The sequence below is a fragment of the Simochromis diagramma genome, unplaced genomic scaffold (assembly GCF_900408965.1).
Source record: "Simochromis diagramma unplaced genomic scaffold, fSimDia1.1 OVJJ01000618.1, whole genome shotgun sequence".
NCBI lineage: Eukaryota > Metazoa > Chordata > Actinopteri > Cichliformes > Cichlidae > Simochromis > Simochromis diagramma.
The window spans coordinates 616,671-669,129 of record NW_024387423.1 but is presented as its reverse complement, the minus strand read 5'-3'; the positions used below and the strand labels follow the sequence as shown (position 1 = coordinate 669,129).

General features: G+C 39.7%; 1 protein-coding gene across 2 annotated transcripts; it reads right to left on the bottom strand.

The window, feature by feature from the left end:
• Positions 1-3,826: 3,826 nt before the first annotated feature.
• On the bottom strand, positions 3,827-45,868 carry tgfbr2b (transforming growth factor beta receptor 2b). Of its 2 annotated transcripts, XM_040012783.1 has the most exons (11): positions 45,602-45,868; positions 35,046-35,184; positions 34,735-34,925; positions 34,073-34,099; positions 15,936-16,252; positions 15,611-15,859; positions 15,404-15,517; positions 14,593-14,730; positions 12,560-12,701; positions 6,451-6,578; positions 3,827-4,983 (listed from the first exon to the last, which is right to left on the bottom strand). In XM_040012783.1, the coding sequence occupies exons 1-11, from the start codon at positions 45,684-45,686 to the stop codon at positions 4,723-4,725; spliced, it is 1,791 nt and encodes a 596-aa protein (XP_039868717.1). In that variant the 5' UTR covers positions 45,687-45,868; the 3' UTR covers positions 3,827-4,722. The 2 variants fall into 2 exon arrangements, with proteins under 2 accessions (XP_039868717.1, XP_039868718.1); XM_040012784.1 differs by lacking the exon at positions 34,073-34,099 and having other exon boundaries at positions 45,602-45,867.
• Between the last annotated feature and the right edge of the window lie 6,591 nt (positions 45,869-52,459).

Here is a 52,459-nt window from a genome sequence, read left to right as displayed (position 1 = left end):
AGCAACATTTGGATGACTCAGATTGCTTTAAAATAAGCCATAATCAATAAAGGTATGTTGGGTTTAAAATGGGGGTAAAAAAAAAACAAAAAACAATTAATAACACCTCACCAGCTGTTAAACATGGAAGTTGACCTATTGTCTTCTCAGGTTTCTCAGGTTGTGTATCAATGAGTAGCTTGGAAGCTGTCCAGATAGATATTATATAGTGAGGCAAAAATACACTAAAGCTTCTCGGCTGAGCCACTGGAACGTGAATGAAAATCCAAACTCTTTCCTTCATAAAGGTGACATTTGACGATCTCCCCTGTATCCTTAATGATGAGATCTGACACCTCAGTATATATCAGTAGAGATCACCTCCACTAATGTCTGATGCAAATACATGCTTCAAGAGGCAAAGAGTTAAAGATATAGGAACCTGTAAGACAGATTAATGCCATTATTTTATGCAAGTTATAATTTTAAAATATTTAATAACCCCAGGTTACCCGAATTTTTGTAGGCATGTACATGTGTTTCTTTGTACACTTGTCACCTCAACATGAATCTGTTTACATAGCATTATATTGAGGGCAAAAAGAAAATCGTAAATGACGTAATCTTTGGGGGCTTAGAAGATTTATGTTTAGGTTGGGGTGACGTTTTGGTTAGGTCCTTTGGAGGGACAGAAACATGTAAGCACGTGTGTTTATATGACTACTTGTGATGTGGTACCCTCTGTTCTCTGGTTCATGGGAATCGCAAGCCCGTCATTACTTTTTTTCCTGATATAAAATCACCAGAGGAATGTCTGCACCACACTCACACACTTTGTGTCTGACATCCCACTAAAACCATTTCCACACTGCCCCCAAAAGCCTCTTGCACTAAAAACAGCTTGTCTGCTCAACTGACCCTCAACCCTCGGCTGCTTGGAAGCTGCTGACTGCTCTCAGTCACTGTAACTGTGTATTTAAAGGTAAAGCAGGGCTTGCACTACAAAAAACAAAGTTCCAGTAACAGCAACAGCAGCTGTGCTCCAAATCAGAGTGTGCTATTTAAAATAATCACAAAATAGATCTTAAGCTACAGCTCTGGGGCCTGAATTCAAGTCAAACGTAAAAAAACAGAACCTGAACCACTACTTATTCTAATTTTATAATAAAAATGGATCAAATGAGTAGTTTAAATGTAAATAGGAAAAGGAAATGATCACACAGCTCTTTAGTTTGAATTAAGTTTGCAGAACTTGATAGCATCTTTCAGTTCATTCATTTTGTGTTCTGGGAAGTATATTTTGCTGTTTTTCCATCCAAAATTCTTTGATTCTTTCACCTGTTTTCAGTGAAAGCCTCTAATAAGCAAACATACAGACATAGTTAGATTCTACTAGATGGATCTAGTGGAGCATTTAGAAGTTAAAGAGTCAAATAAGACGGGGTGAAGATCAAAACTACAGCTAAAAGTGGATTAACACTGGACCTACTCTGCATTTGCATGTGAAAACTGCTTTTTTCTCAGCTCCTGACACCTTGTCAGGAGCAGTAACCACAGCAGCATTACAGCACAAAAAAATGAAATGTAGTACAGCTACGAATAGTCTGGAAAGGGACAATATAAAGTCTTATGAAGTGAATGGAAAAGAATTCTTAGCGTGCAATTTTAAATTATGCTTGATTTCTTTTCACACAAATTTCTCTCAAGAATAGAAAACAGAGTGACACAAAAACAAGATGTGACTAAGTGACAAAGACAGATTAGGTGATGAAAACTTCTATACAAGTCACAATAATTTCTACTGTGAGCTCCAGGATGTTTTCTTTGTATACAAGGCTGACCAGTGTGCTGCTGCTCTTTGTGGATTTAGCAAACCAAATTCAATCGATGTTACAAGAGCTATCGTGGCGATTCTCCAAGCCCTACAGATGACAAAGTGTATATAAAGGTGGAATTTAATGACTCTGTGACACTGACATGAACACTGCTGCTGCTCAGCACTAGTCCAATATATTACATCACTGTTAACGTTACCACAGTAATACAAACTAAACACTTTAGCGGTACACTTCCTGGTAATTTGATGTAACCTTTGAATAACACAAAATTGTAAGACATCCGTTTGTTCTGCAGGTTGTTTCACTAAATTAAAAAACACAACTTCAGAACAATATCATATGTAGGCCCATTGTGTGATTAAAAATCCTGAAATAAATGAGGAAATTTAATATAGCCTGTTAAATTCCTATGGAATTTTTCCCAACAGTGTTTCTATCCTATTCAATTCAATTCAATGTTATTTTTACAGTGCCACATCACAACAACAGTCGCCTCAAAGTGCTTTATATCAGCTAGACCCTACAACAATACAGTACATACAGAGAAAAACCCAACAATCATATGACCCCCTACGAGCAAACACTTTGGCGACAGTGGGAAGGAAAAACTCCCTTTTAACAGGATGAAACCTCTGGCAGAACCAGGCTCAGGGAGGGGCGGGGCCATCTGCCAGGACCAGCTGGGGAGAGAGAAGGAAGACTGGATAAAATACTCATGCATCATGGGAATCTGTTGCTCCAACGGAACTTATTGTTTCGGACGAAAACACGAACACAGCGTACAGTCGAGTCTTAATAGCTTACTTACAACTGGACTCGTCAGGCACTCTTTTTGGCTGCAGTGGTTATTATTTATATGCTTCCAGCTCCCACTTCTGCTTGATGACAGCTCGTACTTTTCCTTTTTCTCCCTCCCTCGCTCACAGACACATAACGGGTACGGCAGTCCATTCTCCCTGCAGCACAGACTACACTGCCCATCAGGCTACATTCTTTAGCACTATGGCTGTAGCATTCTGCCTATTAGCTTAGCACAACAACAACAACAACAACAAAAAGGCGCTCTCTCACCCAGGAAACACACAGTAGCGCGCGTCATCCTGTAATCATGGTAACCGTAACGCTGCCGCCTGGAACAACAGAACGTAGCTGTCAAACAAAACCCAAACAGTCCTGACCTGCGACAATGTGAAACAGGAAAATACTGCCGTGTAATCCATTTATTTCAACAAAGTAACTGTATTCTAAATACCACCTTTTTAAATGGTAACTGTAACGGAATACAGTTACTCATATTTTGTATTTTAAATACGTAACGGCGGTACATGTATTCCGTTACTCCCCAACACTGACCACTGTTAATCCATTTGTTTATACTGATGCATGTGCAGTGGATTAGATTTCTTTATAGTATATGAAAGGGAATCCTTGTATTGTCAATTGCAGAAAACCTCAGCATCTCGGCATTGCATGCATATATAAATGGAATGATTGATAAAGCTTTGCAGCCTTTGCAGTTAGCAACTAAAGAGCAGATATTTCCTCAGTTGTGGAGGACAAAGTCAAGCTAAAAGTGAAACAAACAGATAAGTAGCTCTGTATCTAAATAGGTCAGCTGATAACTAATGTAGTTACCATAACTTTGTGAGGTGGGGATTGCTCTGCTGCCTCTAACTGGTCAAACATGAATAAATGCAGCTTTCACTTTTAAATCATTTTAGTTTCACATACCTGATCCAAATACATTAAAGCCTAAACCACTAAAATTACATTTATTGTACTTCTGACCCCAAAAAATGTAACATAAATTTACATATTTGATTTATAGTTTTTTGCTACATCTGGCATGTTTTGTGTAGTTTATTGCTTACAGCTTTTGATCTTAAGCAAACAAAAACATATAAGTGTGTTATGGCTAGAGAAATGACACTGATGATGTAGAAGTCTCATAAACTAATGATACAGTTGGAGTTAGAAGTGATGTTAGATGTGAACAAAACAGTCATAAAAAGGAAACATGACACAGTTTTAATTAACTGCTTTGGGAAAAAAAATCAGTGTCAACAGAATCGGCATACAGATATATTTAATTCTTAAAAGATTTACAATATCTTACATATGGTACATATTCTATTGAAAAGCGGGATAAACGATCTTTGGCACACTCAGTTTCCTGGTGATACAGACAGAAAACATACACAGTTGTAAAAAATACATCTTTATATAGTCTTTTGATCTCTGGATAAGCGCTGTAGAAGGAAGACTTTCCCTTTTAGCTTTGATTTGTCATCTGTATTACAGTTTATGTCTCTGTGTACAACGTGCTTGCTTATCTGGAAAACAAAGTTAAGGCATAGCTTGGTAGAAAGAAAAAGAGAACACACACATACATTCACACACCCGCAGACACGTATTCCTTTAATTTCCTGCTGGTGAGGATGGAATCTGTAGCATCATTAGTGTTAAGGCGCTGCTGACAGTTTGGCTCAAAGTTGAACACACAAAGGCACTTTCAGGCAAAAGGCACGTTAGAGTACATAAAAACATCTGTAATAAGTAGTAGGTGGTAAAGTGCACACTGAATATCTTTGGTATAGGATGTATTGCCCAGTTTGTTTCTTGTGGAGAGACCTTGAAGAGAAGCCCGTCAGACTCGCCACGCTCAGCGTATCTCGAGAAGCTTCCAGTTATCTTTTTTGGTTCTGTAGCTATCAGCTGATTATGTCGAGCCACATCTTAAATGTGGCGAAGACCAAAAGCATCCAAAAGTTGATCTTTGCTGGGCTACAATGGCAGATGACGCTGCAACTCACACTCGGCTTGGCTTAAAGTCCTACAAGAGCTGAGCTCCAGGACACTATTCAGAGTTTAGTCCTCAGTCCCATCCCAGGAAGTGGCATTTTTCTCACTTCTTGTCGCTAATGGAGCAGTCCACAGCTATGATGTTTTGTATTTCTGTAATTTTCACTTCCTCCTCTGGGATCTCCACCTCTACTGGGATCTTTAGCTCCTCTACAATCTTCTCCGCCGAGGAGCTCCGGCTGGACAGCTTGCCCATCTCGTCTTCCAGCTCAGAGATGCGTTCGGCAATGCAGTGTGCAGTGAGGCGGGCCTCGGGATCGTGGTCCCAGCATTCCTTAATGGTGGCGCACATCACTGCCATGCCCTGTAGAGGGAGGCAGAGAGCATGTGTTATCAGATAGAAACCTTTTAAAAGAGAGAGAGTGCTAGGAGAATTCTACAAAAGCAAAGATGAGTGCAGAAATAAAACTATTCTATATATGTAGTTTTTATATCCCAGTGACCACTGAAATAAAAGTCAGATAATTCCAAGATAGTCACAGAATGCTGAGACTTGGTTAGTTTAGTTAAAACTTCTTACACATGAAATCAAACCAGTTATAGTGGTTCTAAGAGAAGTTATAAATGTACAAGCACTGAAGTTAAAAAGCAAATTAAAAGCAACACTTTCATTATTTAGAAGCAGTGAACTCAGTCGGTTTTAGATGTTACAAATGCATAAGGCAGCTTTCACCTCATTAAACCAAAGTTTAGCTAATTGCCATTTTACAGTGAGCAGAGTAAAGTTGGAGGCACCTCTACTGGGACTAAACTGTTATTAAAACCAAACCTGTCTCCGTATTTAGAAGGTGGCTGACTGTAGCACAGTCAGCAAAGAGGCTGCCTGGAACCGCCGTGACTAAAAAGGTTGTAGTATTTATTGTACTTCAACTTTAATGCATCACATTTGTTAGAGAGCAATGCTCTTTTTTTCCTGCCTTCCTTCTCTCACCCCAACCGGTCACAGCAGATGGCCCCGCCCCTCCCTGAGCCTGATTCTGCCGGAGGTTTCTTCCTGTTAAAAGGGAGTTTTTCCTTCCAACTGTCGCCAAAGTGTTTGCTCACAGGGGTCATATGATTGTTGGATTTTTCCCTGTATGTATTATTGTAGGGTCTACCTTACAATATAAAGATCCTTGTGGCAACTGTTATTGTGATTTGGCGCTGAATTGAATCTTCCACTTATGTGACTGGCATTTATGTCAGCATTAACATGTCTCTCTGTCTCTGCTCTCTTCACACAAACAAGCAAAGCAATTTATGATTAGGATTTATCAAAAAGATTGATTGAATATGGGGAAAGTGTTAAATGCAAAACTGTTTAAAGAGCAAAGAGACGAGCCACAGCCTATGCTGAAAAATGTTTTCAAGTGTCAAAGGCTGGCTTTTACTCTTTTACTGCAAAAATTAGTTTTTTAAACTTGTTCTCACTCCATTGTGCTTATTAGCTATGAGTCCATCACACAGGTAAACTAAACCAAAGAAAAATAATAATAAGCATGAAAAAATAAATAAACTACAACAAGTACAATGTACAAAAGGGGATACATTATCGTATAAATTAGTTAAACATACTATTACATTCAAAATGTACACTTGTGTTATATAAAATTATGTGTGCAAAAAATCGTGACAATAGATACATATTTACTAATGTAAAATATGAAACTTATTTGAGTGTTCACACTCAATTGATTGATTGTGTTATTTTAATTTTCATCCTAACTTTTGTTCTACATTGTAGAAAGCTGCATCTACAATTTTGATTAGTACTGCAGTCTAACGCACTCACCTGGTGCCTGAGCCAGCTGTCGGGGATCTCAGGCCTCCCTCTGTCTCTCAGCACATTATCCTTCATGCTCTCCACACAGGGGTGCTCTCGCACTTTAGAGCCGTACGCCGGCTCGTAATCCTTTACTTCTGCAAAACACAAGCACAACTCACAGATCAGACATGGACTGCAGACCCTAAACTGAGCTGCAAGTAAACCACATCCTTCTTTACAGCCACTTGTATGTACCAGTATTTGTCATTTTCAAAATCTTGAAATGATATGTCATATGATGATATGTGAAAATTTTAAGATAAAGAAAAAAAGGAAAGAGAGGGAGAGGGAGACTGAGTGTGACAGGTGGCTGAGTTAACCTTACTAGAAAGTGCAAAAGCATCCTGGTATGAGGTCATTACACCCCAAAACCACTGAGCTTGAATTTCCACCGGAGCTTTGAGCCTTGTACGCTGGCACCAATAATGCTGACAGTGGGAAAGAATTGCTTTTATGAAGCCTTGGCGGGAGGAAAAATGCCCACTTTGGCACTCAAATGACGATCGTGTCTAAAAACAAACAAATCAGCTTCCGCTAACAAGCCATTATTTGCAACCTCAGAGCAAAGAACACCAAAATAACAATCGGTTATTTTTTTACTCTTTTATGCTCAAAAAATAGCTGGGGTGCAGGGGGTGGGAGGGCATCATGTTGAAACCATGAAAAATGAAAAACAAGGCTCTGGGATTGGGTCCAGACCTCATGAAACCGAACTCACAACAGCTGCAGTCTGCCTCCAACCCCGGAAAGGAAGGCTCCCAGGATCTCACAGTTGCTGTGTAATGAGATACTAATCACTGCAAACTCATTTCTGTTTGCCCATCTGACACCGGAAATGATGCACAAATAATTAGCAAATAATCTATCCCTGGACGTCAGTGTTCTTATGCTTAATAACAAAGTGTTCTTCCCAACCTGTCAAACACTGGGTATTATTCTCTAATAAACTGTCATTTGTGCTACATTTTGCTGCAGTTTGCTTTTCTCTGTTCTGCTGCCTCCAAACCAATGGTCTTTGGAAGTCCATTTGATTCTAAAGGGAACTAAATCCTGACCTGGTGAGTCACACAGGTCACACACAGTCCGGTGTCTGGGTGGATCTCTGGGTGTTTTAGTCAGTTGAGGCTGACCACATTTTAGACCAGGTCTAAATATCCTTGACTCTATTTGGGCTAAGTACTCGGTTTCCCTTTACATTCGGTCTCTCGTTTTCCAAAATATTAGTCATGTTTGGTTAAGTTTCACTAGTTTGGTTTGCAATTCTTAAAGGCCTGCTGCTCAATGTTCGTTCGTGAACTTTCAACAGCCTCACAACCATTTAACTGGCACCTCTGAACCTTCAAATCATCTCACATTGTCTGCAACAGCACTTTAAGAACTTGGAAATTTTTCTAAACTTAAAGTGTATTTACCACCTTTGACCAAAGATGCAGTCATTGGTATGTCACTACCTATAGTAAAATCCTAAATTTCCAAACTCAATATCCTTTATGAGATACAGAAGTCATTTCTCAATATTTACCATCTACATGCATTTTTCTATATTTTCACTACCTAAACATTTTTGGTACAGTATAAATTATGCTATACTATAATTTGCTATTACCGTTAAAACTACAGCTACAAATGTTACTCCCTTGTTTGTTTAAAATGACACTAGAAATGATGGGAGATTACATTGGAAGTCAAGGGCTGCATTATGAAGCACTACCAGAGCAGCTAGGCTAACACACAGCTGTCACTTAAGCTAACCAGTGTTTTTTTTCTGCATGTATCTTTAATAAAGGACTTATTATCTGAATAAGCTTTAAGTGATGAGTGTCAATTCCCCATTTTAAATTTATTTATGTACAGTGAGAGAGTGGAAACACGAATTCAGAAAGACCAGAGTTGAAGAAAGCGGCACTTGTAGCTGTTCAAATTCCCATTTAATCTCAAAGCACTTAGTAAATGTCTACATAGCTATGTATATTTCCATATCAACTAGATGCTTTGATGTAGTGGTTAGCAGAATGATGCGGTGAAATATATGATAAGTGATGCAGTTTCATATAACCACGTGCAGCCCTGCTGCTTATCCTCAAATACAGGAAGTTAGGAGGTTGGAGTAAAATTCCGCAGACAGGAAACTGGAGGGCTAGGATTGGGACTATGTGCAGAAACGCTGACTCTACAGACCCACACTTCCTGTTTTGACATGTGGAAGTTCCCTCAGTTTTAGTATTTTAAAACAGGACCCAGCCGGGCATGGCCCATTCCCTGCAGGGCTATTTATGCCAGGCCTGGTATTGTCCTCTGCTTTCTGCTGTTTAGATCTCCTGCTGTGGAGCTGGTATAAATACCACACATTTTCCTGGACTGCATACAGCTGAAGCACAGAGTTGAAAACAGAAATAAAAAGAGGTGGAGTACCTTCTAAACATCAAGACATCACAGAGTGGAAAAGGTCCTATTTCATGCTCCATTACTGATTTGGCTCTTGTACACTTGTCCTTTTTCTGTGAATGATACATGGGGACTACACGTGCGGTCTACATGAGGCGGGGCCTGTTTTCCTTCTCTGGACCTTTGAAAAGCTATGAGAAGAATTTCATCTGAGAGGAGATTTCAAAAGAGACTGCAACCAGAGCTTCAGTCTCACTTTCCTCTTGCTGTCTGGGGCCCGCAGTTAAAATCCCGGTATATTCAATCTAAGTGCTGGAAAGTGGTTTACGACAGTTTCCTTTTCAGATTATCTGTCTGAAACCTTTGTGGCCTGAAGGTTAGCAGAAACCCCGTGGCTGGCTACGCTGTCTGGGATCTGCTATCTCCAGACAAACATCTCCATGTTTGGCGTTTGAGAGATTTCAGACTCTCGAGAGAAGTATAACATGAAACTGATCCCACACTGATGCAAAACAAACTACATTGCAAGAAATGAACCTGCGTAAACTCTAATGAACCACACTGTCATCGAAACAAAATCTCCTCTCCACAGAAACAAAGAATCCGCCCATCTCTAGAGAAAGTTGTGGGCTGAATTCCTGTGGCAGGTTTGTGGCTAGCACTTGGGGTGCTGTGAAGTTTAAAGTCAGTGCTGTTAGTAGTACTTTGATTGGGGGGGGGTTACAAGTTGAAATAGCAGATTCCCTCCAAATGAATACCTGAAACTTAAAAGAAAGAAGCAGTCAGTCCTATCTTCATGTCTGTTCTCATTTGATTGGTTTGTTTGGAATTACTGTATTCTTCAGCTCTTTGTCTGTTTAGTCTTATTTGACTTGTCTTTTACTGTTATTGCTCTTTATCTGCGTTATTTTTATTTTAATGGGTAATTTAGTATCTGACCGGAGATGACACACTTAGTTATCTTGAAATGTTTACACTCAGCTGCCAGTTTATGTAAGATACACTTAGCTAAAAATAACTAAAAGCTATTTAGAGAATTTAGAGAAAAACAAAAGAAAAAAAGCCACCAACAGAGATGTTATAGTAATATAAAATAGTATATTGGATGAGAGGAAAGGGAGGATGTGCAAACTAAGAAATGAGAAAAGGGGTATATCTTAAGAGTTCCACTTCCTGTGGAAATGTTGAAGAAAATATCCTGCTAGGGAACATGGCGTACCCCTGTTGTTGCCAGAGGTACAGCAACAGTTAGAGGGGTGTTAACTGTTAAAGTAAGCAGCACACATGTATCCAAGATTTCCCAGTAGAAAATTGCATTGTATTAAAATTGTAAATATTCTTCACCGTGTGTGTAATAATTTTAAAATTAGTCACAAACTAAGTCCTACACACTCAGTGTCGAGAAATTCTTCAATCTAAACATCATCAGGGCAGGATTGTTCTTAAGGGCTAACCACGTTATTTTTAGCTAAACGGGTCAAATGAACTGGCAACTGAGATTACAGTAACCCTACAGTAATTACAGAGAGTGGTATCAGTCTTGTCTAAGGTAAAAAGTGAGCGTATTTCCAAAATGTTGATCATTAACTTCTGTGTTCTTTTAGCTTTTCATCAACCCCTCACCAGCTGCTGCTAATGGCAGTGTCCCTACATGGCCCACAAGGCTTTTGCTTGGCATGGTGCAAACCTTTCTCCCTGCTCCATTTACTCTGCATAACCCTCAGCTCAGACTGAACATGCGGGCCCTGCTGCGCCCTGCAGGCTAATTCAGGATAAGTAAATAAAATGCTCAGAGACCCATGGAGAATGTACTATAAGTGACCACAACAACAATGCCAGAGCAGGGTAGTATTTCGATCCACCATTCTGACCCCTGTTGTTGCGGTGGAGACAGAGGAAATACACACACACACACACGCTCACACACACACTCCCAGATTGAGACATGGAAACAGGATGAGATGAGGGCATCTGTCTAAGACCTCCATTTCTGTTACACTGTCTCCAGGTGACTCTCTTTACTCTGAAGAAACACACACACTCTGTGTAGACAGAGGAAATAAACACACACACACACACACACACACACACACACTGTGTAGACAGAGGAAATAAACACACACACACACACACTGGAATGTGACTGTCTCATTCTAAATATCTCAGACTGTCTAGAAAAGCCCAAGAGAGGGAACAACATAAACCACAGAGAGTCCGTCTCTACTCTAAGGAGACTGGAATAAAACACACAAAAACAAATTTGTGTGAGCTGTACTTCATTAAAAGGTCCTCTCTAAGATTTAAAGTCTATAGTACAATCTAATTTTGCAAGGTGAGAATTACTGATAGAAAGATTTTTGATCAAAGTGACATTAATACAGGACTCACACACCCTCATGTGCATAAGAGCGAAATGATTCCCTTCCAGCACTGAAACAAAACTGGTGGTATCAAAACTCCCTTTCCTAATTGTGTGCGTGTTTAGCTACTGTAAGGTAGTAGTGTGTTGTTGTGTTGTTGCCCTACAGATTGTTCCTTGTCCTTGATTCTCGTGATCTTCCACTGACATTTGAATTGGTGGCTTAAGAATTGCCTTTCTGTTCTTTACTGATGATTTGGTACTATTCATTATACAGCATGCAGCCAAATGTGAAACAGCTCGGTTGTGTGTCACCGGTTCCCTGTTTAAGCCACGAATATCTGATTGCTTGGACTGCAGTTCATTGCTTGGTGGATTAGGAGTTTCTATTTCTATTTTTTTCAACTGGCAGAAAAAGCAAGACAAGACCAGAACAAGTTTCAGGGATCTAACTGTAACCCTTACACTAAAACCACATTCTGAGCCTCAAAAATAAATTAAAATACACACACACACACACACACACACACACACACACACACACACACACACACACACACACACACACACACACAGCTGAAGCAGGTACAGTAACCACTCCAGCTCTCTCCCCCTGATTTCCTGCCCAAAGAAGGGCAACTGCACAGTTCAGATTGTCTCCCTCACACATCAGACATTCCTCAAATTCCTGCTGCTAAAGCTGAAGGTTGAGGTGCAGTGCAACAGATGAGGCCATCAGCCTCCTTGCTGCCCCCATCAAAAACAAAAACGTAACAGTAAACAGTAGTCCTGAAACTACTGTCTACACTATTTAGGTCTCACACACACACGGTAGCAGTTTCAAGCAGCTTTCAACACATTGGCCTTCAAACGTATTGCATGAAGTCAGCTGATTAAAGTGACTTTTTCCTTTTCTTTTAGTAATTGTGACGTATAGGAAATAGCCAAATACTTCCAGTTGTTTCATGACTGAAGGGACATGACTGGAAAGAAAGGAAGGTAGAAGATAAGCAGTCATTTTTATGACATTGCATTACACACGGCACAAACTGAGTTAGACCTCACACACACCTTCATTATGTGACATGTTAACATCATTCTGCCCAACTGCTTCTCCTGCTGAGCTTGATCTGACAGGCCAAAACTCACAGAGCATGCTGTCACTGTAGAGTCATCTCAGTTGCTGAGACACTTCACCTGAGCAGATTTGTTTTATTCTGAGAGTGAGTGTGCGCTTATGTGTTACATTACATCATACTTCCCACAGCTTGGTAATTACTGAACACGTTTGTGTGTTTACATGTGTGTGCAGTGTGCACTGTGTGCACTGACCTCCAATAGCTTCACACCTTGACGTCATCTCCCACAGGACCAGAGCCATGGAGTAAATGTCAGTTTGCTTGAAAGACTCGATGTTCTCCAGATTTAGTCGGGCCTCCAGCACCTCTGGTGCCATATAGCGCGCAGTGCCCACCTGCCGAACAGAGGCAGCAAACAGGGGTTAACACACAAACAGGCACACCCAAGCATTAAACAGATTATCACCTTATCACTACACTCTCTCTCAAAGCCTGATTAATGGTGCTGGTGCAATAAATCAAAGCACTGGCTCAGTGGCAGAAGACCTGACTCACTCCTCGCTTCATTCAGAAACAGGTAAGAAAAAGAAATGACATTTGACATCATAAAACAGAGAGATTCTAGTCTAGCCATTCATCTGTTTGATGTGCGCTGTTAAATTACACATAGTAGCTACTGCACTGTTTGCTCCAGACAACTTTCAATGTTGCTGTTATGCTGCAGTGTTTCTGTATACTCCAGATGCATTTCTTCACAGCCAGACATGGAACAATATATATTTTTTGCAAGTCTGCAGAGTCCTACATTTAATAGTCAACCTCCAAGCCAAGATCAACAAGTTGTCAAAGTTTTAACTAAAAGCAGATATAGAAAATCAAGTCTCAGCTGAAGACAAACTCAATTCAAGGTCACGTCCAAAATAAAGATCTTTAGCCTCACGTTAAATCACAAGTCAAGACAATCAATGACTTCCAAGTCAAAATCACAAATTCCTGTCAGGAGAAATCAGTTTGAGTTCAAACCAAACAAGATTAAAGTCCAATGTTGAATTATTTAAGTATTATTTCAAGTCTCAGCTTAAACTCAGTGGCTTAGGTGAATATTTAGAACATACTCTCTCCCAGTTTTTACTAAAAGTAGAGGGATACCATTCTCATCAAGTCGCTGCACGTCAAATCTAATAGTTTGCACGTCTTTGCAACTGTATGCTTGCAAATCTTGGGACTCTTTTGATTTTGTAAAGTAGAGTTTGGAGTCATCATGGACTGTAATGGAAACGTATAAGCTGAAAGTGAAAGTGGAACAGTTTTCTGCCTTTAAAAGTGACGTTTGTGCGTCAATCAAAGTCAATTAGCATAACCGTTTTGCATTCCATCTACTTTCCCACCAGTAAAACGGTGGCTTGTACTGTTCCACAGTAACTCAAGCAGTAATCCAAATGGCTTTGAGTTTAGATGTGCAAACTGGTCAAACAAGCTAGCTGACTGTATATGCAAATTCATTCTTGCAATGCTAATGCAAGGCTTGTGTCCTTTCCACCACAGGTACTCTGTCAGTTCAACAGCTTTGTAGTGCATTTACATGAATTTGTTCCATTATTGCTTAACAGGAGCATTTTCCAAATCTGTCTTTTCACTGCTGCTTTAATAACCATAAAACATCTGAGATTTACATAACATCAAATTTCCCATGTGCTGTATATGCAAAAATACTGCTGACATGGTTTTGCGAGTGGTTGCACGAGTTGCATTTTTATGCAAAGAAAAGTTCGACCACACGCGCACACATGATTGAAAAGAATTTACACCAAAACCTAAGCTCAGGATAATATCTGACAGAGACACACACACACAGTCACGGAAGTTATAATTACAACCTACTAGCTGGGAATTTCCAACTTTTAATTGTGAGTGGAACCAATAGTGACATTGAACAATCATACTTTGGCCTACGCATGAGCTGAGGTTAAAACCCCCCCAAAAAGGAAGAAAAGATTGAACAGCCAGGATTTTGTTGTGGTTGCACTCACTGCACCTCTTCCTTCATCACTTGATTACTGATCAGTCTGTCAGTTTTCTTTTGTCAGCAAACAATCAAACACATTCTCAGGAGAAGTAGGAGGAAGGCAAAACAAACACAACCCGCTCATATCTCACCAGATATGGTGAGATATGACAGCTACAAATCTATTACCGCAGATATTTGCAGGTTATGCTTTTGATATCTCTTGGCAGTTGTGTTTAAAGACCATTTGTTAAAAAGAGGAATCCATAATGATATTTAACCTGTCCACTGTTGGCAAGTTCATCCACTGACAGGCTGCTGTCCAGACAGAGTCCCAGGCCAAAGTCACAAACACAGCACGTCCCGTCGTTTTTCACCAGGATGTTGGAGCTCTTCAGGTCTCGATGGACTATCGGCACCTGGGAGAATAACAGATACTTGATCGTCCAAATGAATAAAAATAATAAGCATGAAAGCAGAGATCAAAATGGTAAAGAGATAATACGATGTATGTAGCCTGAGTTACAGGATGTTGATCTGTTGACTTTTCCCCTAGTGTCACCAGGCATTAAGCCTTTAAGTCACATGGTCCTGTGTCTTTTAGAAAACCTTAATCTAGCTGTAATTTGATGCTGAGAAAGTCCCTCTTGGCTTACATTTGACATTTTTACTTAATTCTAAGAGTGCTACAGGTTTGGGCTGCTGTGAGGACCTCCCTTCATCTCACTCCCTGCATGTTATTCACTGTTATTTGCTCCCTCCTGTACTTTGTATTTTTTTTCTGTTTGTTTAAAGGGAGTTCTTCCTGTCAGAGATTATGAGTTTTTTTGTACCGTGTAGGATCTGTACTTTCTACACTGCATAAACTAAATTTAACTGAACTGAATTAATGCCATCGTCTCACTATAACAATTCGATGTATCCAGTTAATATTTGCTAAAAACTTGATGGACAGCAGTACTCATAACAGGTGAAGAAAGGCTGAAGTGTTTTTATTGGAACAAGTGTCATCTGAATGCTGCTAACGTGGCTAATAGCAGTCACATGGATTGATTGCTGCCCTACTGCTAAATATGACTTGTGATCTCTAACCTTAGGGCTTCCACAGGGGAGGCGATCACTGTGGAGGTGGGCAACACCCCGTGCCAGAGAGCTGCTGAACACCTGCAGCTCCTGCCAGCTGATCACGTGATGTGTCAGGTACTCCTAGAAGACAGAGATGTGACGGTGTATTAGCATTTTGAGAAGTTACAAACTAAAGTAATACCGCTTTCATATTCCGGACACTTGTGCACTCACCTGTAGGTTTCCTCTGGGGTGGAAGGCCGTGATAAGCCAGTACTGTTTCTCCACCTTCCGCTCCTCAGCTGTCAGGAAGTGGAGGATATTCTCATGTCGGAGGTCTGTGTTGGAGAAAATGTCCTTCTCGTTCTTCCAGGAGGCGTACTCTTCGTAGGGGAAGATCTTTACAGCTACTGTTTCAAACTGATTCCACGTAGTCTGCTTCAATTTAGCCTTGTATACCTGAGCAAAGCGACCCTTTCCCACCTGGGACACAAGCAAAAGTTAAGATTAGAGTTTGAAACAGCACAGCTCCACATATGTATCAAATATGTTTGCATACCAGCAGATCCAGCTCTATAGGCAGCGGCTCTGTGTTGTGGTTCAGACTGTTGGCATGAGTCGAGCTGCTGTCGGACTTATCGTCATCTGTCATGATGGCGCAGGCGTCACTGCAGTCCAGCCCACCGGCTATTGGCTTGCGCTTAAAGTTAAAGCTGCTCTCCCATTGGCGGTTGGGACGCCTCTGCCGATGGATTCTGCACCAGTAGAACATTCCAAAAAATGCGATCACCATCACCAGCAGGGGCAGCATGCTCACCAGAACTGCAGATATCAAAGAGTGGTTGGACTCCAGTGGATCTGGAGTTGGATCCACAGCTGGGGAGAGAAGATGAAAAACATGAAAAAAGTGTGAGCATGAGATGCGTAAGCTCATGAGTCCCAACTGAGAAAGAAGACGCACAACGATAACATAAGGTTGTGTGACATCAGAAATGGAAATGTATCGAGATAGTAGCAGAACGCAAAAATTCCCCATGTAAGAGCTAAACTGCTCGTGGGTGGACTTTGAACTGAATCATGAAAGTCAGCTATGAGGATACGTTAAGAATATTGTTAAAAAATGACTCACCATCATTTGCTGTCATGTTATTAAAACAAAAAAAAATTCTCCCTGCTGCACAAAACGCCTTCAGGTTTGCTCAGAGTTTTCCTTAGCTATCTGAAGCTAAGGTGGGAAGATGTAGATATTTTTGAAACCGCCAACGTGAGTCAGAGCTCTGTTAAAGAATGAGCATAATAGTCTTCTCGGGACTGTCATGAAGCTATTAATGCAAAGTCAGTTTTTCAGTAGACTGTTTTATGATGCTGATGTGATTCTAGTTGGTATTGTTGATTTGGTGAGATGCATTAACAACCTACAGTGATCAGTGGATTCTGGAAAAGTAACTTTTGCATTTGAACAGCTTGTACTTACAGCTCGTGTTAGTTTCACACAACTTTTTCGGCACCTATTACTAATTAGTAGATCTTTCTTTAAAATGAAGCCGGGGTCGACCTTTGCTGAAAAGGACACGCAGGCTAGTTTCTGTGCTCTGTGCGGTGGATGCAACAGCAGCACACGTCAGTTTCCCCCCACTGCCACCACACTGAGGACACCACAGGGAAATCATTCTTAAACCCTGCACTATAAAAACATCATTGTGTTCCCCACTCCACAGACAGCTTGAAATCTTTTACTGTCCATCATAACAAGAAGTGCAAGTTTGAACCTTTTGGTTTCTGATCTTTTCAGGGACCTAACTGTGCAGTCAGAAGGTTCACAGTTTGAGCAGGCTTTATAGCTTTGTGAGCTATAGCATTAACTCCATCCACTGACTCTGACTGCCAGCTGGGACAGAATGGCAGCCAAGCCTCGGAGCTCCAGCGGCAGTGAAAGAACAGTCAAACGCTTGTCTGTCTTGCGTTGGCCTGGCCTGGACTGATCTGCTCTAGCCGGGCACCTTTTCAAAGAGTGTCTCACTCATAGTCCCAAAGGAACATTACCCTCCTGAGCGAAGCTGCCACATTGGCGAGCTGAAGGAGGTCAGGCCAAGGACTGACCATTGAAGAAAATGCTCCACCCTACATCTACTTTGCAGTAAGATTTTCCACTTACAGTACATGTATTAGTGAGCACTATAGAGGCTCAAAGTATACAAAGCAAACATCAGCATATAGAGCAAAAATAAAAACTTCGAGCTTTGATACTCTGTGAATTCTTCTGTATATCATAGACTGAATGTAATCACTGACTATGTATAAAATGTAGACTCAGCCACACATGACTGAATCTAACTGTTGTGAAGTCTGCTCAGTGTTTTGTCTGACAACCAAGATTTCGAAGATACTGCATGTCCATCTAAGCATAAACTTTATTGCCCTTTTAGGCTCTACTGGTGACCATCATTTACACACAGAACGCGCTGTTGTGTTCAGTAATACTTGAAACTGGGTAATAAACTTATCAGGAAAGTATGTACTGAGGTCATAGAACAAGGGAGCTGAAACTTCTGTTAAACCAGACACTAACTGACTACCCCTACTGGCCATGAATAAGAATGGTTCCACATCTGGAAAGCAGAGAACTGTTGTCCATTTAAATACAGTTAAATGCACTATGCAATGGCCTTTTTAGCAAGCTACCTAGCTACAACTATTGTTTATTACAATCCAAATTCCAAAAAAGTTGGGATGCTGTATAAATGTAAATAGAAAGAGAATGCAATTATTTGAAAACATTTATTCACATATCAAATGTTCAAAATGAGAAAATTAACCATTTTTTTTACTAATGTCTCAAAAAAGTTAGGAATTGCCCATGTTGACCACTCTGTAGCATCCCGTCTTGTTTAAACGGTTACAGCAGATGGCTGCACCTCACTGAGCCTGGTTCTGCTGGAAGTTTCTTCAAAGTATGTTTTTTTTTCCTCACTGTCGCCAAGTTGTCTGATTCTTGGGGTTTTCTCTATCTCTATAAAGTGCCCTGAAGTGACTGGCATTGTGATTTTGTGACATATAAATAGAAATGTATTGACTTGAACCAGTTGCTGGACTTTTGAGCATTTAGTGTTGTCTATGGGTTCTAGACTTTAGGCTCCAAACATTTTCCATTCAAGTTTCTTTAAATTTATGTTATGAATGTCGAAACTCTAAAAATGCTAGCCTTAAGGAGTTTATGTAATTTTTTGTAATTAACTGAATTAAAGCCAAGTGCACACAGCCACTTCAATCACACATTAATAGTTTGACCTAAGAGCCACTGTGGTGGTGCACAAAGGCAAAACTACACTGTTCCAAAAAATAGTAATGTCAAAGTACTTTACTGTGTAGTTTACAGTTGTGTACTGTTTTTCTAGAATATCATTACATTTACATAAGTAGACTGTGATCTGACACGTCAAATGTAAAATAACATAACATCACTGTAAATGTAATAAAACACAATTTACTTGTTTGTTAAATATATTTTGTTGTACATATGCATATTTAGATCGTAAAAATACGTCCAGGAATGTCTCCCATCATGCCTTGGGACATGTGCTGCTGTTTAGATGTTCTTGTTCTATTGTTTATGGTTACGTTACTTTTAACTGTTATCTTGAATGTTGTGTTTATGCCGTGGTGCAGCGTAACTGACAGTTGTTGTTTTGTAGAGAGAGTGCTGTACCATGAGTGACTTCTGTTGTGCTGTTGTTGAACCTTGAGGCATATTGTAGCACCGCAAGTGTTTTAATAAGGAGCTCCCCCTATCAGCTTGGGGTTAAATAACAAGCTCAATCTCTCTGTGAGCTTCTTTGTTAAGATCTCTCTGCATGCCACAATGTAAAACATTGCACGGACACGCTGTGCTAATTATATATTTTGAAAAAGAAATGTAGAGGTAGGAATTGCAATTAATATAAATAACATGACGCTAAGCATCGGCCAATGAATGTGAACTAACAACAAGGTCGCGGGTAACGCTGCGACCGTAGGAAAAACCCCTAATATGAAGGTATTTTACTGTGAATTTTACAGTAATGTTCTGTTCTTCTAGAATATCATTAAAGTTACGTAAATAGACTTTGACTTCACATTTTGAATGTAAATTAACGTTAAATCACTGTAATGTAATACAACATGATTGTCATGATTATTAAATGTATCTGTCTGTACATATGCATATTTAGATTGTTAAAATACATTCACAAATGTATCATGATCTCACAAATATCTCTCCATTATTTGAAAGATTGAACTGTTGAATTCAAATGTAATGCTATGGAAAAGTATATAACATGATCCCTATAAGCTTGTGTTACATCACATAAGTATTATTATCGCTGCTAGTTAGGCCGTTCGAGGCTCAAGAGTTGGCAGTTCGCCTTGTGATCAGAAGATTGCCGGTTCGCGCCCCCGCTCGGACACTCTCCGTCGTTGTGTCCGTGGTCGGAACTCTTCACCTACCGCCTACTAGTGATGGCCAAAGGGGCCGATGGTGCGATATGGCAGCCTCGCCTCTGTCAGTCTGGCCCCGGGCATGCAATCAATTATTATTCAAACCAACTGTTAACTGTATATTTCTGTACATTTACGTATTATGATTCATATTTCCACATTCAGTGACCTTGTTTATAGGTAATTTCATCGTTTGATCGCGTAAAAATGTTCCTAATTTAATGTCTAAAAGCACTTGGAAAAGGCAGAATCCCATGTCAAATTAGCTCAACAAACTCTATTTTCATTACTGAAAATAACCGTATTTTTATGGGACAGTTATTTTCTGTTATTTTACGGTCGTATTTTGGCGCCCCAGCTGCCGGAATATTACCGTTTTTTTAAGATGTTTTTTTTCCCTATTTATAGATGATTTCATTGTTTAATCACATTAACATGTTCCTGATTTAATGTTTAGCGGCACTTGAAAAAGGCGAGATCCCATGTCAAATTAGCGCAACTAATTGTATTTTCATTACTGGAAATAACCGTATTTTTATGGGACAGTTATTTTCTGTTATTTCACGGTCATATTTTGGCGCCCCAGCTGCCGGAAGATTACCGTTGTTTTACGATGTTTTTTGTAACAGTGTATAAAACACTTGTCTTTGTCCCAAGCATTGAAGAGGGAACTTGCCAAAGAAGACAAAGACAATAATAATGCTATAAAAATGCAAGCTTGCCATCTGTGAACCTGTAGTTAGTCTTAACGAGCTCACTTTGTTAGCTACAGATAGTAGATTTAGGACTGGCTACAGCTGTCTGCTGGAATGTCTGGTTTGGTTTCAGTTCAGTTCAGACAGACACTGATCTGATAGCCTACACTTCTGTATTTTGTCAGCTTTAGAGCTGCATAAACACACATATTATTTGTGATGTCGCCCAGCAAAAACGAAACCATTACATTAGATAAAAATGTAAGACTGTATTTGTCATGTCAACGCTCACTCTGATCTTTGTTACTTACGAACTGCTGGGCCCACATCACAGAGCGTCATTAACTGTCCGATTTAAACTGCCTGATGTGCTTTCTCTTCAGCAAAGTAAAAGAGGAACGAGTATTGTGTTCATTTTTGTGGTTGTGAGCGTGTAGGTGTGTATTTGTGTATGTGGGCATACAGCACTAAAACTTTTTGAGATCACTTCGGGCAAAACCGCAGATGCAGTGAATCAAAAATACCCAACACAAGCTCATGCAGTGGTTTTTTTTTAGGCTTGAGACAACTTCAAAAGACCAGTAGTAAAGTTAGTTGCAAAATAAGCCAGCCAGCCAGTCAGACATGGCATTTCTACTCAAATTCCTAGTGTCTGTACACGTGTGTATGCTTTAAGGGTTTTAAGACTGCTTAGAGGTTTTTGGGGTTTTAAGTTTATTTCCTTGTTGTCTTGCAGCCATGTTTGGAGTGTGTAAGGGTGTGTGTTTCAGGTAGAAACAGCCAATCACGCAGTGCCAAGACAAACTGGCAATTACAATCATGTTGCCTTTTCCAATCAGGATGCCAAAGTGTTCTCAGGCGGCGTTTAAAGAGGTTTGACACATAATTTGGCCAAATGCAGGCATCCCTGCCTCCGGCCTGTAATTACTCACATCATCAGTGTGTATTCATGTGTCAGGAAGTGAATTCTGGGATTACTGAACCTGCCATCTCTGAATCACACTTTTAATGCTTTGACCAATTGCTAATTACTTACTTGCTTACTACGCTTAGTGAAGTTACGAGCTGGATTTTAAAGAGGAACTATTTTCACTGGAAAAAAGACAGAGCCAGACATGATTTCATGTTTAAAACAGGTGATGGGTGGATAGATGGCAGCCATTATAAACATAGTGTAAGCAGAAGCACACTTCCAACAGGGCTTCCACTATGCCAGATTGTTTACTGTGCCAGCAAAACACTTTAAATATCAGTATTCATCCTGATTTGTTTGAACATTTCCATTCATAGCCCCTGATTTTGGTAATTATCTGGTCACGTAATGGAAAGCTGAGGGTTCAGATTTAAAAGTAAATGTGGTGTAAATTCTCCTCACCGCTCTCTGAAAGAAAGCTCCCAGCTTTGCCTGTTCCTAATGCATTTGCTGAACCAAGCATAACACAGGTATGGAGCCTATAACAGGTATCGAGTGAGGGATGATGTAATGTTTAACAAGTGATAGCTTTATGATGTCTAGACAAGGGAGTTTTGGCCGGAAACTGATAAGAGAGTGCTCCAGTAGGTGTATGATTGATACTGTAGCACCAGTGTTGGGGAGTAACTGAATACATGTACCGGTGTGACGTATTTAAAATACAAAATATGAGTAACCGTATTCCATTACAGTTAATGCTTAAATAGGTGATAATTAGAATACAGTTGCTTTGTTGAAATTAATGGTTTACATGGTGGTTTTTTCATATGTTAGGCTATCCCCTCTCTAATGTTGGCATTTCCACTAATTGCCGGAAACCGTAACAAAACACGAAATAAGAGGCTCTAATGTAAGCGTCCTGTCAAATGTTGGTGGAGTCAGCTACACAATGGACCCGGAGCCAGCACAACAGAACCACCAGTGCACGGAAAGGAATACATTTCTTACTTGGAAATTCTGACACTACTTCTTATTTAAAGAAGTAAGGAATGGACGAAATCTGACCGTGCAATGCAAACCAAGCTGCTCTCAGCGTCAAACAATTCCCCCTCCAACCGAAAGAAACATAAGGAAGTAAGTTCTTTTTTAAAATCTAGCGTTAGCCTACTGCAACTACCTTGTTTTAGGTGTGGTAGTTACCCACTTAACTGCCAACCATTTTCGCATCTTTTAATTCCAGGACTAGGTTTACAATGCTCAGCGTTGCTGTTTTGCTCTACCTCTTTAGGCAGAGTTTGTCTGGGTCAGCATTAAGCCACAATATCTGTGTTATGTCATTATATCATACGAAAATCTATTTTCATTATTGTTTGGTTGAGTGCTTTGTAACATTAAGTTTTTTGTTATTATTAAAGAGTTGATGCTATTATGTGAATAATGAGTATATTAAAATGTTGTGTTAAAAGGTCAAAAGGTAAGATGCTAGTTACAAATCCTTATGAAATGCTTATTAACAAAGTATTATTCTGTCTTATTTATTAACCCTTTAAAGCCAGTCGGAGCAGGGACGCTCCGTTTTGCGTAACAATTTTTAAATCCCGGTAGCACTGCAACCACATGAGCTAGCGCAATAATTTTTTTTGCATATGAAACCAGAGGAGTTGTACATACATCTTATGCCATTAGCTTGTCCTAGGTCATGGTTTCCTTCCACATATAGCTTTGCAAAAATTGCATAAAAAGCGCTTGCAGCAACAAAAACATAATATTCCAGAAACACACTTTGCCGATCCGATCAGCTGTTCGTAACACTTCCTACGTTGGAATCCGGTCGTTAAGTCTGACGTCACTAGCCGTGTCTGGGCCTAAACTCCGCTGCAGGTCCATATATCAAACGATCACTATGGCATTACTGAGAGTAATGAGAACGCTGATAATTTTATTATCATCTTTAATAAAATGATCAGCGTTCTGCTCTACCAGGTGTAACAATTGAGTTTAACATCCAGGCATCCATAAAAACGGAATTTATGACATTTACCGGAGTTAGAAGTTAGCAGGAAGTCAGGTCGCTAGCTTCTATCTAAATACAATATAGCATGTCCTGACTGCGGGGTTTTGGAAACAAATTAAAATGTACAGCTCTGTTATCACTTCCGACATAAATGAAGACAGAAAACTAAACAGCAGTGACGTTTGTAGGGTTACTGAAGTTTGGCTAGCTGGTATATAATGATGTGCTACGTGACCGCTAGCGACACAGCTAAGTTAGCATAATATAAACAAGCTAACTTTTTTTCCACTCGATAAAAGTTAACGTGAGTGTTCTCGGTGGTCAGGAACAAATGTAATCGCATGGCAGGATGCTGTAAAAGGACCAAACTTCAGCCAGGAGAACAACTGAGATAATCCATTCACAATACGAGGTTAGTCATTCATATACTGCTGCATGGGCTGGGCTGTAGTTACATCCTAAGGTTTTAAAAACTGAGCTTAAATAAATGATTAGCGGTAATAAAAGCCGAGGGAGGTCAACAGTGATCACTGACTGCTTTAGGAGCTTTTTGAGATTAAATAGAAAATACAAAACATTAAACATGTTAACAACACAAAAGCCATATTAAACGCAGACTACTTTAGGACCGGAAGTAGGATTCGTCACGTCATCACTTAACAACCGGATAGGGCTTTGGAGTTGACGTCACGCCGCAATGCATTGTGGGAGCGCGGCACCATTTTCGGGGTCTACGAATCAAAACAAACACACTGTGTTGGAACGACGATTACAAGATGCTTAAAAGCAACTCAGAAGAGAATGGACTGTATAGAGACCGATTTCGTTCAGAGGTGAAGCAGCGGTACTTGCAGCAAAATAGCGTGCATTGGAAATGTCGACCCGTATGAAATACGGCCGTGGAGTAGAAACCCTGAAGACCAACCGCTATTGACGTAGCCTGACATATTTTCGTACCTTATCTGTGGAATCAGCGCGTACAAGTCGTCATTCAAACAAAGGTAAGTCAGCTCGAGTACTGCGTGTGAAATGCGTTTGATTTCCCTGCAAACATTCACATTAGTGCAGCATAAATTCATTCATGAGGGGAAATTACAGTGAGAACATGTGGAGACTGTTAGGTGGATAACATAGTGAGTTCAGTGCATTGATGTGACATTGTCCTGAAGGATTTAGTTATTCTTTATGGTTAAAGAAATTGCAATGATTTATTCATATTTATTATAAATAATTCTAATTATACATCTTGCTTCCATATTTGTATCTTGTGTCACTAAAAATACATTTTATTTTAGTTTTATACATTGATTAATGACCTGCAGAATCTCCTTATCATATTAAGTGATTCATAATTGTCACCTTATTTTCGTCAGTGCTACGTCAGCGCGAACTATCACATGTCCGCCATTACCCGGCCGAAACCGGAAGTGACGTCATTTTCACGGAAATGTAGTTTTTTTTTTTTTTTACCTTCAGGGCCTATACAAGCATATACTAGTGTTATTTACTAGTAGTGTTACTACTAGTGTTTTTAAAGGTTGTGTTTGACTTTATGACTTTCTGTGTCGTTTCTGGGATGCTTAGAAGTCAAATTGCACTGCTGGAAGTAGTTTATTTTGATGCAAATGCTGTTTTTTTGTAAATTTGCATTATAATATTTATTTTCGTTTTTTCTGCAGTATATAAAAATTGGTGTATTTCAAAAATAAAACTATGAAGGCACTCAAAATAAATTTCCTGTGGTGGGAAACTATTTTGTGCAACTTTTTTGTATTTACAGTTTTGAGGGATAAGCCTCTTAAATTTCTCTAACTAGAAATATATGTTAAAAAGACAAAAACTATTTTCAATTTTTTTGTAGTTTATTTCACTTTTTTGCAATTTATGTAATTACTATGCACTTAATGCATACATATTATTAAAATTTGGGCTATAGTGGTTGTATTGATGTATAGCAACTTGAAATGCTCCCAAAAATGGCACTACAACATGTAAAAATATAATATAAGCTCTGGCGGACTTGGTTCTATGGTAGGTCTTAAAGGGTTAAAAAAGAAAATATGGTTGATATCCTGAAATGATACAATGTCATTAGTCAAATATTTATAACACATTATAATATAGTTGAAGGCAGATAAAGGCCAAAAGAGAACAACATTTCCAGCTGTATGCAATATTTATCAGATTAAAAATACTCAATATTACAATACACTTGCATTGTGTTATAAGGTACTTGTACAGGGTGGGCCATTTATATGGATACACCGCAATAAAATGGGAATGGTTGGTGATATTAAAGTCCTGTTTGTGGCACATTAGTATATGTGAGGGGGCAAACTCCTCAAGATGGGTGGTGACCATGGTGGCCATTTAGAAGTCGGCCATCTTGGATACAACTTTTGTTTTTTCAATAGGAAGAGGACCATGTGACACATCAAACTTATTGGTAATGTCACAAGAAAAACAATGGTGTGCTTGGTTTCAACGTAACTTTATTCTTTCATGAGTTATTTACAAGTTTCTGACCACTTATAAAATGTGTTCATTGTGCTGCCCATTGTGTTGGATTGTCAGTGCAACCCTCTTCTCCCACTCTTCACACAGGAGAAATGCCAGCACAGGCATCCAGTATCCGTAGTTTCAGGTGCTGCACATCTCGTATCTTCACACCATAGACAATTGCCTTCAGATGATCTCAAAGATAAAAGTCTAAGGGGGTCAGATTGGGAGACCTTGTGGGCCATTCAACTGGCCGACGACGACCAATCCACTTTCCAGGAAACTGTTTATCTAGGAATGCTCGGACCTGGCATCCATAATGTGGTAGTGCACCATCTTGCTGGAAAAACTCAGGGAATGTGCCAGCTTCAGTGCATAAAGAGGGAAACACATCATCATGTAGCAATTTCAAATATCCAGTGGCCTTGAGGTTTCCATTGATGAAGAATGGACCCACTATCGTTGTACCGATAGTGGGTCCATTAGTTGTACCGACTAATGCCACTCTCCAGTGACATGCAGCGAGTTCTACGCTGTGGGCTCTTGCTGAATGAAGCTAGGACAGCCACTGATGTTTCTTAATTAGTGACAGTTTTCTTGCGTCCACATTTTGGCAAATCCAAAACTGAACCAGTTTCACGAAACTTAGCAAGCAGTTTGCTAACTGTAGCATGGGAGATGGGTGGTCTCGTAGGGTGTCTTGCATTGAAATCTGCTGCAATGACCCGGTTACTGCGTTCACCAGATATCAACACAATTTCAATCCGCTCCTCACGTGTTAACCTCTTCGACATGCCAATGGCTGTGAACAAAGAGAAACTTGTAAATAACTCATGACAGAATAAAGTTACGTTGAAACCAAGCACACCATTGTTTTTCTTGTGACATTACCACTAAGTTTGATGTGTCACATGGTCCTCTTCCTATTGAAAAAATAAAAGTTGTATCCAAGATGGCCGACTTCAAAATGCCCACCATGGTCATCACCCATCTTGAGGAGTTTGCCCCCTCACATATATTAATGTGCCACAAACAGGACTTTAATATCACCAACCATTCCCATTTTATTACGGTGTATCCATATAAATGGCCCAGCCTGTACAGTGATAATTTGTCTTTTGATATGGACATCTGCTTCCTCAACAGAATAAAACAAACAAACCAAAAAAAGAAGTAACTGTAGCTTTGGCGTTAGAGTCACATGTCCATTTAATAAATAAATATTCATGTCAGAATATTTGATTTGAGACTTAAACTGTTGGTGGAGTCTGAATCCTCCCAAATGTGTAAAAATAACCTGGCTTTATCCAGGCTGGTATCATATTATGTGTGTGTGTGATTGTGGCCATGCTTCACCAGCCGCAGACAGGCTGGTAACACCAACTAAAACCGAGTATCATACTTACTATTTACTTGTTATGGTAACAGCAGGCTCCAAAGCTCAGACTACACCATAAACATGGTTCATATCTCTTTAGCTCCAACATCCCCTTCCTCCAACTTGCTCTGTTTCCATCTCATCTTCCCATCTCAGTGTCTGTTCTGGCTACCATTCTTTTAGTCTCACACTGTCCTTCCCATTTCCTTCTTTTTATGGGTCTAAGAGTTGGCCTGCTTGAATCATTTCTCTATAAAGCGCTCTGCTGTGTAACTGAATGACTGATGTACTCACTGATGACAAGCCAAGATTCCATAGTTAAGGAGGAAGGATTTAAAAAAGTACATCTTGGAAAAAAGGTCAGTTTTATATGTCGTCTTCTCTTTCCTTTTTTTTCAAGCTGGATAAAGAAGCCGTTGTAATTATCATTATTTTTTCCATTTCCCACTGTTATCTATTGTTATTCGTTGTCATCAAAATAGAGACCTCACTGGCACCAAAAATCCCCTCTCCATGTCATGAGGAAATAGCGTTTATCATGAGCGATGCCAAAATAAAGGAAGAGATTACTTGGAAGAGACCAGGCGACATCTGTGCAAAAATATACCGTAAGTAAAAAAATCAATTGATTGTAGCTTCACAAGAACACAGCTGTGAATACAGCATAAAAAAATAGCACGTTATTATGGCAAGGCAGTATTTACTATCCTTGCCTCTCACTCAAAAGAATCCACAAGCGTCAAAACACATGTGCAGCTGATACTGACTGGAGGGCGGTGTTAGTCCGTGCCGAATCATTTTTACAAGGCTCCTAATTAAAAGCAACTGTCACTTCAGATAAAGAAGTTCAGCCTTGTCAGGGTGCAAGGGATCATCTCTGACCACTTTTTATGCTCTTGACACAGTGACTGAGAAAATGCAGGGAGTCAAAATGAGGATTCAAAAGTGAGATTTGGTACGATTTGCAATAGCTTTGGGCCAATTCCTGAAACAACTGATGCGTTTTTTTTGTTGTTGTTGTTGTTGTTTTTTTTACCAGGCTACTACAGGTCAATAAAATGCACCAGACATAAGGCTATTGTTTTCTGGAAGCCAGTCTTTAATATACACTTATTAATAACCAATTAAACTGAGTGGGTTTTAAATAGACTTTCTTTCTGGGCTTTGTTAAAAACAGTCAGACTTATTGGATGGTAGAGTGTGATCAGTCATGCTCAAACCATTGTTGCTGTAACACTGAATCTGAGGAGACACTGTCATTTAAATCTGTTTGAAAATTGTGACATCTACGCCACACGTAAATGTTAAAAATGGTGTAATGTGGCTGATTTATTTTTAAAAAATGAGTGGGTGAAATTATTACAGAAATGTTAATGCGAAGAATAGAAAAGTTGTAAACGTGCTTTAAGATTTACCAAAGAGGACAGTTACCTACTATGTGTCTTTTTTCCCAAGTGCTATTGAATCATAGAAATCAAAGAGGGTGGTGGTGTGGTGGTTAGCACTACTGCTTTACAGGAAGAAGAACCTGGATTCAAATCCACCGTCCAGCCAGGGCTTTTGTGTGTGTCGTTTGCATGGTCTCCTCTCTCTCACACACACATACATACATATATATATATACATACATATATATATATACACATACATACATATATATATATACACACATCATATATATATATATATATGTATATATACACACACATATATATATATAAATATATATATATATGTGTGTGTGTGTGTATATATATATATATATATATATATATATATATATATATATATATAACTCTTACACTTTTTTATAGATGCCATGTCAGCATGTTATATTTATATTATATTTAAATTCTATATTTCGGGCTGGATCAGGTGACCCTGAATCCTCCCTTAGTTATGCTGCAATAGGTGTGAACTGCTGGGAGATTTCCGTGATGCATTGAGTGTTTCTTTTTCAGTCACCTTTCTCACTCAGTATGTGTTAATAGACCTCTCTGCACTGAATCATATCCGTTATTAATCTCTGTCTCTCTATCACAGCATGTCTTTATCCTGTTTTCCTTCTCTCACCCCAAACGGTCACAGCAGATGGCCCCGCCCCTCCCTGAGCCTGGTTCTGCCGGAGGTTTCTTCCTGTTAAAAGCGAGTTTTTCCTTCCCACTGTCGCCACAGTGCTTGCTCATAAGGGGTTATATTATTGTTCGGTTTTTCTTTGTTTCTTTGTTGAGTCTACCTTACAATATAAAGCACCTTGAGGCGACTGTTGTTGTGATTTGGCGCTGTATAAATAAAATTGAGTTGAATTGAATTGAATATGTCGTGTTTTGTATTTATACTTACAGCTGCCTTAACACACTTTATATTGTGAGGTAAATACCCTACAATTATACAGTGTTATGGTTGCATAATGACAATAAGAAGTCTTGAATCTTAAATCCTGTTTGGTGTCCGACCAAAGTGCTACATTTCTGTTTGGTTTGTTGGTTGTACAGTGGGTGGCCAATGACACAGGACACATCAGGGGATATGTCCATTTATCTATATTAGGACTTGTGTCTGGTTTGTTTGAACTTAGGTACTCTAATATCTGCTCTCCTTTTAGTGTTTTGATTCAAGGATTTAAGGGGCTTTATTGTTAGAGCAGGGCGATATGACCAAAAATATTTATCACGATATACATTTGAAAATTTGCAATAACGATATAACTGACGATATAATTGACACTAGACAAAATACTTTACAACTCCACAACTTTATTAGTGCAAAAAACCCCATCAATGTATTTTCACTTAAACAAGCAGCTGTTTTTCATGTGCATTAAAGTTCTATAAAAATGTAACAGTGCAAATTCCTTGCTGACAGTTTAACCAAAAGGCATTTCCAGTGGAAACTGGCCGACATATCCTCAGCATAACCATGTATAATATCCACAAAACTTAAAAAGAGGTTATACACACACAATACGGTAATATTATGTTGAAGCACAGTACGTATCACTCCGCGAGGCTCCTGCCTACGATGCCGTAATGCTCCGACAATCCATCAAGCGGTACGGCTTCGTAGCTTAGCAAAGTCGCACTAAAACATTTGACAGATTGCTGAGCGCCGTGTACGACATAAAATCGTTTCGAGGTCAGTAAACACAACCAGAATTCATACATAAGGCACACGGGATTATAAGGGGCGCTGTCGATTTTCAGAAAAATCAAAGGATTGATTTTAAGTGTGCCGTATTTTCCAAACAACACGGTAATAATGACGGCCCGCTAGCATGCTCTACCAAAAATAGTGCTTTGTTGTGCATCTGACAGACGAAAGCTAAACCAGTTCCACACCACTGAAGTTGCAGCATTTTTACAAACCAATTTTGGTTCATCCGTTTATTTTAACGATCCACTTTCGCCCTTCTCATTCTGCGTCGCCGCCATGTGCGTATGTAAACAAAGGCACTGCGCATGCGCGTTTTACCCATATTCTATCGCGATATGTCATTTTCCTATCGTTGCCCAAAATTACACCGGTATTATCGTGAATGGTATGATATAGCCCAGCCCTATTTATTGTCATTTGCATCACGTTTACATGAAGTGGAACGAAATGACAATAAAGCTCCTTGAATCCTCACCATCAGCAGCAAAATATCTGCCTCTAAATGCTTCCCTTTGTCAGTGTTGGGTAGGTTTTGGCATTCGCATACATCTTTATGCTGTTTCAGCTGGGTGTTGAATGTGGACACAAGGTTAGCGAGAATGCAGAGAAGTGTAAAAATATGAGCCCCCCAAAAAAATACAATTGTATCATGAGGAATATAAAATTCTGCAGAATCGAGAAATTAAGTAACCTTAGGTGATAATTTTCTGTGGCTTCCTTATTATAGGCAATACCTCTCAGTATAGCTATGTGAGCCATTATTATTATAAAAATAATGATTAGTGGAGCGTTAAAGCTTTATTTAGCCAACATGAAAGATTAGCAGGGCTAATACCCTGTGGCTAAATCTCTAAAGTGGACACAGCTGTGGATCTCGCTGTAAGTGGCTTTGATGAACAGCAGCACTGATCTATTTTGTCATCTTACCACACTGTGTCAGTGACAACACAGCAAACACTTCCCCATCTGATTTATTCCTAACAGGCCTCTCGCTGAACACAATGGGCCCTGTTTGCGTTCGCTGCTGTGGGATCACAATGTTCACTCCCTCACTGTGACACAAATACGCTCACTCTCACTCGGGAGAATCCACATGTGTTGCTCTCAAGCAATAAAACAGATGCACAAATGCTGTTGCAAGCATGTCACAAGAATGTAACGCAGGGGCAGAACAATGTGAGGTATTTGGAGGGGAGGAAGCCATGGCAGCGGTCCAGCAAACAAACAAGGACTTCCTGCTGCATGCATCCTCAATGGGAGGAAGGAACCACAACCCTTACCCTATGGGAACTCAGTGTGTGTGTGTATGTGTGCGGGTGTGTTTCGGAAAGATTGATTACGATTTACACAAAGTGCTGTATACATCCTTGACAGAACACTTGAACTTGCCAAAATCAGAAGGAGGAGCTGATGAATTCAGATATCAGACTTCAGACAGCTTTATAACCCACACAGACCGCACACAAGAAGAAAACATTCTCACTTACTAAAGAGAAAATGAGGATCTCAGCATGTTTATGAAACGTGTGCAGTGAGTGAAAAATGAGAGCTCATTTTGTCCCCGGGGAATTGCTGTTTGTTGAGGAGGCCGTGAACGTCATGTTTTGCTCGAGTAGAAACAAAAACCCACTAAATCGTGGCAACAAGTATGTTTTTGCTGGATTTGTGAAGCTCATCATCACAGGCCCAGGTAGAAGGTACTTAAGGTTGATGTACTGTAAGGGACCAAAACATAAACTTGCATGTTTTACTGAAATTATCTAAGCATGAGAAAATTCCAGCATAACACTTCCCAGAGTCATTTCTTTTCCTATCATGAGCCAATCCACCAGGACATTTAATAAACTTTAGTAGAAAGTCTACTTTACCTAGCTGTAGACTGTAGCTAGGTTTACTTTCAAATGCAGCACACATTTTAACTTCTTTTCTTCCCTGTTTTTATCCACTTGTGTTGTTTAAAAATCAATAAATGGTCTAACATGGTTATATAACTAACAGTATACCTGCCAAACCTCAAATGTTGAGATGAAAGTAAAAAACATGGATTGATCAAAGTATCATTGGGCACAAGTTGGTCTCCAACCTTTTCATGAGAGTGTGAATCACAGATCGAAAGCACTTAGGTACAGATGTTGTACAGCACTTTTCAAGTCTTACCTAATGAAGATGGCATGTGTAGCCTGTCTAAGCTGTGATTTTGAAAGTGACTAGATACAGACACAATGCAACAAAGGTAGACAACTGAATGTCAGGAGGCTGAGACTTGTCAAAGCTCATGAATCCAAAAGCCTCTGCATGGTATTGCTACATGTTAGGGACAAAAATGAAGCGAGAATTTAAAGGAAACAAAGCAGCAGCTCAGGCTTAGCAAATGCAGCTCGCAGGTGTTTTGATGTGTTTCAGTTTGTAACCATCCTGCCCACATTAGCTGAAGCATGTGCACAAAGCAACTTAAAGATACGGTTTAGTCAATAAGGTGGGAAGAAGAAGACTGACGCAGGAGAACAGTAAACAGCTGTACTTCATCACAGAGGTGCTGCAAGTCTACGCAGCCTTTCACCATGTGCAAGAGATGTTTCTGATTCGAGTTAAACACAGACAGGAAACCATATGTCTGAGCTCTACAGTGCGGCTGGCCTACACGACAATGCGCGCGCGCGCACACACTCTGAGAAAGACCCACTTTTTCCTCTCAGCACTGTGAGAGGCACACAGAACCCAGCTGTGTTTCTATGACCACACTGAGGATTCCCCAAACATCATTACGTGTGAGTACTGTGTTTCCACTTCCTGTTTGCGGTGACGGTGGATTCTCAAATCATTCCACAAGACAGTAGCAACCGTAATGAGACCCTAAAAAAAGTAGGCCCACAACATTTTGAACTTCGCAAGCAGCTTTACTGTACATGCCAAGGTACGCACAGCAGTTTCCTTGTCAGTGGTTGGAAGCAAGCTTAGCGTAGGAGGAGAAGAAGGTGGGGGTGATAAGATGACAGAATGAACGGGTATCAATAAATGAAAGTACCAGGGATGGGCGAATGACTGAACAAATAATGTGGATAATCAAAGAGCTACTGACACACTTGACAAAGGAATACAGATGTGCTGTTCTAACAGCCGGTCTATTTTAGAACTGGCCAAGCATGTCAGCAGGAAGGGCTGTGCAGCCACTATAAAATAATCTATCTGCTAAATGCGTCTTTTTCTCTTAACTGTGTCACACTTAACTGCATTTGGTTAGCTGAAAGCTGGTGTTTTTTCCTGTGTAGTCAAATACTGAGACCAGAATATAAAACACCGCATTTTTCAAAGAATGTACTTTTGTACTTTGTACTTTTTTGCTGTCCAAAAAAAGAAGTCCAAGAGAAGGAACCAAACTTTTTTGTGACAGCACTACACAACAGTTTCCAACAAGTTACGAATTGACGGATGATGATGTTATCGAAGGAAACGGAATAAATGAATGAATGAATGAATTGGCAGTGAACAAGACATTGCCATAAGCCAATGAGTGATGAAAACAGGACCAGAGGAGACGGTCAGCAGAAAATACCTGAGCCCTACTTACCCTCTCCATCCTCAATGATCCTATCACCTGTTGAGCAACCAGGTAAATAAGGTGAAACCACACCCATTGTAGCAACTACTAGAAACTGATATCACCATCGTGACAAATGTGAGTCAGAACAATAATGAAAAAATACATTTTGGTCTCTACAGCTGCTGAGCCTGCATGTCTGTAAACAGTTTTTGGTGATCTTTTTGCAGGTATAACTGCGCGCGGGGATAAGTGTCACAGACCAGGTAAGGAAGGCATTGCAGGGTTGGATCATTAAGAAGTAGTATCAGACTTGAAAGCAGCAGTAATTAGGTTTTGGGCCTCAGGAAAGAGCTGAGGTAGCTGTAAACACTGTCACACACAGAGTTCAGTCCCAATTCTCAACAACAACTGTCTCAAGGCACATGTTGTGAAATTAATGGTGTTAGCAAACAGTTACCGGAAGCTACAGTCCTTTGGAATTTTCTGATAAATGGAAGTGCAAACCACTACTTTTAACAGTTACTGGCTAGCATTTTGCAAGAAGTAGATGTGAGCACTGAAGCTGGAGTTTGTGAAACCAAAGCAAAGAGCTGAAACATTCTAAACTGTGGAACTCCAGGAATTATTCTCCTTGGCTTCTGGAAAATCTAATTACAGCTTTAAGCTTCTTCAAAATTTTAGGTACTCACTTTGGGAGAATATTAGCTCTTCGTTGCACTCTGCTCCTTTACAGGAGCAGAAATGAGCCAACCCCGTTGTTGTGTTCTTTTCCTTCATCACACAGGTGGTGCTGTTGTAGTCATCCAGGGTAATGCCGTACAATGGCTCTGCTGGGTTGTGGCAGAGAGTTTCGATGGACAAGTTTGTCTCGTTCCTTCTCCTTAAACACACATTGAGGTATAATGTTTAACAGTGTATACCTTAAGAACTATCAGGATACCATCCACTTAGTTAATCACATCTAAGAGATGAAGATTGCTTACTTCTCTTGGATACCTACCAGATAGAAACACAGACCTCAGTTGGTTTTTCACATATGGATGAGATGCTGCAGTTGGTCTTGCAGATACCTGTGCCATTGCAGGAGGTAAGCTCCACATCACAGAACTTACAAAGTTCATGTAGTTGAAAAACAAGACCTGCAAATAACACACACAACAACACGCATTAGTTTCATGTTTCATCAAGTGCTGCTGTCACATACAGCAAGTCACAATTCTTTTTGCCTGTACAGGAAACACAAGCACTATCACAAATTTGATATATTGTTTTATATATATTAGAACAAAATCACATTGTGGGCTTTATGTTCAGAGCATTGACATTGTTATGACTGCTGGAGCAAATTCCTGGAATTGTACTCTCCAAACATTACCAAAGCTACACATGAACCAAAACTAAACAAGAGCTCATGATTAACAAATGAGAAAAGTAGGTATAAAATAAGACTGCAGTTTAAAAAGTCAAGACAAAACAAATTAATATATTAGTAACAAGAAGCACTGAGAGAGTGCAAACCTCTGCCAAGGCAGCTCATTGTCTGAGCAGTACCGAAAAGTACTTTAAGGAGTTTGTAGTTCAGTAAAAACAATCGCAGAGTGCAGGTTTTTGTTATTTGACCTGTTGAAACCAATTTTGATAAAACTAATATGTATATATTGTACATGTGCAGTTTATCCTGTCTTCCAAAAAATTAATACTTATTTATTAACATTGTACACGTATTCTAATTAGAGTAACAGGTTATAACCTGTTACTCTAATTTACACAGCAAGGTCTTAAAATAAGGTGGTATTGAGAATTCCCCATATCATTCCCCTTATATGCCTGTATGTTGTAATTACAAACAATGGTAGTAAGACACATTGTTTTAAATAGCTCTTTCTAGGATTATTATCACTTTGACCAGATATATCTATTGACATTGAAGTAGAGGTCACAGGTCAAACGTGACACGATTTTAAATCTTTATACAGTACTTTCTATACGTTCACAATACACATACACACAATACACAAGTCTTTTTGTCAGTTTTTGACCAATAATTCATTAAGTCAACCTTGAAGACCTTGGTAGCAAAGTTTACTGTGTTGTTAACAAAGTTTTATGAGAATTCATTCAAAACTTTTTAAGCTATCGTGTTTTTACTAACACCTACGCATACATGAAAGCAAATGCTACGACAAAAATGGAGGTAATGAGAGTATATTCACTCTCTATCATGGTCGAAATAAGGTAGTTTTGAAGGCAAAGGGGGACCAGTGTGTTCTTAATAAAGTTGAGTGCATTCCCTAGGTTAGCAGGTCTGAGTATAAAGGAAAAACAATATACATAAATGGCACACAGAAGATGTGCTCAGAATCTTTGATACAATCTAAATCAGAGGTAGGGGAACTCCAGGCCTCAAGGCTGATGTCCTGCAGGTTTTAGATGTCACCCTGGGTCAAAACGCCTGAGTCAAATGATTAGTTCATTGCCAGGCCTCTGGAGAACTTCAACACATGTTGAGGATGTAATTTAGCCATTTAAATCAGTTGTATTGGATCAAGGACACATCGAAAGCCTGTAGGACACCGGCCCTTGAGGCCTGGGGTTCCCCCACCCCTGATCTAAATGAATAACTACAGCTGAAAATTTTTAAATATCATGAGTACTGAAACATAATTCGGTAATATTGTTCTTTAGTAGTATTTGACTGGTAATTTTTCGTCTCAGGCATAAAAAAAGAATAGTTCACATTAGGGAAATGTTAGCAAGCTATTTCATATTATTATTTTTCCTGCTACTTAAACTATTCACTCCTCTTTCATGTTTGTAATGGTCTCTGCACTGCTAATATTGTGGGTTCCTCAATGGAGCTTTTCACATATCAGAGGCTGGTGAATAAACACCTTTACACACTGAATGTTTGTGAAAAAACGACACGCATTTCCAAATTTTTTGAGCATGAACTTGGCATGTAATATATTTACACACTGGTGACTGACCCGGAGCAGCGACTAGTAGTAGTATAGTTTGACAACTTCAGTAGTGGTGGACGTTTTTATTTACATTTGTCCTGTGAAACTAGTACTACATTAAGAATAGGTGAGTCTAAAAACATTTGTAACGCATAAAATAATTGCACAGATTTTATGCATCTGGTATGTAAGGTCTTTATTCTTTTTTCTTTTTTCTTTTAAAGTTTAGTTACACAAACAGTAGGGCGGAGCAACATGAAAGCATCATCTGCCTGACCTAAATGAGGTTTGAACCATGAAAAAGTGTCAACATAGACAGCCACTAGCAGGGAAACATCTCCGTCTCACAGCCACACTCTGTACCTGGATCAGCCACCACAAATGAGCTAAATGAGCCCTACAGAAACCAGGAAGCTATACAGAAACAGGTCAAAACCACACTTAAGCACCAATACAGACAACCACAACTAAATCAAAAGTCAGCCTTTATCAAGCGACAGCATTTTCTTTCCTCTAGATGCTTCAGATACATAACCATAAACTTGCATGTGAGCATTTTTGTTGCCAGGTACATGTGACACTGTACACTAAAAGAAAGGCACTCAAAAGTGATAAATCAAAGTCTTTTTTAAATTATAATCCATGAATGAAAAACAGTTTGTACTTTTATGTTGTAAACGACTAAGTTTTATAGGAAGTTAGAGATAAAAGAATCAATTTGTGACTAAAAACTGTGCAAGTGACTCACAAGGTTTTCAAAGAATCTGACGCATGATGTAGCGACATTAGAAACAGGGCCACAGACTTAGAAGTGGTAATGACGTCACGTGATGTCGTTTGTCATTTAATAGATGTGTTTTTCATGTTTACAAAGTTTGAGCTGAGATCGGTTTTCATGTTCCATCTTGACAAACGTCCACAGCAGCCTCTTCTGTCTTCATTTCTTCTTCACAAAAAAAACCCAATCAGCTTTCAGATATTGTTTGATCTAATCTCTGGATGATTGTTATCTGAGAAGTATTGCATGCGGTACGGTGGCTCGTGTAATCAGCACAGTCTGCCGTTCTCATTTGCGTGGCTCGACCCGCCTACGCCTCTCTGATCTTTCCCTGCTTCGTGACATGAACAGACCTGTCTGCTCCAAGCTGCCAAACTGCTGGCCTAGGAGAAAATGTAAAAAACAAAGCTAAGCCACGATGTCATATGACAGTTCCTGAGACGACATAGGGCTTTTTAGGCTTTATGGCTGTATTTTGAAATCTGGGAAGGGCAGGAAGAGTTCTCTGTGTGGCTTCGTGTTCAAATAATCTTTAGATTCTGGGTGGGACAGAAGCTCTGTGTATAGTGTGCAGGTGTTGTGGTACACATGGATGGTTTTAGTGTTGTTGAAAGCCTTCCTCTGCTGGGAGGTCTGCTCCTAAGGCTGTCATGGTTCAGCTTCACTGAGCAGAACTTTGAACTTTTAATCTTTTCCTACACCTCAGGTTAAAACCAAGATTTGGGGCTGAAAAATGAACTCATGAGCAGAAGTACCAAAAACTGCAGTGGAGCCGCTTGAATCTGACTCGTAATAAAATACCCAATACCCATTATTTATTTTCTAAAATTCAAAAAAACCCAAGTTACTGCAGCCTGGACCCTTTCTGGTGTTTCTAATTTGAATATGTTTTCTTTATCACTAAAAACTTTGTGGGCAATGTAGCTAGTATTGATCATAGTGAAACTAGACTTCAAACTACAGACACGTCAAAGGCATTTTGCCTTTGGCAAAAGTCTTATGGATTCTCAAAAAAGCTTTACCATGGTAAACAAACAGTGTGCAGAAAATCCAGATCATGCCTCAGCATGGGGGAACGTAGCAATCGTCAAAAACTGATAATATTTCAAACCTCAGAGGGTTCAGCACAAGATACTTGGTATGCTCCTTGGTAAGCTTTTAGTGGCTCTCCTACACTTGTCCTTATTTTGCCATTTAAACTTATAATGAATCCAACTAATCGGCTTTGAACAAAGGTGCCCTTCTTTTGAATTATCAGTCAATTTTCAATTCAATTCAGTTTTATTTGTTTTGTTTTTTATGGGGGGGGGGGGGGGGGGGGGGTTTCTTCCCTCTTTTTTCTACCTCTTTTGCTTTATACTCTAACCTCCTAAGACCCGAACTCTTCCACGGCATGCATTTTTAATTTCTCTTTGATATTTGGGCTGATTGGGGCCCGATGAATGTAAAAACAAAGAATTACCAGATTTTTTTTTTACCAAATTTTTGTTTCTAAGAAAAATGAGAGCCACATATGAGGATATTCGTTTAAAATTTCGAGAGAACAGTAGCAGTATAATGTCCTCGTAAGTGGATATCGGGGCGCTTGTAGAGTAAAATTGAGTATTTTGGTCTAAATAACCCAAAATGTGATGTCCACATATGTGGACGCCAGGTCCTAGGAGGCTAAGGTAAAGACCCTATAATAATGTAAAGAAAATAGAGAAAGCCCCAACAATCATATGACCTCCAATGAGCAAGTGCTTTGGTAACAGTGAGAAAGAAAAACTCTTATGGGAGTGATGCTGAAAAACTAGTTCATGCATTCATTACTTCTAGGCTGGACTAATGTAATTCATTAATATCAGGATCAAGCCTGCAGTTGATCCAAAATGCTGCAGCAAGAGTACTGACAGGGACTAGAAAGAGAGAGCATATTTCTCCTATATTGGCTTCCCTTCACTGGGTCCCTGTTAAATCCAGAATTGAATTCAAAATCCTGCTCCTCACATACAAGGTCTTAAATAATCAGGCCCCATCTTATCTTGATGACCTTATAGTACCATATAACCCCATTAGAGCACTTCACTCTTAGACTGCGGGCTTACTTGTTGAGTATTTGATTAGACATAAATTATCTGAATTTCAGGAGTGGGACCACACCTCCAAACATTCCCCTTCTTGTTCTTGTCTATATATGACACCTGTTCTCGTTTTCGTGCCCCGCCGTCCTGAGGTTGTGAGCCCAGCTAGTGAAAAGGGTGGCTGTGGCTCATGTGGTAGAGCAGATCAGCTACTGACTGGAAGGTTGGTGGTTTGATCCTTGGCTTCCCCAGTCTGCATGCCAAGTATCCTAGGGCAAGATACTAACCCCAAGTTGCTCTCTGATGCGTCCATTGGAGTTTGACTGTGTGTGAATGCATAGATTGCACTTAAGTATAGAAGAAAGTGCTTGTATGAGTGGGTGAATGTGGCATGTTGTATACAGCGCTTTGAGTACTCCGGGAGAGGAGAAAAGCGCTATATAAGAATCAGTCCAATGACCAAAAGTAGAATGGGAGGCAGAGTCTTCATCTTTCAGGTGCTCAGCTTGAGTTTTTCTTCTTCAGTCACCTTTGTAACTCACTATGTCTTTAAACACCTCTCTGCATTTAATTATTTGTTATTATTAATCTCTGTCTCTCTTCCACAGCATGTCTTTGTCCTGTCTTCATCAATTCACCTCCAACTGGTCGCGGCAGATGGCTACACCTCCCTCAGTCTGGTTCGGCTGGAGGTTTCTTCCTGTTAAAAGGGAGTTTTTCTTTCCCACTGTTGCCAAAGAGCTTGCTTATATGATTGTTGGGGTTTTCTCTGTTTTCTCTCTATTATTGTAGGGTCTGCCTTACAATATAAAGGACCTTGAGGCAACTGTTGTTGTGCTTTGGTGCTGTATAAATAAAATTGAATTGAAAATGTAATTGAATTACTGGTGGAAATGGGTTGCTCTCCAGCAGGTCAAAGATGTAAAATATATATCTCAATAGCAGGTTTCAGGGAGGAAGAGCTCGAAAATCTGACCACCAGATGAGGTAGTCAGTCTTCTGAACTCAGTGCAGTCTGCTTACCGAGAAACAGACTAAAAGCAGATGGATGCTACAACAGGATGGCACGAGAGTGGTCGCAGCGGGAGAGCATCATGATTTACTTTGACATCATGTGTATTTGTTCAATTACTTCTGAGTCAATCATTCACAATCACTGACTCAGAAGTGCAAATAAAGCAGTTTATGCCGGTCATGAGATTCCACTTAAGCTCTCTACCTGAGCTAATGATCCACACTGCTGTAAAGAATTCCTAGATTACTTCCTTTACTTACTTTTCAGATAAACACATCCTTAAAAGACTCCTTCACAGAGTGAGTAAAGAAAGATGATGACTGATATGATAGATAACCAATTCCATCTGATAAAAGGGGCCCCCAGCTCCAAACAACAACAGCCCTCACAGGCCTGAAATCTCAGGTACAGACAAAACAACTGCAGTCTGCACTATCGTCAGATCAACTCTGCAAAGTCAAAGTGTAAAACCCGACCAGACCAGAGTAGGGATTTGGCTTCCAGATGCACAGATGCTCGCTACCTTCCCTATGCAGTACCAACTGCAAGGCCTCAGCTCGCAGTGTGTGTTCACATGGGTGGGTGACACTCGATCATAGTCTGCACAGACTGGGTTATTCATTTAACAGGAAGCACAGTTAATATATTTTCAAGGCACATTCCATCACACTGAGCCTAGTTTGGAACAGGACAGAGAGCGTGAAATAGCAGAGCGCTCACACCCACACACAACCTCAGAGACAAATAAAAGTGGCTGATTTAGTGCAGCAAAGTGCCACCGAGACTACATCAATCCGAATAACTAACACAGCTAGAGTTACACGCTGAGCACAAATATTTTACGATGGTGATGGATCTTTATTGTACTCTTGTGCAATACCGACTACACATCAAGAGCTCATTAACAGTGACTTTAGGTCTATTTTTGCACAGTGTATAACAGAATCCTTAACAAAGATTAGGAAAGAAAAATCACTTTAAATTCTGAATTTAGGTTACCAGCACTTCTGATCTTCGATGGGTGGTGTTGGCAGCCTTAGAGATTTAACTTTGAAGTTTCAGCAGACTGGTGCAGCAAGTTAAAGGGTAACTGTGCATGAAGGTCTGCATTGTGATTTGGGTCATTGTTCCAGCTGCTAAAGCTCTTCTAAAGCGTCTTTTTTTTATTACTGCTGCACTCTTTCCCTGCTGCGAGTCCTTGTGCAAGGATTATAGTATGAAAACACAAGTGACCTCAGTGCGTCTCGAGAAAGTGGAGGGGAAAAGTGTGGGCTGTCATTAACTATGCTCTTGATGGCTTCTGAAGGAGCGGTAATTGAAATGTAATATCTCTCTGTGCTGCAGGAGGGAAATCATGCTACTGTGACTGACTTCCATCTGGCAGTCAGACCAATGAATAACCACAATAAATACCTACTCGTTAGTGGCAGAGAAAGTAAAGACTGAGAAGTATCTACTATCCAGATGATAAAGGAGTATGCTTAAGTACACATTTTTTAATAACAGTGTTATAAAATTCTGGATGCTAAACAGTTTTTCTAGCAGCAACTGTGCTTAATGATTTAGAAGGGCATAAATGATATGGTGTTTAAAATCCATTTCAATCAGCCAACACAATGCGGCCACTAACTGACCTGAGCAACTTCAATGGCCTAATGGCAGGACTGGCGTACTACGTACTGAGACGAGCTAACCATCAATTGGTGGCGGAAGGCTCCACCAATAATCTTAGACTGCATTTCCAAAAATGCACTGTCCCTGTCAGTGCCTGCGCTGGTGCTAGTGAGGAGCCACTTCATCACTGTTCACTTTTGGCAAACAATTTGACATGTTAAAGATTTGCATGTTAAATAGTGTTATGTTGCAGAAGAAAATGTTAGCACTAAGAATCAATGAGCTTCATCTGTAAAATTGTTAGTGGCTGAGTCAGTGGTTATTAACTTCTGTTAATAATTGCTATTTGTGTGATGATGTTCGTGTAAGGTTTCATCCAGGCTGGCATATACAGGATATGTCTTCTTGTGAGTCTTGGCAGGAATACTAACAAGTCATGAACATTTTTAAACATATTTGTACACTGGTGTGATGGACGTAAATCATTTTAACTACTTTATAGTACTGATATTTCTTCTTTGCTTAGAGCAAGAACATCCAGCATCCCATAACATCCAGTGGTCTCTAACATTATCTGGACAACAGTAAATCTGTGTATGGAGGCTGTGTCATCACACAGAGTAAAACAGAAACTCCTTTAAGAAGTACCACCATGTTCAAGTCCTTGTTCATAGGGGATGGTCTGATTGTTGGGGGGTTTTCTCCATATCATTCTAGGGTCTTTACCCTTAAAGTGACTGTTGATGCAATTCGGCACTATATAAATAAAACTGAATTAATTTGAATTGAATATATATAGAAACAGAAATGCTAACTTAAAGGATATAGAGCACATTATCACATCAGCTAAACTGTTTCCTCCCTGCTTCTCTTCCTCTTTCCCCATTTTTCCAAAGCACTGAGGACATTAGCGAAGTGTGGATAGGAGGACAGGCAGGAAACCTGACTGCAGTTCATCACCGTTATACAGGAAGGACTGCTGGAAAAAGGGAAAAATCTGCAAACCAGGCAAACATTTAATAGGTTTGTATCACTTCAAGGCTCTGAATTAATTTGTTCCAAATTAAATGCATTCTTACTGTGAGTAGAAGTGAAAGATTTCTGTGCTCAAACACTCAATCATGAATGTTTCATGTGTAAAAAATTGTAAAATAATTAATAAAAAACAACATTTTAAGGCATTTAGTATAATGACATTACAACTATGCTTTCAGGTATGACAGCATTGCTTGGCCTAATGAGCTCACATTTCAATGTGAAGCTACAGCTCTTTCAGAAGTAATCCTATAAAAAAAAAACCCTGAAAGAGATTTTACTGCTGACACTTTTCTGGAGCAACACAGGAAATAAAAATGTGAAATAATCTGAGTTGAAACAAGAACCCTTCTTCTTTTCCCTGCAGCGCTGTCACTGAAATGTGCAAAGACAACTGGCAGAAGGCAGCTCGGGGCCACATAACTGCCACAGCAGGCGGCTGGGCTCTCCCCCTTTGCTCCTGAAAGTTATCCTCCCACCTCTTTTAATCCACCCCTCACTCCACTTTGGCCCTAATCCTCTCATTCCTCCCTGTCTTTATCTTCCTCCTGTTTAACTCCCTCTCTCGGCCTCCCCTCTTCCTCCATCCCTCCTTCGTCTCTAAGAATCCGAACGCTCCAGTGAAGCGTGTTGAGAATGAAGACTTGACAAATATGGTTAAAAGGAATCAAAGGAGCATAACTCAGGCAGCTTAAAGTTATATTTTCCATGCTTAAACGTAGTACTGTGCACAAGAAATAGGAAATGCACAGTGACATCTGCCTCAACACAATGAAGATTCCCTGGAAATGAAGGAAAACGAAACCTTGTGAAATCCTGCTGAGCGGATTGTTATTGACATCAGTCGGAAGCAAAAAAAAGTAGGAGAAGATAAAAAACAGTCCAACTCTGCTGTTTGGATAACCAAAAATGTCAAGCTGGTCCAGTAGTGGAAGAGCAGCGAGGAGCTTCCTGCAGCTCAAGGAGCTCTGGAGGAATGGCATGGAATAAGTTTATGTGTGAGCTTGTGTCTTCATGTGGGTACAAGTTTGTATGTCTTCTTGCTCTTGTGTGCGTGTGTGTCTATTTGTGACACGTAATGCAGCAGGACCACACAGTCCTTGTGGTATGCGGGATTTCCAGGTTCAAAATAGGCTCCTGCTGTGGGAGGAGGGCAGGAACAAACAGGAGAGAGGGGGAGAAGGGAAGGAGAAGTGTAATGAGGACAACAAAATACACGACTCCAGTTTTCATCTTCTTGTCAACATTGTTACAGTTGAGCCAACCGCTTGTCAACAAGGGGAAGTTTCTGTGGTTTACTAACATGACAACTGTCATGGTGTCACAGATGGAAAGTGGCCAGATCTATTTAATTGGCATGTTGGGAGGGAAAGAAGCACTACTGCATTGCAAACAGCTAAAGAGAAAAGTCAAACTCCTAATGGATGAAAACATTTCTTCACTCTGATCAAAGTGAGGAACCGGAACACCTCAGAAGATGCACACATTTTTTTGCCTTTTAGCACTAACAGGTCTCCAGCTGACAGATTCCATAATGCTATTATAACTATTTAGTGCGTTTTACAAGAAACGTTAAACCTGTTCAGGCTGTATGCAAGCCTAAAATAGGTGGAGTGACCCTTTAAAGTAAAAGCCTTGACGTTATGGATGCGCAAGAGGCAGAAATGTGATTCTGTACAACGCAGCTTACTTTTGCACCATTATTTTCACACAGACACACACACACATCTTTTATCATTGTTCCTAATCCTGTTTAAAATAATCGTTCGGTCTGCTAAAACCTGTGATCCTCAGCAGTGAAAGGTCTGACAGCGAGAGGGAAAGTTTTCTGAGGCGCTCTGTGGGTACGCTTCAGGCTGCACGAGCAGCAGAGCTGAGAAGCGTCTCTGCCCGCTCTGAGTCACCTGTTACACCTCGCTGTTCGCGGCTCTGCGGAGAGCCACGCGAACAGCGGCAGAGAGAAAACTTTCCCCCGGCCCCCTTCAGCTCCAGAACTCCGAGTTCGCGTTAAATACGTTATATAGTGACACCAGAGCGCGTGACAGCGAACAAGCAGAAAGTTTGTTAAAGTTCGGTGTTTGTGTAACTCACCGGCAGCCCCGGGCTCCAGCAGCACAGATATGAGAAAGGCTGATACAACTCCGCGGAAAGTTAGAGAGCAGCGCCGTGCCTTCATGATTCTGTGTCCCCCTGCCCGAGATTCTCAGTCACACGAACCGCGGAGTACGAGAGAGTCCAGGGAGTTGGCTTTGTGCGTCCGCTACGCTGTGCGCTCCACTCCGCTCAGCAGCTGGAGAGTCACTGCTGAACCATCCACACACACATACACACACACACTCTCACACCGTTTATAAGCAAGCACACTCACTTTGCTCTGACAGGAAACCGGAGGAGGCAGGAGGGGCTCTCTCTCTCTCTCTCTCTCTCTCTGTGCGTGTGTGTGTGTGTGTGTGTGTGAGTGCGTGTAACCGCCTACCCAAATACTGGAAATCGGAACAGTAAACAAGTCATTATATATTTAAATAGTGTGTGATCTGTGAAACTTCGCCAGGAAATGTTCTGGAATTATACAGAACTGCCAGAAAGTTTACATTTAAAGATTGCAGGACACAGTAAATTACATATTTTACATTCACAAATAAAAAAAATTTCTTCTTTCTTACAACATACAAAAAATACAGACATCTCTTTTTGGATCGCTATTTTATAAGGGACACCATCTATATTATATGAGCATATGAGAATATTTAAATCAGTCACCCTTTATGCCACCTTATGATAAGACTAAAGAAACATATTTAATTTTAAAGTAAGTTACAGGGCTTTCCCTGCCTTTCTAGATGGGTTCTATTTTACTAAAAACTATCTAATATCCACAGAGTTACGGATTTGTATAATTACAATATTAAAAAATACACACACTGTATTTTAAAAGAAAATACATTAAGAAACAGATTATAGTAATTTATATTTCAAAAATGACAAAAATGCTCATTTAACAGCAGCAAAATTATTATAGCTCGACAGTTTAAATATTTACTTGGCTTTCTTTCTTACAAAGAGTGGATAGTCAAACAAATTGAATCATCATGAATGCATTATTTTATATTTATTGCTTAATTTCTTTTGTCTTTTTTATTATAGCACTAGGAATAAATAATAAAGGAAGGTTTCTGGATCAGCACCATGATGCTGATCTCTATGCAAAGAAGTCAGGAGAGAGGCATAACAGTGAGTATCACCTGTAACACATTGGGTGGCTGTAGCTCAGGTGGCAGAGCAGGTCAGCCACTAATCAGAAGGTCGGTGGTTCGATCCCAGTCTGCCTCCTGGCTGATACTAACCCCATGTTACCTACTGGTGGTGGTCAGAGGGCCCGGTGGCGCCAGTGTCCAGCAGCCTCACCTCTGTCAGTGCGCCCCAGGGCAGCTGTGGCTACAATATAGCTTGCCAGTGTGTGGGTGAATGACTGAATGTAGTGTAAAGCGCTATACAAATGCAGGCCATTTTACCATTTTTTTTTTTACATGGTGGAGGCTGTGTCATCACACAGAGTAAAACAGAAACTCCTTTAAGAAGTACCACCATGTTCATCGGGAAAGGTCAACACTGCACCAGAAAGGTACATCAGCTATCACATTATTTACACCACTCGTATGTATGCTGTCTAGATTGTATTCTTGCAGAAAGAGTGGTCTTTTTTTTAGCTAGAAAGTTGTGTTTTGTTTGTTGTTTTGGCTTCAGAGACTCTGACGCTTCCCTGTGTTTTATTTTTGTCCTAATTGGTTGGTTTGCCTTAATCTTAAAATAGATGGCATTTTACTGACGTTAACTATGCGGTGATTAATAGGGTTTTTTTTTCACTTTGTGTTACACCCCATCCCAGATTACACCTTTGCATTAGTGGTGTTGAAAATCTTGGAATTATGAATACAGAATAGTATTTCTTATCAGTGTCTGATTTTGATCACCTGGAAATAATCTGATTAGCATTTTTTTTTTTTTGCAAGAGATTTAGTAAGAAATTCTATAATATACATAACAATTCTGTGTCTTCTGAAGTGAAAAGTGTACCTTACCTTAGATATTTCCTGTCGGCTGAGTTTTTTCACTTCAGTCAGCATTTCAGTGCATTTTTTATGCAGCTATTAAAAGGGACAGCATTGACACTGTTGTGCACTGACTGTTATAAAAAGACTAAACCGGCTGTAAGACCCACAGTAGGTAGTAGGTAATAGTTACTAAACAGAGACTTCCTGTTGTAATCTCTGTTGCAGATGTTTATGTTGTCCATTCTCATCAGGGCTGGAGTGTGTATGCATAAGTTCAATAAAAAATAAGTTTTTGGAGTCTCTATCTTCTGCTATGGAGCTTCAACAGAATCTAGTCATCAAATAGTGTATCACTCAAATTCTGTATTTCATGTCATCCCATAAATCGTGTTCAGTTACTTCAAATGACCTCACCTTTTTGAAATAAGTGACTGTGTAGTTGCCATTTCCAGTAAAGAATGAGATTCTTTTTTGGTGGTTAGGTTTACACTTTGCCTTTCGACCCTTCACTCTAGCCTGTGGAGGAGGTGGTAACACCTTGCATGGTTTCAGAGCACCAGGTTCTGAAACCATTGCTGAGAGCTAAAACAACTTGTTTCAGACAGTGTTTATCAGTTGAGCAGCTGCAACAAGGCCCAGCATAATACAAACAAGGAGTATTTGGTACTGTGAGTCATGCAGACCTTTTCTAGAGTCCATAAGCAAAACTATGGAACTGGAAATGAGCATTTTAAACTCATTATAAGCACAATAATTGAGAAGATGTTCTGAGATTATTTCACAACTGCATGTCTGTATGTCCAACACATGCTATTAGATGAAAGATTAACACACACACACACACACACACACACACACACACACACACACACACACACACACACACACACACACACACACACACAAAGCACACACACACACACACACAAAGCACACACTTCACAATTTTTCAGTTAAGTAACCAAAACTGACTGACCATGAAACTTTAAAATGAATGTATTCATATGGCAATACCGGAACACTGAGCTGTCTGTGCGTGTGTGTTTGTGTGTTTGTGTGAGACTGATGAGCTTGCTGACAGACGTGTGGCACTGTTTGCAGCACAAACACTGAGCCCAGTGACAGAGAGGTAATGAAGCTGAGCCCATCTGTCTGCTCAATTGATGCTGCAAGTCTGAACATGCTGCTCTCTACCAACATTGGAACCGAGCCTTACAGTCTCCAGAGTCTCACAGCCTGCCTCTCGACCCCTCTTCTCTACCAGTGCTCCAGAGTCTTGCTCCTAAAGCCACAGGTCAGGGCCCAGCGAGCCTTTGGTTTTGAGATCCCACGAGACAGCAATAGTAGAATATGTTTTATAGGCAGAAGGTACAAATACAGTGAGTTTCCCTTAATGTCTAAAAATAGATTTTTTTTCCTCTCTTTTTTTTAGTTAGTGGGAATTTTCTGGGTTTTTAACCAGAATCCTATTTTGGTATGATAATTCTGGCCAGCAGTCTTTTCTCTTGTATTGCTGTTTATTACACTATACTATTGTTTCATGTGTTTTAGACATTGGTATCTACTCCAAAACTGCAGTTGTTTGTGTTTTACGCATTCCTTTGTAAAAAGTCCGAAAATATGTTATATGACCTTTGGACTCAATTTTTCTTTATGACCTCGTTCCAAAAATATCAATATTTTCCATAGTTTAAGTAATCATAGAAAGGCTTGATGCAGACCCAAACAATATTAAGCAAACTTTCTCGATTGGGGGGGGGGGAATCTTTTGATTTATACTAACTCTGTATATATTCTAGACAAATATCAATTAGGATATCTGATTTTTCATTCTAAAGAATCTACAACAAACACTGAGAACACATAAAGTGCATGTGCAAGTACATGTTTGTCCTGAGCAGAGTCCCAACAGGCCACTGACAGCCACACCGGACATCCCATTCCATTATGCATAAACTGGTAAAGGATTGATGGTGGTGAATTTTATTGATCATTAATTGCTGGCAAGTAGGTGGGCATTATTATGCCACTTTAAATTAATTCACTTCAGCTTCACAACATTTACCTCAAGGTGCTTTACATTGTAAGGTTAAGACTCAATAATATTAGAAAGAGACCATCACTTTCTAGACTTTTAAATGGAAAATCTAGAATAACAATAGTCTAGACTAGAAAGAATAAATGCACGAACTAGCTTTTTAGCATCACTCTGAGACAGGATGTTTTCTAATTTTAGAGATACAAATACATGAAGATGGTCCTACATTTGTAGGACCTGTACACTGAAGGACATATCCTGGTCAAAAACAACACCAAAATTCCTCTGTGTTTACTGGAGGCTAAGGTAGTGCTATCTAAAGTAAATACCTGTTTAGACACACTATTCTTAAGATTTTTAGGACCAAGTGCAATAACCTAAGTTTGGTCTGAATTTAGAAACAGGACATTAGAGATCATCCAAGCCTTTATGTCTTTGGGGCAAGCTTTTTATTTATACTAACTCTGTATCCTCCTGAGAACCAGACTATTCATTTATGTCCTGTGTAATGGACATTTGTTCTTATTTTAGCTACCCTAAATCCTGATGTGCTAAATGGAGGACATCCTGAGCTTTCCATTAATATCTCATGTGTTTGGGTGGCCTCTTTTATCTCAGAAGAGGCAGGAAATCACAAAAAAGTTAAATGAGAAGATTCTTTTTTCCTCTGTTCTCAGCAAGGTGTGTATTCTAGATGCAAATCAATCAATAACCTGACTTTTCATTCTAAAAGATCTACAACTAACACTAAGAACACAAGAGTGGATAAAAGTCTGATTATGTGCAGACACCTCTTTAAGACATGCCTATAGTTTAACTAGTTGATGTATATCATCTGGTTTCATGGATAAATAAAGCTGAGTGTCGTCTACATAGCAATTAAAATGTATTTAGTGTTTGGTAATAATACTGTCCAAGGTATTGATTCTAGCATGGATGCCTGTAGACCTCTGATTAACCTTTGTCTGCAGGGAAGACTCCCCATTTACATGCACAAATTCAAGTATATTAAGTAGATATGCTTCCAGTTATTGTAGAGCAATTCCTTTAACAACAATGATGTTTACTAATATCTGTAATAAAATCAGTGCTATCCAGTCCTTCACTGGGATCTAGCAGAGCAAGAACAAAAATGAGCCCACTGTCAGAGCCAGATCATTTGTAACTTGCAAAAAAAATCCTAAAACCTGACTGAAATACTTGAAATGAACCATTCCTCTGCAAATGATTAGTTAACTGTTTTAAAAACTACCCCCATGTTGTAGACAACAGCAAATTGATGGTTTAGAGGAAAACCTTATTAAAGTTAACTCAGAAAGATTGAAAGAATAAAAGAGTTTAATTTTTTCTCCAGTGGTTAAAATTTCATCTGTCAAGAAATTCATGAAGTCAATGCTAGTTAACGTTAAATGAATACTCTGCTCGACACAGCTCTGAAGAGAAACTTGGGGCTGTTCCTGTTTTTCCTGATTAATGAGAAATAGTCCTAGCTTTACAGGGGGCTTAAAAAAGGCGTAACACACTACTTTTCCAGATCAAACAAAGATTTTTTAAATGAGTCTAAATTACACGTTATCTGCTTTGCCTTCTTTTTTTTTAGAGGAACCACAGTAAGACTATTAATGTGATAATTGACGTCTGTGGGAGTAGCGTTGAGTTAGCTGTTCTGCATTGTGTTGGCACATGGCATTGAGAAATCACTTTCTTAAACCTGGTTACAGCACTTCCAGAAATACATCTTGTTCTGACCACCACAAGAGAAAGACCCAAATCCAGATGCCAATGTGCAAATAGCGATCAGATTCACAATTCTTTATTCTACACACTATTTTAAACAAAGAATACCACACAATTTTGCGTGGGAAATCACTGGGGTGACATTTGGCTAATCACAGTTTTTACAAAGCAGTGTGGGGAACACTGGGGCTACAGGTGAACACAGGTGACTGGCTTGTCACAGTGCTGGGGCAGAGAGTCACTGAAGCAGTGGGTTTGCACCACAGGAGAATTTCATTGATAATGACCATGAAGAAAAGAATTTGTAACTGCTGGACCAAATTTAGCAGGAACAATCACTGATCCTGGGAAAGCAGAGGAAAGACTGGATACCTCAATAGACAGAAATCCGTATTTAGTGTTCCTCACAGCTGTTGATGAAAATAGAAGTTTTTGAAATTGTTAAACAAAAAATAAATGTAAAAGTGAGAAATCCTTGGATTGTAAAGATGTTGATATGATAGTGGTTAAAAACATCATTGAGGCTATTTAAAACCATTTACATACATCTATAATCCATATCATTTCAAACTGTTCTATTTCCAGACAGAATGAAAATAGCAAACGTTGTACCTCCATACAAATCTGGCAACAAACACCATTTCACAAACTACAGGCCTGCTTCTTTGCGACCTCAGTTCTCAAAAATTCTTGAAAAACTGTTTAAGAACCGACTGGAAAAATGTACAGATAAACATAAACTACTCACAGAGAGTCAGTACGGGTTCATATCAAGCAGATCAACATCACTGGCACTACTAGATTCAATAGGATATATCACAAATTCCATAGACAAGCATATCACGGGAAAACATAGCTGCCCCAGAGATACGGCCTCCGCTCACTCGGATTATGACACTAGTATAATATCTAAAATTCAGTTATCAGTCAGAGAGTCTGAAAACAAGGAAAAATGTATTTCCATGGAAACTAACTGTAGATAAGGCAAACCTGTCCTCTGAGATCACAGGAGTGCATTCGGGCGAAGAGGTTATTCGTGGTAAATTGATTCCCAAGAACTACAGTGATGTGTAGGATGAGTCAGTATGTGTAGGTGTTGGTGTGTTTAATCTCTTCAGTATT

Coding starts and splice junctions, on each gene's coding strand:
- tgfbr2b (XM_040012783.1), bottom strand. CDS start 45,686: ATGAAGGCACGGCGCTGCTCTCTAACTTTCCGCGGAGTTGTATCAGCC. Junction 12,702..14,592: donor AACTTGCCAACAGTGGACAG/GTTAAATATCAT, acceptor TCTGTTCGGCAG/GTGGGCACTGCGCGCTATAT. Junction 6,579..12,559: donor AAGGTGTGAAGCTATTGGAG/GTCAGTGCACAC, acceptor TGTGTTTTGCAG/AAGTAAAGGATTACGAGCCG.